Source organism: Schistosoma mansoni, chromosome 4, assembly GCF_000237925.1.
Source record: "Schistosoma mansoni strain Puerto Rico chromosome 4, complete genome".
In the NCBI taxonomy this organism is placed as follows: Eukaryota; Metazoa; Platyhelminthes; class Trematoda; order Strigeidida; family Schistosomatidae; genus Schistosoma; species Schistosoma mansoni.
Window position 1 is genome coordinate 31,169,810 of NC_031498.1, and position 72,089 is coordinate 31,241,898.

The 72,089-nt window shown below is 38.9% G+C and overlaps 2 protein-coding genes across 2 annotated transcripts; one reads left to right on the plus strand and one right to left on the minus strand.

Moving 5' to 3' along the window:
* Window positions 1-12,615: 12,615 nt before the first annotated feature.
* Smp_151050 (hypothetical protein) lies at window positions 12,616-25,621 on the plus strand (the record flags this gene model as incomplete). Its single annotated transcript, XM_018797484.1, has 8 exons — window positions 12,616-12,747; window positions 12,788-12,909; window positions 12,964-13,118; window positions 13,167-13,294; window positions 16,427-16,524; window positions 19,622-19,886; window positions 21,811-21,953; window positions 25,477-25,621. The coding sequence occupies 8 exons, from the start codon at window positions 12,616-12,618 to the stop codon at window positions 25,619-25,621; spliced, it is 1,188 nt and encodes a 395-aa protein (XP_018652522.1).
* Window positions 25,622-33,666: 8,045 nt separating this feature from the next.
* Window positions 33,667-57,601, minus strand: Smp_151060 (family S60 non-peptidase homologue (S60 family); the record flags this gene model as incomplete). The annotated part of the gene is made up of 8 exons (XM_018797485.1): window positions 33,667-33,946; window positions 35,777-35,989; window positions 39,815-40,046; window positions 45,738-45,937; window positions 47,923-48,199; window positions 50,830-51,131; window positions 56,751-57,156; window positions 57,199-57,601. 8 exons carry the CDS (start codon window positions 57,599-57,601, stop codon window positions 33,667-33,669), a joined length of 2,313 nt encoding a protein of 770 aa, XP_018652523.1.
* Window positions 57,602-72,089: the final 14,488 nt, after the last annotated feature.

The following is a 72,089-nucleotide window of genomic DNA, read 5'->3' on the forward strand; positions in this document are numbered from 1 at the left end:
TATCGAAGGTGCAGGTAAAAGCACGAGTGATGACCTGCTGAAACTCAGCACGATGGTGACCGACTCCCTCAAAAAACTTGGGTCTCCCAGGGAAGAGTCCTTGAATGGAACGGTGTTTCCCAAAAACCCTGTAGGTTGTTGGACCTACGTTAACAGGGGTAAAAAGGATCAAGCATCACCGCCTAAGCTGAACATTCCAAGTACTGTGTGGAAATCAATTGGTGACTTGGCTGCACAGTCTACCCCCAAGACTGTCCACCCTTTCATCAATGAGCCTAGGAATCGAAAACACGCTTCGACCTGCAAACAACGAGGTACCGGACCTAGACGCCCTGGAAAACCTGGGAAATCAATAACGGTTCGCGACGACACTGTCATAATTATGAACCTCATTGACAACCCTGACCTTCCTCTCAGTTCGCAGGGCAAAATGATAGGATGCTCTGTGGAGAATTGAACAAGAAGCTTGAACTCTCTAGAATAGAGCCTTTGACGTTCACACGCCTCACCCGGGGGAAGGACTCTAACCACCAAAACCACCCAAGGCTACCTCGTGTAACACCTAAGAATGCTTCCGACGTAGAGAACGTCTCGCTAGCGAGTCACTTACTGAAATCCGATGGGAACGTAAGAATACTGCCCGACATACCGTGTTCTGAACGTAATATCATCCGGAACATCCCTAAAGAATCTCTTGAGGCTTTTCTCTGTGGAAGAAATATCATTGTGCAAGGTGTACCGGAAAATATGGACCCAGTTCAAGCGAACTCTGATATTCGGGAATGGAAATTCATTAAACATTTCTTGAAACTCAAAAACATGCTGACCCAACAGGTGACGCGACTACCCAAGAAAGACGGAGACTCTAGACTCCAGCTTTTGAAGATAACCTTCCCCTCCTCCCATATGGTGGCTGCAACTCTGGAAGCATTTCGTGCCAATAGACGACGGTTGCCAACTGGCATCCATATGCATCCGGTTAGGCCACACGACAGCAGGATCAAGCACAAACGCAAGCTGGAGCTAACAATTCCACTCGTAGACTGTCTTGATCATAAAAAACATGTAAAAGACAGTGACTACCAACTCAGTAAAAATTGCATAAGTAGGCTACCTGTCCACTCACGTAAGGCTCATATAGACACACAGGAAGAAGCTCACGCGTTCCAAATTGAAAGCATAAACTGCTTATAAATGAACGCCGCGAGTTTGCCAAACAAAATGGACGAGTTACGTGAACTTATCAACGCTAATGATGCCAATCTGATAGGAATATCCGAAACTTGGATATCGTCTCAGTTTACGGACCAGAAGTTGGCAATATCTGGAATGTCTTTACTTCGCAACGACAAGAAAATTGGAATGGGGGGCGGTGTAGCATTATACATACGGTCATGCCTGGAGGGGCACCAACTTCACAACCAAGAGTTTCTCAACCTTGGCGAGTTAGTATGGTGCTCAATAAGACTGTCTACCACCTCGAGGTGTCTAGTTGGGCTCATCCAAAAGAAGCCCACTGCCGACATCGAGTACGACAATCGTTTGCTGGAAGGATTAACCCGCTCTACGCGTCTTGGATTATCTCATATCCTGATTCTAGGGAACTTCAATCTTCCTAGAATCAACTTCGCGGAACATACCTACATTGGAGGTGGCAACTCTACTGAAGCTCGGTTCTTCAACCTCATTGATGATCTGGGATTATTTGAAAATGTGAATTCGGCAACTCGTTGGGGAAACAGTCAGACGCCGTCGCGCCTAGACTGGGTTTTCACAAATGAAAAATTCTTAGTCGATGATCTCTCAATCCTGGCTCTCCTGAGGAAAAGTGATCACGCCGTCCTATCCTCCAGTTTTGTCAGCGAAACTGAGCTTAGATATCCCACGAACAACAGTTGCTGGAATTTCAAACGGTTGAATGTGTTAGCTTTACATGACTATTTACAAAAGGCGGATTAGGATGTTCACCCTCGACTTGAAGTGGATGTCATTGGAGTTTCTTATCGCACACGCTCTTATGTGCTATTAAGCATTCAGTTCCTCAAATGGTCCCAAAAAGCTACAAACAACCTACAACCATCAAGAACAGCACTCTTCGTTTGCTAAGCCGCAAAAAGCACTGTTGGGTCGAATACAAACGAACTGACAACAACGACGCGTACAGGCAATACAAACATATAAGGAACATATGCACAATGACAATAAGAGAAGACAGGCTTCAGTACTAGACCAAGCTTATCGATAAATTTGTCTCCAATCCGAAAAGCCTATTCCGTTAGGCAGCTTCTCTTCGACAGGGCAAAACTGGAGTTTCCCAACTGCTAGGTCCTAATGGCCCGACCAATAACGACAGTGATGCCGTTAATCTTTTGGCCGAACAATACTCTCGGACATTTCAACCAACCCACATCAACTACACTGACGAAAGCTTCACCTGCACCTGCACAGGACTTTCCGAAGTGGACCTGAGTGCTGACCTGGTGCTCCGTAAACTGCAGCACATAAGAAAAGACACTTCTTCTGGTCCGGATATGGTTCATTCTGCTATACTGAGGGAAGCAGCTTCAATCCTGGCAACACCACTTAGCTTGATGTTTTCACACTCGCTAAGCAGAGGCAAACTGCCGGAAATTTGGAATCTGGCTCACATCACACTAATTTTCAAAGGAGGTCGATGCAGTGAACCCTCAAGCTACCGACCAGTGGCCCTTCTCTCCATACCTTCTAAAATTATGGAATCTCTAATATACGACGGTACACATGAATACTTATTATCCCTAAATTTCTTTTCACCCCAACAGCATGGTTTCAGAAAAGGTCATTCTTGTATGACCAGCCTGCTGACTGTGGTGGATAGATGGAAAACCATCCGTGATCGCAAGGGGAAGATTGACGTCATTTCCATCGATTTCTCAAAGGCTTTTGATAGGGTCAACCACATATTGTCTTATCAATAATCTTAGACGATTGGGTATCAAACCCCCTCTGATTGACTGGCTCGCTTCATATCTAGAAAACCGACATCTTAAGGTCAGGGTTAACTTCACTCTCTCTCAGGTTATGGAATGTTCTAGTGCGGTCCCTCAGGGCTCAATAATAGGTCCTCTTCTCTTCTTGATTTACACTAACGATCTTCCATAACAAGTTTCATCTGACTTGTTGCTTTTTGCTGATGATGTGAAACTTCGGAGAGATATACGTTGCCAAAAGGATATACTAGCACTTCGGGAGGACCTGATTCGACTTCAAAGTTGGGCAGACGACAACGGACTTACCCTCAACATTTCAAAGTGCAAAGTAGTCCATCTGCGACATGTTGCAGACTATAGTTACAACTTTGGAAACTCCTCCCTAGAAGTTTCTCATGTCGAAAAAGATTTAGGAGTGTTGGTACCCTACGACTTGAAATCGTACTGAGGATACAACGGATATTCTAGTTTTGCAACTAGCAACCAGTAGTATCTTCTATAATCGTTCGTTCCCAGTCGAATAGAAACCAGAAGTCAGACGAGGAGAGACAGGAAAGATATATTTGATTCGTTACCAATATATCGAGAGACTTCGTTCTTAACTGGCTATTGTAACGTAGGAGCTGTGTCCCACGCCGTGTTGCAACGTGATCTGGTGCGGATGCATGACCGAAAGCCTTCAGCTAAACAAGTCCACTTAAACAACGTGGTCAGCATCCAATGTCGAACACTTAATGAGCTATTGATTTTGGGGAATTATTTACAGCCACAGATCACTCCCCCACTTGTGAGGTAGTGATGCCCCTAAGACGTGACCAGCCAGAAGTTTAAACCCAACGAGTTTGTCGTTGGTAAACACTCTTCTGATAGCTTGCTTCGTTTAGCAGCGTCTGGTCGTCCTTCCTTAAACTATGGGACCAAAATGTACAACATCGTAATAAAGAAATATAGTACAATGAAAATTTCGGTTCCTTGCGAAACTTCGTCGTTCTTTTCCAGCCGTCCTGGAAAAGAGGAAAAACAAAACGTGTGAGTGCATGTCGAAAATACACTCGTACTTGCGTAAGGACACAAGATGAGCGGGAAAAAAAAGAATAAACTAATACACTTACAAACAGCGTAAAAGCGATCTGAAAAAAATGTTTTTTTATATAAATAAAAAAATGAGCATATTAAAAAATTTTTTTTATAATAAACAATGAAATGGTAATTGAAGATAAAGCTTACGTCCTACGTGCAATATTCGTTAAGATGTTCTGGAAATCTTACTCGTCTTCCAGAACGCGTTGTTTTAGGTTTATCTATCGACGTTGACGAAGTATCAAGTTGTGTGTCGGTTGTTGTGTAGGGTACTACGAGTGTATTAGCTGTGTTGTTTGCTTGTATCGAAGGAAAATCGACGTAGCTAGGGTTTCCTTCTAAGTACGCTGCTTTGAGTCGATCGATACTGATGCTATCGTTCGTACCGTTCTTATCGACTACATAGTACTTAGGTTCGCGTTGAAGAACTTTGAAGGGTCCTTCGTATGCTGATTCGAGAGGTCGTCGATGTGAGTCTCGACGAATGAAGACGTGTGTAATATGTCGTAATTCGGGTTGAACGAAAACATCAATTGATTGAGGTCGAGTGTGAGCAGGTTTAACTGAACGCATAGCGTTTGTAAGCCTACTCGTGTAAGAGTTTAGATCCATGTTCAATGAAGAAGTTGAAGGATCTACGAATTCTCCTGGGAGTCGGAGTGTCGTTCCGTAAACGAGTTGGGATGCCGTGTATCCAATGTCAGCTTTCACTGCATTGCGGATACCTAGCAAGACGAGTGGAAGGGCGTCTGTCCACTGTGAAACGTTTGAAGCTGATAATGAAGCTTTTAGTTGTCGATGAAAACGTTCTACCAACCCGTTTGCTTGCGGGTGGTAGGCGGTCGTTCGGAAGCGCGTGATTCCTAATAGTGTGGTCAAACAACAGAAAAGTCCAGATTCAAACTGGCGTCCGCGGTCCGTAGTGATCGTTGAAGAGCACATGAAATTTGCCACCCATCGTTCGACGAAGGCGCGGGCCACTGTTTCAGCAGTAATGTCCTTAATCGGTACTGCTTCTGGCCATCGAGTAAAACGGTCTACGCATGTTAGGAGATATGAGTATCCATGCGAGTCGGGTAAGTGTCCTACCAAATCTAGATGGACGTGGTCGAAACGAGCGTCAGGGGTTTTGAAAGAGCCTAAGGGACATTTGTTGTGTCTTATGACCTTAGATTTCTGACAGCTTACACAGGAGCGTGCCCACTCCCTCACGTCTTTATTCATGCCAGGCCAACAAAAGCGTTCGGCTATAAGTTTGACTGTTGCACGAGCACCTGGATGAGAAAGATTGTGCAACGTATTGAAGACGTTGCGTCGATAATGTTTTGGTACTATTGAACGATCCCTACCTGTAGATGTGTCACAGAGTAAGGTTTCCTTACCTTTCCCCATCTGCTTAGTACTTAGTTTAAGAGTTGTCGAGGATAACTCATGCTGAAGATCAGTGTCTTCTTTTTTGAAGCTGAGCGAGTTTAAGAAGGTCGATTCCTTGAAACTGTTCAAGGAACTTATTCGAGACAAAACGTCTGAGACATTGTTTGCTCCAGAAATGTGTTGTATGTCTGAAGTAAACTGCGAAATGAAGTCGAGTTGTCGAGACTCTCGCGGTGAGTACTTGTCTGAAGATGAACTTAAGGAGAAGGTAAGAGGTTTGTGATCGGTAAAAAGCGTGAATTCTCTTCCTTCGATGGAATGTTGGAAATGCCGTACAGCACAATACATAGCTAGGAGTTCCCTACCGAACGTGCTGCACCTAGATTCCGCGTCTAGCAACCGTCTGGAGAAAAATCCTAAAGGTTGCCACGAGTTGTTAACCCATTGTTGTAAGACTCCTCCGATTGCTGAGTCGGATGCGTCTACGGCGATACTAATGGGCGCTTGAGTGTCCTGATGAGCAAGCAGGGTTGCTTTAGCGATGTGTTCCTTAACTGTGGAGAATGCTTTACGGGCTGTGTAGTCTAAACTAATTGATTTTGCATTTCCACGAAGCTGATCGGTTAACGGTTTCATAAGGGATGCGCATTTGGGTATGAACCGTCTATAGAAACTTACAAGTCCGTTAAAAGTTCGTAAGCGCTTGATCGTGGTCGGTTTTGGGTAATCCAGAATGGCCGCCACTTTGCTTCTAAGGGGTCGGATGCCTTGAGCATCAATAGTGTGTCCTAATAAGTCTAAGGAGTTGGTTCCAATTTGGCATTTCTGAATGTTTACAGTAATGCCATGCATTTGGAGTCGATCAAAAACAATGTCCAGATGCTTGAGATGTGATTCTCTGTCCGGACTTGCTATTAGACAGTCGTCAACATACGCATGTACGAAGTTGAGACCTCGAAAGACGTCGTCTATAAACCTTTGGAAGGTTTGAGCCGCATTTCTGAAACCAAAAGGCATTCGTAGAAATTCGTAGAGGCCGAAAGGAGTGATGATGGCGGTTTTCGGGATGTGGTCAGTTGCCATCGGGATTTGGTTATAAGCTTTAACCAAGTCGATTTTCGAAAAGACAGTTGTACCTTTCAAGGTAGCTGTAAAATCGTGAATATGAGGCAGCGGGTAACGATCGGGAATGGTTTTAGCATTCAGACCCTGATAATCACCAGTTGGCCGCCAATCGTTGCTGTCCTTTTTAGGGACCATGTGCAATGGGGATGACCATGGACTATTTGATGGTCGAATTATACCTAAGTCTATCATATGCTCGAATTCGTTTTTGGCTAACCTAAGTTTTTCGGGAGCGAGTCGTCGGGCTTTTGAGAATACAGGTGGTCCTGTAGTCGAGATGTGATGTGTAACATCGCTGGTTACACAAGGCAATTTCGATTGCGATTGGTGTATCCCGGGGTATTTGTCGAGTACTGATTGGTACAAGGGGTCTATGGTGTGCTTAATTGTGACTGGGGATAACCTGCAACCAGAACAAGGAGTTACGCAAACAGATAGCTTAGTGTTTCCGTCTATTAACCTTCGTGAGCGTGTGTCGATGAGTAGATTGTGGTGTTGTAGCAGGTCTATACCAATGATTGGCATAGAAACATCTGCAACAACGAAAATCCAGTGTATGGGTTTGCGTAGACCCACGTTAAGGTAAACGTACCTTTTACCAAATGTAGCGATTGGTTTTCCGTTTGCCGCCTGTAAACTTAAAACGGACTCGGGAAGTCTGTCGTCGGGATTAGCTGGAAGAATGCTAACTTCTGCGCCGGTGTCGACGAGGTAGCGAACTTTTGTAGTCACATCTGTGACGTATAACAGACGGCTGTGTTCGCCGGCTACGGTTGCCGTTAACGCGTGCCGGCTGGGAAGTTTCCCGAACTGTTTTTCGTGTCACTCAATTTCGGGGTCGGATAATTGCAGGGTTTCCTGCAATTTCTGGTTATGATACCAGCACCAGTCGGGATTATCTGTCTCTCGTGGTCGAGAGCCAGATCGCCTACGTGAGACACTTCTACGCGGGGTTTTCGACCGACCACGGTCATTACGAACTCTAAGATATCGTGTAAGTGTGTGACATAGTTCGGTGATGTCGTTGGGGGTCGTTTGAGGTTCTTTGACTGAAAAAACCTGGGCCTTAGAAGATTTAGTGATTTCTAAGATTCGGTCGGCAGATGCAGCCAGCTCGTCTATGGCGTTGTTTTGAAACGAGACGAGCACTGCCTGCACCTGATGAGGAAGTTTAGACAAGAAAAGTTGTCTGAATAGGCCATCATCGAAAGTTCGTTGGCCGATAACCTCTCTCATTCTTAGCAACATGTCTGTCGCAGAACCATGTTGCAAGTCGATGTTATGGAGGAGTTGGTCTAACCGTTGTCGGTCGGTTAGGTCTCCGCGTTTGAGAATCGAACATTTGAGAGTTTCGTAAGGTTCGGGAACATCACTAGTAAACATACTAGGTGTTACGTACCTGTTAAACTAGCGCGGTAACGCCTTAACTACCGCGAGGAAACGTGTGCGCGAGTCCGTGATTCCGTGCATGCAAAAATCAGCTTCTGCGTAGCAGAACCAGGACTCGATATTGTCGGGCCAAAATGGCGTTAACTGAATCGAAATAGGGGGAATAGACTTTAACTTAGAAAACCTTGGGTGAGTGTTCCGTCATAGTAATATAGATAACGAAAAATGTCTAATTAAAATATATCCGGGAAAAAAATTCGCGAAAAAAACAGTATATCACGATATGTAAACTTCAAGTAAAGAATAACAATGAATAATAATATTCCGAAATGGAACAGACTCACAGTATATTGGCTTTATGTACCAGATCACGTTAGACTCACCAATGAGGATACAACGGATATTCTAGTTTTGCAACTAGCAACCAGTAGTATCTTCTATAATCGTTCGTTCCCAGTCGAATAGAAACCAGAAGTCAGACGAGGAGAGACAGGAAAGATATTAGTTACCACTATACCATTAATGGTACATCTCTGCCACGCGTTCATGCGCATAAAGACTTAGGAGTAATTATAAGTCACGACTTAAAAACTACAACGCACTGCAGTGCGGTTGCTTCCAAAGGCTATCGCGCGCTATGGTCGCTTCGCAGAGCATTTAAATGCTTTGACGAGGATATTTTTCGAATTTTATATCCCACCTATGTAAGGCCACACTTAGAATACTGTATCCAAGCAGCTAGCCCTTGTTTGATAAAGGATACTAAATCGCTTGAGCGTGTCCAGCGTGTAGGGACAAAATTAGTAAAGGGTCTTTCCAAACTCCCTTACGATGAGCGTTTAAAACGTCTAAATCTTTTCCCCTTATCTTATCGTAGGACGCGAGGTGACCTTATACTGGCATTTCGTATCTTTAATTATGATCTGGGTGTTAATATGTCTTACCTTTTTGCTCCCTCCAGCACTAATAATCTCCGGGGTCATAGCAAGAAGGTTCTGAAACCGCGATCTAATAAATTAAAGGTGGGGTCCCGTTTTTCTCATCGAGTGGTCAATGACTGGAACGCTTTACCAGAACAAGTGGTATCAGCACCATCAGTGAACATTTTCAAAAAGAAGCTGGACCTTCACTGGAAGGAAATCTGTCAGGATTAACACAGGTTCATCAACCTACTATCCTTATTACTGAAGACTGAAGACTGATATATTTGATTCGTTACCAATATATCGAGAGACTTCGTTCTTAACTGGCTATTGTAACGTAGGAGCTGTGTCCCACGCCGTGTTGCAACGTGATCTGGTGCGGATGCATGACCGAAAGCCTTCAGCTAAACAAGTCCACTTAAACAACGTGGTCAGCATCCAATGTCGAACACTTAATGAGCTATTGATTTTGGGGAATTATTTACAGCTACAGTACGCTAACTGTGACAAAAACACCTTTCAAACAAACCTTGCACTGGTAACATTGAAGCGCATTTTTGGGCAGTTTGACGGTAGAACTTTCCACATAATCTTCAACAGTTTTATTCGTCCCCATTTAGAGTACGGGAATATAGTATTTCCTCCCTCTCTCCAAAAGGATAGGGACACTCTGGAACGTATCCAACGTCAGGCCACGAAATCAGTTCGGGGACTCAAATTCAAACGTTATGAATAGCGCCTCCGATCACTTTACCATTACCCGTTAGAGTATAGGGGTCTTAGAGATGACCTTCTTATGACTTACAGTGTCTTTAACACTTCTGGTGACTCCCTTAAACATCTACTTAAGCCTAGTCACAATACTAATCTAAGGGGTAACAATCAGAAACTGGAGACCCAACATAACAGAACAGATTGTAGACACAACTTCTACTCCGTAACAGTTGTTAAATGATGGAATTCGCTGCTGAGTGAGCTAATCCAAGCGACTTCACAGGAGTCCTTTAAGAGGAAACTTGACCTATTCTTAAGGACTAAGGATAATATATTATTATGATTTACCAATTTTTTTCCTCTATTATCGTTATTATACCAGGGTTCTTGCTTGGAGGTAATGGTGATTCACTGCTACTAGACACGGAACCTCGTTAAGCGAAAGCTTCTTCTATTCCGTTCACAACCATTTGAACCATTTTGAAGCATTTGGATATTGGAGTTTGTTTTACGTTTCTAAATGGAGTAGATGTCCATTAGGCGCCACGACTTATGTTGCTTTTCTGAGTGTAAGTAGTCCTACGTAATCAGTAATAAACAGCAGTGAGTAATAATGAAAATTTCTAGACCAGATTTATTTAAACTGTCACCTTGTTTTAAGCACAAGAACCATCTACTACCTTTTAAAAAACCTTTGCTAGCGAATAATTATTCGCTATATTTAAGCGAAAAATAGACAATTGAGCGACATTTGGAATGCAAAGCGATATAAAGGAGGGAAAATTGGCATTGTTTCCTTCGGACAGTCGAAAAAGCAGATATTTCGGCACGTTCCCTCTTTATTTCCCCTTTGTTCGCCTTTATTTCCTTGATATTGGTTGTTTGAGAATACATCACAGAATACTATTCGGTATATATATATATATATATATATATATATATATATACATCACTTTGTAGATACCTTTGTAATATCATTGCTGCTCTCTCGACGTGGTCAAGCTCACCTGTCGTGATGAACCAATCAGGTCATACTGGCTGTAACAATCGGTACTCAAGGTCCTACCATGTTAGCCAGGCTGGCCGCAGAACGGTAACACTAAAGGCAGCAAACCCAAGGTCGAATGATGAAGTCGTACTCCTAACTGTAGAGGGGTATGACGGCAGTAAGGTGTTTCTCTCGGAAAACCAGTATCTGCAGCGATGCTGCTTTCTCACAAAGGAAGGATGTGGTTAGAAAAGGTCGACCTTACAAATGCACAGCTCGCCATTTTCCACGATCACTAAGGTCTCAACAAGTACGGAGCTACCATGGAATTCCGTCTCCAGTGGTAAGGTCTTTTGAAGTGCAGAGCTAAATCGTCGAAAACTTCCCGTAAACAGTCTGCGCGCGATCGTCCTCAAGCAGTTGTCTTTTGGGCTCTGCGGTCACTATCAGGTCTCTAGGATCACCACTATTTCAGCTTCCTTTTCAGATCCCTCAAGAAGAAATATCTTTCCATAGTGTGGGCAGCTGGGGAGTGACAATCACTCCCATACTTCTATCAGAACCTGAGATCATTTTGTTGACCACCGAATCCTTCTCTTGGTCAATGGTCAGACCAGTCCATGAACTTATATCACTCGTTGGAAATTGTTTCTAGCCCTTTTTCCGATTTAATTTTACACCAGCCAGCATTACTGTTGTGGTAGCTGGCTAAACCCAAGTAATGTCTTAATCTCAGTCTATGAAGATCTGCAGATTAATTAATAGGTTGACTATCTTTCCTCAGTACCTCTTACATCGGCTTGGAGTTACTTTGAGAGTTAGTGATACTAGCTAGCTCATACAGATGTAGATGAGAATAAACCCGAACACACGTGACTGAACTGAACCAAAGTAGGTAGGAAATGGGACTTCAACAATTTAGAATCTGAAATGCTAGTCCAGGACTACTACTTATTCTGTTTAAAGGCCGGAACAAATTATAAGCCTTTGTCGTTTCTTAACAATATTTAGATAGTATCTGTGGGTATAAACGTTGCATAATGTAATTTAAAGTTAGCCACTCCCAATTTTTATCTGTTCCTTCCAAAATATGTTGCCTGGAGTTAATTTCACCAGTACTGATATTGATACTTGTACTTACTTGCCATCTACCTAGTTAGTTTTTCACTGTTTTGATGTGAAACACACCAAGCAGGCCCTAATTCCTATCTATCTTAGCTGTTTTACTCGGTATTTGTTTACACTGTTACTCATTGACGAAAATAATTATGATGGGGCTTGGCACAGTAATGGCCCTTAAAAATATTACAGATTTGTTATTCTCATAGTCTTCAGACTGATAATTGTCTTCTATTTTCATAAAATGGATTGGATGTAATATCGGGCCGAATCAGTTACCAAACCTATCTTATTCCATATTTTGTCTAGCCAGGTCTTCCTCAAATATCTCGTTTAATTATCATCCTCTAGACTATCTAGGTGTGATTTCAGTTTTTTAAAAATCATTGTTTCAGACATACTCAAACCAAAAAATGATTCAAAAATACCCCAGTGGTCAGAAAAAATCTGCTTCACTTCATCAGTCTTTTTATGCTTATATTTTCTGCCTTTACTAGTGTTATTTATGTTCGCCCATTATTGATTTTCTTTGTGCTCATGTTAGGGATAACAATTTTTGCTAACAAAAGTTGTACCTGTCTTAAGTTATTTCTCATTTTCTAAAAATTAAGATCTCCGGTTGACATAAAAGTTTATAGTAAGCTTGACAATGCGTTTAGTCTCTAGTGGAATGCTTATTATGTTCTTATATAACGCGGAACGAATATCACTTAGTGTAACCGCTTCAAATAATAGCGCTTCATAAACTCACATGTCTTTCAGTAGCAGATACTGCCACAAAATCTTACGATTGGCGTGGTCAAATGGATCATTTAAGTAGAAAGTTTATCCACCCACTTTTGCTTAACTCAATTTTTTGTCTTTTGCTTCTAGTACAATCGGTGAATTTTCATAAATATACCCAGTTTCTTTGTTTTCATCCACAGTTAGTTCCATGGACGCTTTAAGAGCTACATTGGATAGTACTGATGGTCAAGTGGCTACTGTTAGTCGAACTAGCTCACCACCTCCTTCGGATCTTCTCAGTCCTCCTCCCGTTGTTGCTGAATATTGGTGTCATACACAAGTAACTCATTTCCCCATACCATTCTCTATACTTCTGAAAGGTGCGTGTAACGAAGATGAAATACGTTTGGACGATAAGCAATTTTAGCTTTTGTCGCGAAGAGATGGGAGAGGTTGTAAAGAGCTCATTTTTTTCCTGTGGCCCTAATGATAAGTTAAAATGGTTAGTTTACAGCATTATTTTTATAATATTTGTGTGTTTTCTCTACTTATCAAGGTGTCTTAGAATAAACCCAAAGGGCTTAGATGAAGAAAGCAGAGAATATTTATCACTGTATCTTTTACTGGTTAATTGTGGGACTAAAAGCGAGGCCAGAGCAAAGTTTAAATTTTCTATCCTGAATGCAAAGCGCGAGGAAACAAAAGCAATGGGTTTGTATTAATAGTAACGCCTTCTAATTTCCTCCATCTTATCTAAAGAAAGTCAACGCGCTTATAGGTTTGTGCAAGGCAAAGATTGGGGATTCAAGAAGTTTATTCGTCGAGATGTGCTAATGGATGAGGCCAACGGTCTTTTACCAAATGATCGCTTGACGATTTTATGTGAGGTATGAAGATCATTCTCTTTTTATCGTTTCAGTATCGATTTTATCTGTCCTGATTCTTATTAATTTTGCTGGTACCTTTAACTTCTAAGCAGAACGTTGCACGCTTAAACACCACTCCAACAACATGGGTTTAAAAAGTTATGATGTATCATTAACCCTTACACAAGCGATGCGACTCACCGTGTAGTACATAATCTTGTACTTGGTAAATGACATTAATTATTATTAACTTAAGTGTCTCTGACTGTATTCGTATTTATGCCGATCATGCTGGTTTGTCTACGGTATACCGTGCCCGACTGTAGCTGTTACCTTGATGTGGTGGTCAGGCTTGCCTATCGTGAAGAACCAGTCAGGTCATACTGGCTGTAACAATCGGTACTCAAGGTCCTACCATGTTAGCCAGGCTGGCCGCAGAACGGTAACACTAAAGGCAGCAAACCCAAGGTCGAATGATGAAGTCGTACTCCTAACTGTAGAGGGGTATGACGGCAGTAAGGTGTTTCTCTCGGAAAACCAGTATCTGCAGCGATGCTGCTTTCTCACAAAGGAAGGATGTGGTTAGAAAAGGTCGACCTTACAAATGCACAGCTCGCCATTTTCCACGATCACTAAGGTCTCAACAAGTACGGAGCTACCACCAATAGTCGGACAGCGCACTTGGGATCCAGTCTAGGAGAGCCTGTTCTGCTTTAGAACTTGGTACTATACCTACACCAGCGAGACCACAGGAAGTAGCAGTAAGATCTCCAGATACTCGAATTGTAAATCGTGCCGGTCCTTTATTTTGACAATACGAGGTCAAATTAATGGTTTTGCTTGGGTTCTTTAAGCGCGTCTCGGTGATGCAGCATACATCGATAGTGAGAGATTCTAGAGTCCTAGCCAAAGAAGCCTGTTGTTCTATCGGATACAAGATTCAAACATTAAGTGCTCCAACATGTGGTTTAGAGCGTGGTTTCAGAAGACCAAGATTACAGCATCAAGTGAACTCAAATCATAAGCATTGGTGGAGCGTGATGATTAAGATATATGAAAAGGGTTCGTCGTGGGGATGGAAGAATTATTAAAAGGTGAGAGATTCTATCGTCAACAAAATGATCTCAGGTTCTGATAGAAGTATGGGAGTGATTGTCACTCCCCAGCTGCCCACACTATGGAAAGATATTTCTTCTTGAGGGATCTGAAAAGGAAGCTGAAATAGTGGTGATCCTAGAGACCTGATAGTGACCGCAGAGCCCAAAAGACAACTGCTTGAGGACGATCGCGCGCAGACTGTTTACGGGAAGTTTTCGACGATTTAGCTCTGCACTTCAAAAGACCTTACCACTGGAGACGGAATTCCATGGTAGCTCCGTACTTGTTGAGACCTTAGTGATCGTGGAAAATGGCGAGCTGTGCATTTGTAAGGTCGACCTTTTCTAACCACATCCTTCCTTTGTGAGAAAGCAGCATCGCTGCAGATACTGGTTTTCCGAGAGAAACACCTTACTGCCGTCATACCCCTCTACAGTTAGGAGTACGACTTCATCATTCGACCTTGGGTTTGCTGCCTTTAGTGTTACCGTTCTGCGGCCAGCCTGGCTAACATGGTAGGACCTTGAGTACCGATTGTTACAGCCAGTATGACCTGACTGGTTCTTCACGATAGGCAAGCCTGACCACCACATCAAGGTAACAGCTACGGTCGGAACACATCACTAGTTTGAACGTTTAAGTTTTATCACTCAATTTGCAAGCACTAACTGTGGTTATCATGATGACCCCAACCAAGTAGTCACCATCTATCGTCATGGTTAAGATCAGTAGTCAACATGTCTAAAAGGTGATGCGATTTCTTGGTTTGGCTGCTCCTACCGTCCAACTTACTTTTAAATCACTAAATATCCCCTCCGAGAAGAGGTTGCTAGGCTTATGAAACATATATCCTAACCCATCACCTTTAAAATCTACAATGTTAGACGATCTGGTTTAATAGAATATAAATAAAAAACTATTTCGTCGCAGAAACATTAACAGTTCATCTCAAACCTGGTCTATGTGCTACAAAATGACATGCTCATTCTTTTTTTACTCTTATCTTGAAAATCCCTCCCAATTTTATACATTGATAACTACTCATTCCTTCATATTTTATGTTCATGAAACGAACGGTTCTTGTTCATACTTCTCATCTCTGATCTATTTTCAGCTCACTGTTTCTCGTTGCCCTATAAGCTATTTTGTATCTTTTGTTTGATATTTCAAAGTATTTTTTCGATCAGTTTTTAAGTGATAGTTGTGTTAAATATCTACGTATGCACATGTTTAGACTTACTTGATGATGTCGAAAATAAGATTTCCTTCACTGTGTCGTTTTATTTTTCTCAGAGTGTCTCAATGATTTTATTCGTTTCTTGTTTATTGTGACGTGTTTTCATTTTTGTGGATTTGCTGTTTCAAATTGTGGTGCACTTTTCTGCAAATTTTTCGGTTATGCTTATTGTGTGCAAGTATGTTGTCTCATAGATGAAATGGGGCTCACAGCTGATCATGTGTGATTCTAATTTATGAAGTGCTCTTGATGATAAATAAGGGTTTGGCGAAGAAAGCTTCCCAATGTTGTCGTTTTGAGTCTTACATTCTTATTTGCAGTAAAAACAGACAGATCACTTTGATTTATAGCAACTAGTGAAGTATTTTTTAAAAACATTTGAGGTCTATAATGCACATAATCGTAAATTTATTTGTTTTACTGTGTAAACCTCCGCTTACTGTAATCGTACCTACCTTTTTTATATCTTGACTCATATTCCGGGTTCACACTCCTGTAGTGAGTTTCCAGCCACACTCTCTTAGTGTCTAGTATGTTTTCTCCTTCAACTGGCTTCCAGTTTATGAGGAACATAATTATCGTTTTGTAATAATAACAAGTTATGTTTGGCTGGCTCAGTTTATTTGGACTTAGAATCCTCTCGTAGTCAAAATTGTTAGAATACTTTAATTCTATGTAATGTCAAACTAAGTATTGATGCAAATAAATCTAAAAGCAGTCATGCCTATGTTAACGTTATTTTTCCAACTTTATAAAAATCGACTGACTCACCACAATGTAATGTGAATGTATAAACAATTTGTTTTTATTAAAACCAGGTTTCAGTTGTGGGCGAGATTCTTTCGGAAAGTGGACAGGTTAACAATCAGCCTATCACTGTTCCAGAATGCAATTTACATGAAGATATCGGAAGCTTGTTATTTAAACAACTGCTGACTGACGTTACTTTAGTTGTTGTTTCTAATAATCCACCAAATGGGAAATGTTTAAGTGATTGTTCTATATCTCATGTACATCAACATTCTTGTGCCTCAGGTCATACTTTACCCGGTCTCAGTTCTGTAAATGAACAAGTAACTAAATTCTCAGCTTATGAATCAACAGGTGAAGAAGATGAAGATGACTTAGATGAAGGTGAAGAATTTGATGATGAAGATGACGATGAGGAAGATGAAGATGAACAACAAGAGAATGAAAGTGAACGTGAAGAGGATACACAATCCAGTTATAGAGAATCACAGTTAACCTTATTGGTTGAAGATGGGATTCATTTAGCTTCTAATGGTAATAACAATAATAATAATGAACAAGGTGAAGCAGAAGCGGCTACAGCAACTCATCGAGCTTTAGTCACTAATGATAATCATGCTTCCAGTACTTCGTCTCATCCTAATCATCAGCTAACACATGTAATGTCCTCAACACTGACTCCAGCCACAACAACTAATATACCAACTAAAGGTATAATAGTTCCTATTGCGTCTACTAATCCTAGTCCATTGTTAGTCCCATGTACGGGTGGTGCTTCAGATCCATCCTCAGTAAAACAATTTCCATTAGATAATCCAACTAACAATGTTTCTAATGGTGATTGGCGTTCAGCCACATCTTCTTCCAGCTTTGTTTCTGCTCAAGGGCATGCAAATCGTGACGATCAAGAAGTGAAATCAAATGGTATTTGTGATGTTAGTCAAAGGACTTCCGATGGCACCTGGTCTTCGTCCAAAAATGGTAAGTAAAGGTGCTCCTAATTGGTCTATACGTTTGTTTGAGTTGAAAGCAAGTTTACTTTGTTGTTTCATATCTTGAAAATGAACCTAACGTAAATATGAAATTATTTCAAACATTGGTCCTATCGTAGTTGCTTACAGTTGAGGTCTGCTGTTGTATTATATACCATTAACAGGAAAAAGCCTAATCCCAATAAGATCTGTATAGATTGTGTAAAACAATTGACAAGGAGCAGGTATGTTTTCTTCCATGTAGAAAAATTAACGATTTTTATCTTCCACCTTTCTATCGCGTTACCATTTATATTTCTTGAAATCAAGACTAAACTAGGTATATTGGGTAGGGATGTTGTTGTGACTTTAAGGCCGGTTGGTTATCACGTGTTTTATTCACCAATCGAAACATGATTCATTCAATTTTAGCACTGGCAAGTCAATGACGTTCGAGTGGTATCAGCAACCCGGTGTCCTTATTGATCCTTCTCTTCCTAACTCTGCCAGTTGAGTCCAGAACACCAATAACAGCTTCTACTAAGCGAAACATTTATTTCAAACATACTTGGTTTATAAACCAGACAAACAGGCCGCATCACACCATAAAATAGGAAATAACATTTACACAAGATCAAGCCAAATGTGGCTGTGAATGTGGGTGACAGTAATTAATAAACTGGACATAATTTAAGAATAGTAAATCGTATAATAGTAGTCTATAGGTCAAAATAAAGCTTGTAATAAGATGAATATAGGTATACACAATCTAATTACTGAATATTTATACAATAATAATGTTTATAGAATATCAGCCCATTAATAGAACCCGGAAGTTACCCGTACTTTAATCTTGACTAGGATAGAACAGATGTGTTCTGGAATGAATTTTAAGAGAGGTTTGTGATTTTAAAGCTTACTGACATTGAAATCCATGTAATAAAACTCATGGAGGGGACTAAAACCGTATACAACCATCTCCATCTTTGTTCCGAACTGTCGTTGAGGACTGGTCAAATATAGTTGCGGCGCCGCATAAATGGTACTGAGGTACAAAGGTCAACATGTGTTTGGGGATAATAGAGTTCCCAGTCCGATAAATGTTACCATTTAAAAACACTAACTTTGATGGCTAGGTCACGTTTTACGTTTGTGATCTTGGGGGCTTGTGTACTGTGCATTACTTGTCAACACAGCTGTATTAATAAAAGTGGGGAGGTGGTTGTTTTGTAAAAAGATATCATTCGTTTGGTGACATGTGTAAAATTTTGTATCCGCTAATTCCTTACAACTAGCTCTCTGAGATCCCAGAAATCGTGTAGTCAGTGACTTGAAACGCTATTAGACAATGCTTGTACTAAAGCCCATCGATCCTATCTTAGTTTTTTGTTTTGCTCACAAACTGTAATACACACAAAATTTATCTTGATTTTGTTTTCATCTCGTGTTCGTTTCTCTGCTATTTATGTTTCGTTCCACATTATGGGCAGTCCGGAGGGAGTGACCATTCTCATATCTCTAACGTGTTTCGTTTGTGTGACGTATTTCTTGGTGCCCAATCAAACCAATCAATTTATGTTCTATAAACAATTCTTACCTACTGATTTCTTATCACAACTCAGTTCATATTTACTAATTCGCATTTTGATTCTCAATTAGTGGTATTTCAGAATAATGGTATTGTCAGAATAATGGCTATCATCTAGTCAACGTGTTATAATATCCCAAAAATTTCGATTATGGTCAAGATACAAGCAAATTTTATTTCGCTGATATTTTTTGTTTTTTAGGTGTTCATCGGTGCCGGATGTCTGGTTCAGTGCCGTCCACATCCTCTGCCTTGCCGACAACTACTGATTCTTCATCATCTTCCACTTCGAGCGGTAAGATGAAACAAACTGCTGGACATAACGCAGATGTCGGTAGCAGCAGCACAACCACAAGTAGCACAACTATTAGTCAAAGTAGCTCTCTTGTCAACACTGTATCTACTCCTTTAATTACTTCGAAAGAGGAATCTGAAGATACCGAAGAGTCTGTTGAAGCGGAAACCTCTGGTACTTCTAGTCGTGTACGGCGAAGTACACGTAGAAGAAACACTACTTCAACTACCACAACTTCGAATCGTCCACGCAACCGGACTAGTCGGGATTCATCACTTCTGGCTACTGTTTCAAAGGCTGCTTCAACCACTTCATCTCATTCTAATCTCGTCGCAACCCCATCGAGCTCTACCGCATGCTCGTTGGGTACAACAAATCAGACTGTAAAGTGTTCTAGCATGGGTACCAGTAATAATAGTAGTTCAACGGTAAATGGAGCTTCAAGTTCTAATGTTGTACTTCGCCAATTCGAAGCACACAAAGCTATTCTAGCCGCTCGAAGCCCAGTTTTTGCTGCGATGTTTGGACATGGCATGGAGGAGTCCAGAGCGAATAGGGTGGAAATCACGGACATGGAGCCAGATACCGTTGCAGAAGTTTTGCGTTACATATATACGGGACAAGTTGTTGGTATGAATCGACTCGCTCACGAGCTATTGGCCGCGGCTGACAAGGTTGGTATTTTTCTGTCTGTATTTTGTACGCGGTTTGGCTTATAAAAGAATAATCTAGTAAATTTTACTTATACATAGGTTTTTTTTGTTATTTTCCGACCGTTGCTATTACCTTTACGTGGTGGTCGGGTTCGCCTGTCGTAATGAACCAATCAAGTCATACTGGCTGTAATAATCGTTCCTCAACGTCCTACCATGTTAGGCAGGCTGGTTGCAAAACGATAAGACTAAAAGCAACAAAATCAAGGTCCGAGGGCGATGTACTTCTAACGGTAGAGGAGTGTGACTGCAGTCAAAAACTTCCCGTGAACAGGCTGTGCGCAACCGTCCTCAAGTAGTTGCATTTTGGGCTCTGCGGTCACTATCAGGTCTCTAGAATCACCACTATTTCAGCTTCCTTTTCAGATCCCTCAAGAAGAAATATCTTTCCATAGTGTGGGCAGCCAGGGAGTGACAACCACCTTAATACCTCTAACAGCAATCAAGATCACTGTATTCATAATCCATTTCCCTCATAAGTTCTTATTATCTCTCCTACTTTGAATTTCAACTCTAAACTTCCTCTTTCGGCTTCCTCCTCAAGTGTCACCATAGCCAACGATTCTAGTGCACAAGACACTCTACTGAAACCTCGCTCCAAACTGCACATTTTGTTGGCTTCAACGTACGCACCCTATGTCAAATCAGCCAGCAAATCTCCTTGGCTAAAACCTTAGATTCTCGCACAAATGATGTATGTTTTGCCTTCGAAACACGCATACAGGATCCTAGTGTGGTCATTCACTTGACCTGACCTCACCGAAACGAACCGACGAGTTACACCCTCTGTTTATCTGGTGACCCACTGGCTAGTTCCCGTGGACTTACGGGTGTAATTATGGCATTAAGTATGAGGGCACTATTAGAATGGATCCCTGTTAACAGTCGCCTTTGTACTGTTCAGGTAAATAGCTCTGTAAGATCTCAGAAAGATAGGGACACACATCGTTGCCTTTTCGTCATTTCTGCCTGCGTTCCCACTGACTGCAGCCCGGATGAAATGAAAGATGAATTTTACGGAGAGCTCTTTGAACTTTTTCAGAAAGCTAGACGCTCAGACATAGTACTTGTAGCTGTTGACTAATGCCCAAGTAGGTAGCTGAAACCAAACAGAAAAACATTTAGGTGGGTATTATGGTATTCCAACTCAGCGAACAGATAATGGTGACTGTCTGCTGCAACTGTGCTCAGAAAATCGTTTGTCTCTAACAAGCACTAGTTTCAAGCATAAGAAGAGACATTGTCTAACATGGCGACCGCCTGCACTAAACCAATGATGGACTCAAATAGACCATATTTCCAACAGTCATCGTTGGAGAGGCTCGAAAGAAGACTACCACTTGTTCTGGAATACATGTTTAGATTCTGATCATGCTCTAATACGAGCACGTATTTGCTTGCGCCTCACTGGACGCAGAGAAGGCACATTAAGAAGACTCATTAAAGTTAGATTCAGCAATGAGAAAGCTAAATGTAAATCCCAGGAACAGCTGAAGTCACACATGGGCAATTTGGAAAACGAGGCTGACCCAGATGTTGCTTGGAATGATATACAAACCGCTGTGGATTTGAATGTCTGACTTCAACCAACACTGTTGGATGCCGGCTCAGTAGTCAAAAGATTGAGTGTTCGCGCGAGGCCTAAGGTTCCGGGTTCGAGCCCAGCATGGGGTCGTAAATGCTCACTGCGTAGGAGTTCCACACTAAGACGAAACGTCCGTCCAGTGCTTTCAGGTTTTCAATGATGGTCTAACATTAGTTGGTTCATGATTCCAATGTAATCCGATAATTTCCACGATCCCATACGAAAAGTGGTTTATTCGTTAGATTTTCATTTGAAATTTCTGCTTTATTTCGTTTTATAACTGTGTTGTTAATTTTTCAGTACCAGTTGGAACGATTAAAGACAATGTGTGAAGAGGCTCTTGTGGAAAGTCTTTCTGTAGAGAATGCATGTGATATATTTGGTCTTGCTGATATGCATAACGCAGAACAATTGAAAGCACATACGTTAGAATTTATAATGCTGTAAGTTTCTAGTAGATTATGACTAATTTATATATGTCAAAACCCAGTCTTTTAGGAGGTAAGTCTCTGTCCAGCTAGGTCTGTTGTGACGTCTGTTACTGTAACTGTAGGTGATGGGAATTGAATTATACTCAGAGTATCAGTTCCTTCAAGATCGTAGGTTCGTCTTTGTGATTTAGGTCAGGGGTCTAAAAACATAGATCCTTTGGCTTTCCTTTAATTGCCTTCAATTTTTTGATATTTGCTTGTACCATGTACTCTTTTGAAAACTTTAGTTTGGAGTGGGAAGTTCCTTATCAAACTTAAGTTTTTTAGTCTAAATCAATTTAGATGCCTCTGTGAAACAACTAGCTTTGAAAACGTAGGATGTAGGAAGATTTCCAGCAAGTTAAATGAATGCCGTATCAGTTTTTTGGATTATAGCATTCTTTAAAACCAAAACGATAATTATCGTTGTTACTTATACTTGACTTCGTCACTAGTTCCCTTGTTAACATTACCAAGGAGATTTTCAAGTTAGAAGCGTGTTACTAATAGTTATGTTCAACAGAGATAAGTTTAAGTTACTGGTAGATATCACTGCTGTTTCCATAGCTGTTTGAATATAGTCCCAAGCTACCTCGTTATGGAAGTCACTTTCATGATCGACTGAATACTTCTCTAGCTGTCTCTGAAATATATTGACTTTTCTTAAACTATTAATTCTGTGGGATTTAGTAATATATAAAGATGGCAAATCGATTAATGCTGTAACAAATCTTTATCAATTGAGTTGGTTAGCACATATCTTATGTATATCCAACCACTGCCAACCTCGTTGGGAGATGTCTGGTGTTGGAGTAGGTTAAAAAATGTTAGAGATGGCCAAACTAAAACTTGGCATCATTGTTTATTTATTCAAATACAAACAATAGTTTAAGGGGGCACTAAAATACATATGCGACACAATAAAAATGATGTTGTGAAGAGATAGAGAAAGGAAAGTGAGTAAAATATAAAAAAGAGCAAAGATGAATGAAAATTAGTGAATGAGAGTGAAAAATGAAATAATAATGCGAGAAGCAGTTCAGCTAGGGAAAATATAACCAGAAAGAATTCTCTCATTAAATGAAATTACATTCATTGTAGTGCTTATAACCTGGATGTTACGCGTGAGTTGATAGCTAGCCTTGAACCTAACTCAGTTTGATATTTAGTTGCAACAGGAGGTGCAATCAATTTGTTGATATCGATCCGTCTAAGGCGATAAACTTGTTGGCCACTGAAACGTAAGGTAAGATTAGCTCGAACAAGGGCATAATAAGAGTCCAGATAAGTATTCCATAAAGGAGCGGCAGTCTTGTACACAACCACGTCAGCGGTAGCTGATCGCGATGTGATCAATCTGAGTCCAGGTTTGAGATAAAGAGGGAGGAATCCAGGTTGCATATCGGCGATGACTGTGCCGAAAGTTAGTGCCAGCTGGATACAGGTTGTGATCTGCGCAGAGTTGCGGCAAATGGTCACTGTTGTCTGATATGCGACCGACAATTACCCAACGACTACACAAAAGACCCTCCTGTGTGACTATTTGTCCGAGCTGTGCATTAGAATTTTCGGATAGTACTAAAATACCTGTCGAACGCTTCTGCTGTAGAATGCTTAAATGGTGGTAGGACTCATCTTTGATTGCATCTGGGCTGCATTGTGTTAGAGGTGACGAAAAGACATCGTTTATCGCACTGATTTCTTATCACTTTGTTGGAGCTTTCTAATCTAACGACACAACTGACTGTTAATGTGGATCCAGTCGGCTGGTGCTGCCTCAACTCTTAGCGCTTAGTTGACACCAAATAGAGGAACTTCATATAAACGGGGTCCACGGATAAACGCACGTAAAACAAACTTTTCGAAGTGACAGATGAAAAAGCGAATTTGTAGTACTTCACTGTAGTCCTGAATGCGGGACTCAGATAGACAACAGTGGTTGATATTAAGACTTTCTAAAGACATAGCCAACCCTATCTGTTGTCCGATCTGCATTAGTGTGTGAGCGTTGAAGGTGGCCAGTTTGAATGGTATACATGGTTACAGAAAGACTTTTTGTATTCGTAGTCGGTGGTAGAATTCAACTTTTGATCAGTCAATGTCTTGAGATCGTTTAGATGGGACAGGGTTTCCATCACGGACGAGCTGCTGTTTGAGTTGAAAAATAAAAGAATACACAAAATGAAAATGAAAGGGGGTAGATAATTGATATAGTTTAAAACAATAAAACTAATGTTACCAAATGATTGTGAATATGACTTGTCTGAATGTGAATTGAGATGAGAATGATCATTATTCGATTTGTGTAAAGGCTGGAACACTGCCCGGGCACACAAACCGAAATAGATGGCTTTCTTAGAGGGCCACACCCCAAGCCATTGACCTAAAAGCCTAATCCACATGGCAGTAAAACAACGTTTCAAGATGCAGCCCCATGGTAGCCGGTGACTAACTTTAGTTTCGTATGCCATTTGTTCCCTCAGGATCTCGGAGCCCATGTGCACCATTGATTTGAAATCAGTTTTTCAACTCCCCTAGGTGGGTCCTCCGTACCTACCAATCCGGTTAGAGCGCAGGATATTCGCTTTCCGTCCCCTGAATTTCTTAAAAAACACCTCTGTCGTGAGAAAGCAGTAAGTAGAACTTCATTGGTAGTGGCTGAATACGCGAGGTCATGTGAGAGAGCATTTCGAGAAGGAGAGGGGCTCTCCACCCTCGGCTATATACCAAGGCATTTGGGAGTACTAGTCTTCGAAATCACTAATAAGCGAACTGAGCATGGTAATAGGTTAGACTACTTGGTTGAAATCTGCGTGATAATCGTAATCAATTGTTAGAGACCTTGGCCGATATTGCTAATTATCGTTTGTAATGGCTCAGCTACATTTACTCCTTATCTTCCTCAAGAACATAAATTCCAAAATCTTACATCTTTTCTTTTTCTATACTTAATTCTTTCTACCTAGTTTGATACTGTCACTAGTTCTACTCTGGAATTGGTCCTAAAATAATTTTATCTGTCTATGCTAATGTTGTATGACAACTTGATGCAAATATGTCCGGTTCGACGTTGTGTGGTAATGATAGATATCAAAAGACAACACAATTAAGTAGGCAACACATAGGTTATATATATCTATTCAGTAAAATAGCACAAACGAAACATGGAAGTGATAAGTCTTCTAATTGTACGCTAGATTCGGTATCATAAGCTGTCAAGTAACCTCTAGGCTAGATCTACATAGCGACTTGAATATGAGAGAAAGGATGCGAAATATGGAAGAAATGTAAAGATGAAAATAATTTACGGGTGAGATAATTATCATAATTATTATTTCTTAATATCTCGGATTCGTTTTTCTCCTTGACTGTTTTACAACGGACGATCTAGAAAATATATAAATCGTGTTTACTTATAAAAGGCTTCTTTCAAGCTAATCACTGACTTTATCTTTTTTTTATAAGAAAACTAGTGAAGTGTCTTTTCTTGTTTCAGCCATGCTCATGATGTGTGCGAAACTGAAGGCTATGAACAGCTAGTTCGACATCGTCCACGTCTACTAAATGAGTGCTTTCGAAGTTTAGCTTCACAACAACTCCCTCTTCGATGTTGGGCCCGTAAACGTCCAAGGCAATCATAAATTAAGAAAAAAAACATTTCTAAAAGACCTATCAATAATATCTCCTGTGTATTAAAATTTCCCTTTACCTAAAATCCGTATTCTTCATAATTTTCCTTTTCTACATATCTTTCCTCTGTTTTCAAATCATTTATCTTGCGTAAAAGAAATACGAAAAAATAGGCACCTATTGATCATTTTTGTGTGCTTTTCAATATTTTACTGACACCACATAACAATCTAAAGCATCTCTTGTTCTTCGTTTCCTAATTAAAATTATTTTGGTTCAAAAAAACCCATTCAAGTTATAGTTTTCAGTCGAATATCTAGTCGCCGATTAGTTTAAACTTGTTACCTTCCCCTAACTTATACTTTTTGTTTAATCTTTTAACATTGTGTGTGTGTGTGTTGTTTGATTATTGTTCAGAGTAGTTCACAATTTCTTGCTTTACTAAATTTCCAGCGTTGAACACTTCACCTTTTTTTTCTCTGCTATAGTCACAGCGCTTGTTTCACATTGATCTCATTTGTTTATAAACATTGTGATTTAGTCTCACTTTTCTCTGTCCTTCTGTGTGAGATTAGTAGTGTTATCTCTTCTGTGAAAATGTTATTCCCATCGTAAATTTATTGTGTGGGTGTGTCTTTTCAATTTTTGCATTAACTAGCAAAATACATTTTATCATTGTTACTACAATAACTACTACTGATACAATTTTCTTGGCTTAGGTTTTGAAAAATCGATGATACGTTATTTTATTGTGATAGTGCTCATTGACGAATTCATTTATTGTTTTACTGCCACATTTATAGCCATTCATATGAGAAAACCTGATCCCTTAATTTTTCTCATATGATTCTATGGTTTGCTTTCAATAATTGGTTATATCATTGTTTCTAGTTTGAAATAAACTATGAGGTTGAAGTAATGAAGAAAGTGAGCTGTTCTGTGGACCTCCCAAATTTTAAAAAATGTGATATGCTAGGATTGTTCCTCTGCTTCTGTGGAAGGAATCCATCTACTTGATTCTGTCTTCAGCTGTATCCATAGCAAAACTTCATTCTCAAAATTACTGTAGAAAACAAATAGTCTTGAAATATTTTGAAAACCTATTATAAATAACCTATGAATTTCGCAAAGATGCTTAGTTGCCTTATCATTACAGGTTGAGATTTTCGTCAACCAAATTCCATTTCGTGTAGACCAAACGATGAAGCAGACGAACAAAGCCGGGCTCACTACGACCTCCGAAACTTATTAGATCGATTACCTGGGGGACTGGATTGAGGAGGGTTTGACCTCATAAACATAGGCTAGCAGTTAGAGGACATTATCATCCTTTACATTTTTGCATACTGCCGTCATTCGACTGGAGAAATTTACAGATTTTGGGCTAAGTCAACTGCAAAAGTGCTCTAAAATTTCTAGATACCTGGTATTTATCTTGATAACTTCCTCTCACGGTGCTAATATGTTTGGGTGACTTGTATCGACGGGCGTATTTGTCGGGTTCTAGGCTTCATATGACTGATTTAAATTAACATGTAGCTGAGCGGTATCGTAAAAACGTATTCAATCGATGGATATGGTCAGTGATTGACTTAAATGATATTAATACGAACACACGTAAAGATCTCAAAGAACTACTGTGACGATGCTACATCCACTCACTTCATTCCATCTCTTACTGCTGTAAAATTAGGGATTTATTTAGCTTTTTACCGGATGCAGCCCAAATAACAGTGGTAACTTCGCTGACTGTAAAGCCTGGTGACACATGATTGAATCCTCCAAAAAGCATCCGTCTCATATACATCTTGCTGACCAGTCCCAAATAACATGAGATCTAAATCCAGTGCTTTTTTTGTCAACTAATGAGATGCAGTAGGGTACCAATTAATCTTATTTGGTAGTTTCTCAGAAAGATTACATGTTTGGTCATCAGTCAGTTAGCTACTTAACTTTTATTTTAAAACTAATCCTTTCAACCGTTATTTACTCCAGCCAAGATTACCAGTCAAAGTAGATGCCTGAGCATACTGAAAGAAATTCAGAACAACTAGATTAACAATAAAATTGGTTGCATGGAACTAGGAGGCGTGCTATGAAAGTTATATAGATATGAGATGCCCAAAATACCACGTGTTTAAAGTGCAGATGTTTCAGCTTCGCTATCAAAGTTTTTTAACTGACCAATTAAAATATCCAACAGACTACTTGTTATGTATTGTGAAATTCAACTAGGAGGACTTTCAGTAACCTATACCAATGGTCATATTTGATGACTGCTTTCTTCAATACAACTGACAGCTTATATTTAGTAGCGCAGGTCAGACCAACATTCAATAACTCCGAGAACTAACATGTCATCTCGGTTTGGTATTTAGCCTTCTTCTAACCCACACCAACAAACATTGTGTCCACACAGTGTCCCGAACGGGACGGAACGGACTAGGATTATGATCCACTTAGTAAACGGTAATATGACTCTCGGTAGACTGTTGCATGTTCCAGATACTTTTGTAGTGTTTGTTGACTTGTCATCTACTGAGAGGGGTCAGGTGTCAGACGTTTATTGGTTTTTCTATATACTTTTGACTAATGTTCCCAGACGAATATCGATGTTCACGCAATTCATAAATCTCCAGCTTTGACAGAAAGTAAGTTACGACGTACTGTTTCCAATTAATGAAGAAGTTATTCATAAAATGACTTTAATTAGTGGAGCCTTGAAATCTTCGGCAGCAATGGATTGCTTCTTTATCGTGAGTTGGGACTTCTCATCAGTTCCTATCAACAACGTTTTAGATTACTTAAGTTTCCTGGCGAACACTACTTACAGGTAACCGAGTTTAGATTCAGTTTCTTTCAAAGATTTTAAAGACTTAATTGTTGTCGGTTTCTAAAACCGTAGAAACTCAGTAGAGTTTGTTGGAAAGTATGTTCTTCGTTCGAATGTGTTTTTAAATATGATAGGAATTTTCAAACAAGCAGAATTGTATTCCAGTATAATAATATTCCCATTAAGAAATTAGAAACATATCCATTTGATGCCCTCAAAAAATAGTAACGTAGTCATAGGTGAACAATATAATCAATATGTTCTAAAACACTGAGTCGATCGGTTCATATTCTATGACATTAATACACTGCATTAGTAATTATCTCAATTAGCTTATTTGGACTTCGCAGATGACCTGGCTCTTCTATCCCATACACACGAACAAATGTAGCAGCAGCCTCTAAATCAATAGGCTTCAACATATATAAAGGAAAAAGCAAGATTCTCAAATATAACACGGAGAACACCAACCCAATCACACTTGATGGCGAAACCCTGGAAGAAGTGGAAACATTCACGTACCTGGGAAGCATCGTTGATAAACAAGGAGGATCTGATGCAGATGTAAAGGCGACGATTGGCAAAGCAAGGGAAGCATTTCTACAATTGAAGAACATATGGAACTCAAAAAAACTGTCAACTAAATTCAAAGTGAGAATCTTCAATACGAACGTCAAGACAGTTCTACTATATGGAGCTGAAACATGTAGAACTACTACATCCATCGTCAAGAAGATACAAGTATTTATAAACAGATGTTTACGCAAAATAATCAACATTCACTGACCGGATACTATCAACAACAGCGTTTTATGGGATAGGACAAACCAGCTTCCAGGTGAAGAGGAAATTAGGAAAAGACGTTGGAAGTGGATAGGACATACATTAAAGAAATCACCAATATGCATTACAAGGCAATCCCTAACTTGGAATGTTGAAGGGAATCGGAAAAGAGGAAGGCTGAAGAACACATTACGCCGGGAAATAGAAACAGATGTGAAAAGGATGAATGGTAACTGGAAAGGAAGGCTCAGGACAGAGTTGGATGGAGAATGCTGGTGGACGGCCTATGCTCCTCGACGAGGAACAGTAAGAGTGTAAACATATCCATAAATCATCATGATAAAATACTGAATAGGGCATGCATTAATCATACTGACCGTTAAGGATAGGTAAATGAAACAACTTTTACACTATCTTAAATTTATAGTAATTTCTGAGAAAGAATCAAATAATATTTATGATTTGGTTATTTTGCAAACAGTAATTCTTAATACAGACGAAGACGTGGCATCAGAGCTTGAAGTCACTAACGTCTAGTCTGAGCCATGTTGGTGGATGCAGACTACTTAGTTGGGGTCCGCGGGACTATCGTAACCAATGGTTAGAGTTTCTAGGTGACATGACTCAGAATCGATCACAATGGCGTAGGTGTATACACTCTTTATCATCCCTTAAACCTTGAGATTAAAATTGCTTCATAACTTTCTTCCTTCCTATACTATATCCTTATATACAACCTATCTTTTATATACTACCACCATTAAATTAACTACTTCTATGAATTCGTTGTTGATCTTGTTTTGCTAACGAGGTATGGCAACTTGGACCGATGCATAAATGTGCCTGGTCTTAAGTTGTAGCTGACCGACTGACTAAATACAAAAGTGTTGTTTAGTTTAGCTTTAAAAATGGTCACGTAATTAAACTCAAGATTGTAATTACATTAATTTGCAAATCCATTAAAAGTTTTTTAACTGTACATTGTTCATTCTATGTAGTTGAGCCGTTTATAATTATAACCAAAAAAGAAATACTTCTCTGTGTATGCAGTCATGTAAATAGGTCATTATGCCTGGTAAATGGGCATTAAATTTTTTCCACGTCATGTCAACAGCAAATGTTTTATGAGTATGCCGTTTGATCAAACCACTATCTGAGATGCAGGTACATCCAACTGACGAGTCCCAAATAGGACGAAGTGGCGTGCGTCCTGGATTCCACTGCTAGCCACTATCCATCTTTGCTTATAAGATCTTTTGTCTAAATTAGAGCGAATAGTTTCACAAACGAATACTAAAAAAAAATTGTACGTACCTATTCGTAATATGTGAATATTTCATCTTTAATGGTAAATCCGAAATAGCTAAATGTCACAAAAGTAACTATTTTTGACAAGCATTTGAAATATTGGTTGTGTTAAGTGTAAATTAACAGACCTACGTCTAGCATAATACATTTTTATGTCGATTATACTGCTAAGTAGGAATAAGATCAACTGTATCAATTGACAGTTAGATATACCAAAGATTAATTTCGATGTAATAAGTAAAAGCCTACATTTGTCTAGATGAACAATGTAAAGAAATATTGAAATATTCTTAATAAATTTTACATGTATGATTGTTAGACAGATTAGTGTTCATTAGATGATATAGAGATTTGCTAAAAAACGAAAAAATTCAGCGAAGAAAATCTTCTTCGTCATTACTTAACGTGGTATACAAATCGATGTTTGTGAGATAGTTTGCACTTGTCGTCTGTTGGATCAACGACATTGTAACATCCCTGAGAGTGGAGGCTTCCATGAGAAACTTAGTCGTTGCAGATAAGGTCAACGGCGTTGAAGGCATCCTTCCATAAACTACTTAATGAGCGTAGTTGTAGACAATACTATATTGTTCTCCAGACATAGGCCTTAATAAGGAATACAATGCTTTTTTGATGCTTGGCTGACCTACTTGGACAGTCAAGTAATTGTTAATAGCAACGCTGGTGAGGTAGCTTTCCGACTGTAACCATCTGTCACTAATTACTTTTGTGTTTACTTCAGCATTAGTGGGTGTCAAAACCAACAGCATCAAGAAAACGAGTTGACAAATTCATCTGATCAGCATTTGTGAAGAAGAAATACAGAAGACAATTTCATTCATCTAATTCGTAATCACAAAGCTCACCAAGTGATATGATGTGAGCTTTCAATTTGGCGTAGTCACCTAACGTTTACAATATAAATAGGCACATTGCTTACCAGGAACATTGGCCTGCGAGAACACTTTGTGGGGCACGTTAAAAAAATCTTGAGCATTCAAGCACTTTCCATAAGATTGATAAGTTAAGTGGACAATATTGAGTACTGCTGTCCCCAAAATCAGTAGAGGTCTTACTGTTTCAAATTCAGCGTCCGTCAACCTGCGCATCCAAGAATTATTGTCATACCTCAGGGAATCGCCTCATGATTGCGATGAACATTCCCACGAGCAACAGTCCGGTAACCTTCAATAAACTTACAAAAGATGAAGGCCGGACATTGAGTGTTCATTGCAGTCCTTTGTCAACAAGATAATAACACTAATCAAACTACCTCCTTCGTCTGATCGGCTGTGTTCTACGGCCATTTCTCCAACATACAAATATAATATGCGGTTTCTGATCTCTACGGAAATGAGAATCTCGCACTGTTTAGTGGCAGTACGTCGCCCTTTCATAAGTTCTGATAGTGCTCTTAAACGCTTCAAGTGATTGGAACGCTATCAGATACAATATATTCAAGAACATGTTATCTGTTTCTTTGACAACGTGAGGAACGATCGAGCTTGTACTTTGTACGTTACTTTCGTCCATAATTTGAACGAAAGGTGCTCTGTTGACAAGTACTTACATTTTATATTAATTTTAAGCAATAAATAGCCAATTATAACGAATTTGAAACTAGCCATTTATTTGGACGAAGCGGAATGAAACTTTTTTTTAAATAGGATGAAAAAAAATACAAAAGCCGCCGTGCGTTTAATGATATTCACAAAATTCTGATAACCTTTGTCTTATCGCATTATCCAACATGGTGTAGTTAACTAACGTAATGTTAGAAGAGTATTTACTGATGTGGTCAACTGATTAATCAGCCAATATCAGTATAGTTAATTCCGAAAACTGGGAAAAGAAACAAATAATACATTGGTGAAACAAGGCTGGTAAGTGTTATATCCTAGTGAAGAAGTAAGTAAGGATAACTTCCGGGACCTATTAATGGACTATTATTCTATATATATTCTTATTGTATAATTATTCAGTGATTAGATTATATATATCCATATTCAACTTATTATAAGCTTCATTTTGATCTATGGATTATTACTGTACGATTTACTATTCTTAAATTATATTCAGTTTATTGATTACTGTATCCCACGTTCACAGCCACATTTGTCTTGATGTTGTACAAATATTATTTTCTATTTTATGGTGTGATGCGATCTGTCTGTCTGGTATATAAACAGAGTACTAATGCGGTCTTGAGTGGCGTTATATTTACTGACCATCAATATCAAATACACTCGTGATTAACTAGTCTTACTATACAAACCATAAGATGATTCAAGGTAATACAAGCGTTGGAGAGCTATAAGGAGTAATTGGATTATTCTTTCAGACAAGATCATCACCTACGTGCCTAAGTTGAGGTCGATTTGTCGACCTATAAATATATATATAGCTGGTATGTGTATTTATCCAACAATATAATTCCCTAGGTAATCTTGCTTTTTTCGTCAATTTAAATCGAATTGGGAGATATTAACTCACTGATGACATTGGTGAATGGTTGCTCAGTTTCGTGGATTGGTTGAAGTTAGACATTAACACCGTTGGATGCAGGCCGGCTCGGTGGTCTATCGGTTAAGTGCTCTGGCGCGAGACTGTTTGGTCCTGGGTTCGAATCTCGCGAGTGCGGGATCGTGAATGAGCACTACTGAAGAGTCCCATAATAGGACGAAACAGCCGTCTAGTGCTTCCAGGTGTTCCATGGTGATTTAGCTTCAATTGACTCATGATTTGAACTCTATAAAATTACTAAAATCTCCACCAAACTCCTTCTATTAAATCGAATTGTTAGAGTTTAGAAACATCAATTCGTCGCAAAACTTAATTACAGATCTTATCCTCATCATCAATTAAGAGATATTCAGCACATAATAAAGACTATGCCATTATGATAAACTATGTTTAAAACTAAAACAGACTATATTCAGTAGTTATACACAACTTATCAGTTATGAAAGTATTAAGCATGGTGTTGTCTAATGTTCTTTCATCTTCTCTTATACAATGAAATACTTCACATTTATAATTAGAAATTACATAATAATTACAACAATATACACTTCGGAAAAGAAAACATAATTGTCCAGTTGATCTATAACTGTGATCAGATTATTTTATAGATCAAACATTGTTAAACACTAAAATGATCATTGTTAGTATACACTTCATTATAGTATTAGATATAGATTGATGTATTCTAAATAGACCACTATTATATAAACCATTTTCATAAGGATTTGATATAACTTTTAAATTTTCAACCATTTGTATAAATCGTTGACCAAGCCATGCTTCATATGTTTGATTTTCCCATGGAATTAAATTTAAACTCTCTGTATCATCATTAAATATTAAATCTTTTTGACCAAATTCTGAATTAAACATTTGAAAAACTGGATCACTATTTCAAATAAAGAAAAAAAGAAAACACAAGGTATTCATTATTATTACTGTTAATTTGGAAGGATTATTGGGCTACCGTAAGATCGAGAGATGGGAGTATAAGCTCTTCTTCTCGAAATGCTCTCACATGGCCCCGTCCATACAGCCACTTCAAAGGAAGTTCGACTCACTGCCTTCTCACGGCAGGGATGTTTTTTTTACGAAATTCAGAGGATGGAAAGCGAATGTCCGGCGTTTTAACCTCATTGATGGATACGGAGAATCCACCTAGGGGAGTTGAAAAACTACAATTGCAATCTCATGGTGCACATGGGCTCCGAGATCCTGAAGGAACAAGTGGCATGTGAATCTAATGTTAGTCACCGGCTACCATGGGGCTGCATCTAGAAACGTTGTTTTAGTGCTCTGTGGATTAGACCTTTAGGTCAAAGGCTTGGGGTGTGGCTCTCTAAGAAAACCATCTGCTTCCTTTGGGGGATCCGGGCACGGTTCCAGCCCTCACACAAATCGAATGATTTATGTAGTGCATATCTATTTGGTGCCTCCTTGTACCTATGCTTATGTGTTTAAGTAACATAAAGAAACAAAATAAACGTAATGGAAACTAGAAAGATCATAGAAACTAAGTATTTATTTCACTCATTAATCAATATATATCTAAATAAATTTAATGTATAAAAAAAATGCAAAATCATTTCAAGGTCAGAGATCAGGTCACAAGAAAAAGTGATCGAAATGAATGTGTAGATAATGACAGTACAACTATGGACAATGACCAAATCTTATGTCAACCGAATGAGCTGATAAGAACTTTTGAAAAAATACTAATGGCTCACAACTTTTTTAGGTATATAGTGATGATACTGAATAGAAAGTTAATGAGAGCTTCAGGACTAAATCATCCAGAGAGTAGGATACCTTTAATAATACTAGACCCTGAAATTTGGCTTAAAATAAAACGTATGCAATTTAAATTTCACAATGAACAAATTTCTAGAGTAAAAGTATATTAAAATAAAACTTTTGATTCAGTAGTTTGAGGATAATATACTCCCCATAAAACTTGAAGTTCTTCATTTTGATCCATAGTTGTATCGTTAGTAAGCACCTCTGAGTGATCCAAACCTGAAATAAAATATCTCAAACTTCATCGTAATCTTCAATGGATATTTAATCGATATCAGTTTATGACGGAGATGGAGAACGCTAATGGGCGGCCTATGCTCCTCCACGAGGGGTAACAGCCGTAAGTAAGTAAGTAAGTAAGTTGATGACGTGGATTATTTTCCAAAGTCAAGTGGTACTGATGAATAATGTACAACATATACGAAACATTTGCTTAATTGTTTTTTTATTTATCAACTGGTTTCTTATTACAATTTATAAATAGACGAATTCATCATTCCAATTGTAATAAGTATACGTGTAATTTTGAGTAAGATATAAAATATTAACATTATACAATATCATTCAGTCTTTATAGTTATGAATAAAATTCTCACGCCTAACAGATAAACAATATATATTTGAAATCATGAGTCAATTGAGGGTAGACCATCGTGGAAAACCTGGAAGCACTGGATGGCCGTTTCGTCCTATTGTGGGACTCCTCAGCAGTGTGAATCCACGACCTCGCCTCGCAAGATTCGAACCCAGGAAATGCTGAGGAGTCCGACAATAGGACGAAACGGCCGTCAAACAGTGCTTCCAGGTTTTCCTTGGTGGTCTAGCTTCAATTGACTCATGCTTTCAACTATGAAAATATTAAATCTCCACGAAAGCCCCCTTTCTGAATATATATTATTGAATCATAAGAATTATCACATACTTATCAGATGAATAATATTCTTGACCATATTGTAATAAACGCCACATATTAGTTCTTTCATTTTCAGATTTATAATTTGCAGTAACTACAACATTACTAGGAATTTTGCCAAGATTACAAGTTAACCATTCATGAACTTCAGCACGTCGTCCATCAGGACATAATATTTCATAATTATCTTCACGTAAATCACGAGCCCAAAAATTTGGATTTCTATGATGTAAGAATTTAAATAGATATCAATTTCATATAATCAATTCTCTTGATAAATTGAAACAGTATAACGACAAATATGGCTAATTAAAATGAATCCATTCTACTTGATGATCCCTCGTCAGCTAAAAACCGGCCCTAAATTACAGGGAGTAAAGGATACTTATAAACTAAGGCTTAGCATAACTTAAGGTTATCAAATTTTAGAAGAACATTTTCGAAACGGAACCCAAAATCCTAAGAAGAACAAGATACGAAATCTGTGACTTAGCGTAGTTAATAGTGATGCGTAGTTACATGTTCAAAATATAAATAATAGTAGTAATAAGCACGGGATACAGTGGACAGCTAGGATGCAGCTGGACGATTTAGACTTCGCAGATGATCTGGTTCTTCTATCACACACGTAACAACAAATGCAAGAGAAAATGACCAGTGTAGCAACAGACTCAGCAGCAGTAGGTCTCAATATACACAAAGGGAAAAGCAAGACTCTCTGATACAATACAGCATGCACCAATCGAATTACACTTGACGGAGAAGCTTTGAAGGATGTGAAAACCTTTACATATCTGGGCAGCATCATTGATTTCAGCGGAGGAATAAACCAGGAAGAAGCGCTAGAAGGGGATAGGACACACATTGAGGAAATCTCTCAACTGCGTCACAAGGCAAGCACTCACATGGAATCCTGAAGGCCAAAGGAGAAGAGGAAGACCAAAGAACACATTACGCCAAGAAATGGAGACAGACATGAGAAGAATGAACAAAAATTGGATGGAACTAGAAAGAAAGGCCCAGGACAGAGTGAATCGGAGAATGCTGGTCAGAGGCCTATGCTCCATTGGGAGTAGCAGGCGTAAGTAAGTAAGTAAGTAAGTAAGTAAGTAATAATAACACTGAATAGAAGGGTGATGTTTTTGTTACCAGTGGTCAAATTTACTAAAAAAATTGATTACATCGAACAAATTGGACTATCCCTTCATCTTCGCCTACACGAACATCAATTAGTGGTAAATGCTACGACATATCTCCGTTTATATCAATGCAAATGGACAAATGAACGACACACATTCAACTGGGAAAATGTTGAGATCTTGGATAAATTGAATACTAAAAGAGTCAAAGAAGTTTTAGAAGCTTGGCACTCAGGTCAGTCAGCAATCAACAAACACATTGAAATAGATCCTATATATCAATCAATCAGAAAAATCATGGACAAACATGGGACCAAGAATCAAGTCAGAGGGAGATACAATCAAAATAAGAAGGTTGACAATGACAGGTTAAAATTCAACGATAACCAGTAAAGATTGAGTTAGACAGGACAAACTGGGTCATATGTGTAGAAATCCGGACATTTCACTTCTAGCTGAAGGTTTTGCTGATGATGTTGTTCAGAAGAACAATAAGAGCCCTTCCATCAAACCATCCAGTTTAAAGAACAAAATTTCACTTAAAGTTTTATCATGTTCTCTTTCTGTAAACATAAGTCGAGTCGGGAGTATTTGATAGCAATCGTCTTTGTGAGATGTAATAAAATCGATGTTGAGTGTTTGTTAATTACTTTGAATGCATAACTGGCATTAACTTTATGTGCACTATCCATCAGGTGCCTATATAGTTGCTACACAGGTACATGTAAATTCAGATATGCAGTTGATGGCATTGATCCACCTTTGAATAACTTTACGTACAACTGGTGTTATGTAGTCAAACCTATTGAGTTAGGCGTAAGTTTCATTTTCTCGTCACTCCTATTCGTTCATTAATCTTTCCTGAAATGTCATCTTTGAATGGAAGACAGATGACGACAGGCTTTTTACCATATCAGTTGTTTACGATATTCAGGACGTTCCTTTACACATTTTCCAATTAATTTCTTTGGGTATCTATTTTTTATAAGGCTCTCTTTGATAATTGCAAATTCGTCACTTATTCTGTTGTTTGAGCCTAAAAGTTTAAGTTCTGTTGAAGTCTTTTAACTGGACATTATTTATAACTTTCAGAAAGAAAGCAGTTACAGTTTAAGTAGTGTCTGACGAAATCTCAGCACGGATTCAAAAAGCTCGTTTGGCTTTTGCCAACTTACATCACCTATGGCGAAGACGAGATATCCGTCTATCAATTAAGGGACGAGCATACTGTGCAGCAGTTCGCTCTGTTCTACTTTACGGCTGTGAAACATGGCCATTAAGAGTAGAAGATACTCGTAGGTTACTAGTATTTGACCACAGATGCCTTAGAAATATTGCTTGCACCTGCTGGGATCACCGGGTAAGTAATAGTGAGGTTAGACAAAGAGTAATAGGGAATCATGGTAAATCGGTTGACGAGATTGTGAATCTTCATCGACTGGGATGGTTAGGCCACGTGTTACGTATGCCTGAACACGGATTACCACGACACGCTATGCTGACTAGTGTAGGAGATGTTTGGAAGATAGTTAGGGGCGGCCAAGCCAAAACGTGGCTTCAGAGCTTGAAGTCACTAACTTCTAATCTGAGGCATGTTGGTAGATGCAGACTACTTGATTGGGGTCCGCGTGACTATCGTAACCAATGGTTAGAGTTTATAGGTGACATGGCTCAGAATCGATCACAATGGCGTAGGTGTATACACTCTTTATCATCCCTTAAACCTTGAGATTAAAATTGCTTCATAACGTTCTTCCTTCCTATACTATATCCTTATATTACAACCTATCTTTTATATACTATTACAACTAAATTAACTACTTCTATGAATTCGTTGTTGATCTTGTTTTGCTAACGAGGTATGGCAACTTGGACCGATGCATAAATGTGCCTGGTCTTAAGTTGTAGCTGACTGACTGACAGTTTAAGTACTGTCCCGTCCACATTTCTTTCTTATATATGATTTTTTCCATAGCCTCACCGTTTCTTTATCTTATATTCAGATCTAGAAAAAGCGATTGACTGTTTTGTTCATGTTTATTCGTAGAATTTGTGTTTGGATGAGGATTGTTGAAAGTGTAGAGCAAAAACAAGAAGTACGATTCACCATCACTAATACTAACAGTATCATCTACATACCTGAAATAGTATGCTGTGATATGGAATTCATTTTTTTTAGTTTTGTTTATTCTGGATTGGAAAAGACGTTGGAAGTGGATCGGACATACATTAAGGAAATCACCAATGTGCATGACGAAGCAAGCCCGAACTTGGAATCTTGAAGGGAAACGGAAAAGCGGAGGGCCAAAGAACACATTACACCGGGAAATAGAAGCAGAAATGAAAGGGGTGACTAACAACTGGAACGAACTGGAAAGGATTTCCCAGGACAGGGTTGGATGGAGAATGCTGGTGAGCGGCCTATGCTCCTCCATGAGGGGTAAACGGCGTAAGTAAGTAAGTAAGTTATTCTGGATTAACCATAAAGATATCCGTCAAACATTTGTTTATAGAGAGTAAAAAAAAATCCTTCATAATGGATTCCGCGTTTTATGAAAAATTACATTCTCTCTATTGACTTTGAGGTTTTTCCTCCTTCTTTTATCTAAGTATTAATTTAATTACCGTATAAAGAATTAACCATTGAATCATTCATTATGTCTATCACAACTAATAATAATTAGCCTCCTTTTTATATCGTATTCAGTTTAAATCAATATATATATATATAGGCTATAAATGCATCAAGACTAGGGGTTTATGAAGATTTGTCTAGTTCAATGATTTGTTTGTTCAATGATGTCCGGAATCGAACTTTTGCTGCCGGTTGATTATTTTCAGACGATTCATGATATGATAGCATTGTTTCTAAGGCTAAAATTATGTAGAATACATGTTTAAAACTAACCTGCCACCAGTGTTTGTATGAACTGTTGTATGCCGTGCAAATGCAATATCTGCACCTTCTATTAAACATCTAAATGCACCAGCATCTCCATAATACAACTCTAAATTATCTCGACGACATCTGTCAGCATTACCACCAGTGCATAATTCACAAAGATTTAATGAATTTGTTCCAGTATGATCATAAGCTTTATTTAGTATTCCAGGTATACAAGCTCGACTAATTAGTTCACCTGGATTATTAAAAAAAAATGATTTCCATGGATTTAGTTATTATATAAATATCGAAAGAACAAAATATAGATAAATCGACATTCATTTCATTAATAAGATGTCATTTAGTTACTCTTGCTATAGTTCTTATTTTATTTATTTATTTAAACACATAAATATGGGTACAAGGAAGCACCAGATACATGTGCGCCGCACAAATCAAATGAGATTTCCGTGAGAGCTGTGATACTGCCCAGGTGCTCAAACTGAAGCAGTTGGTTTTCTTAGGGGGCCACACCCGGAGCCTTTGACCTAAAGGTCTGATCCACAAGACAGTGGAGTATCGTGAGGCGATGCATTCCCATGGTAGCCGGTGACCAACAATTCGTTCATACACCATTTTTCCCTCAGGATCCTGGAGCCCATGTGCACCCTTTGTTTGGAATCAGGGTTTTCCAACTCCCCTAGGTGGACTTTCCGTGTCCATCAACCCGGTTAAAGCGCCGAACACTCGCTTTTCGTCCTCTTAATTTCGTAAACAACACCTGTGGCACGAGAAGACAGTGAGTAGGACTTCCCTGGCGGTGGCTATATACGCGTGGCCATGTGAGAGTATTTCGAGAGGGAGAGCGAACTCTCCCCACTCTCGGTCATACCAGAGCATTTGGGGGCGGCTCATCAACATAATCAGAAATTACTATTGAACATAACAAATAAATTATACTGATTATTATCAGAAGGGGTTTGGTGTAGATTTTAGTAATTTTATAGAGTTGAGATCATGAGTCGTGGATGCGCACTGCTGAGGAGTCCCATAATAGGACGAAACGGCCGTCCAGTGCTTCCAGGTTTTCGATGATGGTCTAGCTTTAATTGACTCATGATCTCAACTCTATAAAATATACTGATTATTGTCAAATAATTCACATTTTATGCTAGTCATTTATTTAGGTGCAAATTTCAACTGGAATAGTTGAAAGATACAAATTTGAATCCTCGATTGAATATAAAATGGCTTTGAGTATGATGACAAACGTTTATAATAGTTGGTTGTATATACAGAGTTTAAGTTCCAAAACAATCTTTAAACATTCAATATTTATGTTCGTTATATAATAGAGCTTGAAAACGCCTATATTGAATAAATGCCCGATCAAGAAAATTCAATCGTTGTAATCTAGATCGACTGTCATTGAAGAAATTTAATTTTATGATTTCAATCAAGAGAGAGAAAGAGAGAGCTACAATAGACTCCAATAAAACGACTCTTTTTTCGTCTTTGATAAAAATAACACTTCATATTGATTTATGGTGGAAAGCACTTCAAGATCCTTGTTTTCATTACAACTCAGTCAGTCAGTCAGCTACAACGTAGGACCAGGCACATATATACATCGGTCCAAGTTGCTGCTACCTTGACGTGGTGGTCGGGCTTGCCTATCGTGATGAACCAAACAAGCTATACTGGCTGAGACAATCGTTCCTCAAGGTCCTACCATGCCAGGCAGGTCGGTTGAAGAGCGGTAAGACTAAAAGCAGCAAACCCAAGGTCCGAAACCGAAGTCGTACTGCTGACTGTACAGAGGTGTGACGGCAGTAAGGTGTTTCCTTCAGACAACCAGCATAACAGCGATGTTGCCTTCCCACAAGGAGGGGTGGGGTTAGAAAAGGTCGACCCTAAAAATGCACACCTCGCCATATCTCACGGATATCCGTCTCCGGCGGTAAGGTTCCAACAAGCACGGAGCTAACACGAAAACTACCCACAAAAAGGTCGTGTGTGACCGACCTCAAGCAGTTGTCTCTTGGGCATTGCGGTCATGCTTTCAGGTCATTAAGACCACTTCTAATCCAATTTCCTTTTTAGGCACCTCTAGAAAAACCGTTCCACGGTGTGGGCGACCGGGAAATGATAATTGCCCTCATACCTCTAACAGCACTCAAGACCACTGTATTCATAATCAATCTCCTTCTTCAGTTCCCACTTTTCATTACAACTAACAAAAGTCTAAGACTTCTGGGTAATTTTTTCTTCAAGTGTTGAATATCTACTTTACAAAAATAATCGCTATATTTAAACTGGAAATTAGACATCTTTATTTGTATATATATATATATATATATATATATATATATATATATATATATATATATAATGATATTACTGGTTTTATCACCAAAGACTATTTACTAAGTAGACTAGTTTCCTATAAACCGATAAATGGATTCTACATAAAATCAACCAAATAATTAAGTCAATTATTCAATCATTAACACTTTCCAACAATTAAAATGTACAATAGTTATTACTTCTGAAAATGTATATCATAGTATAGGTGTTATAACTTGTGGCCGAGTGGACGCCCAGTTAATGTATGGCGTGATAAAACCGCCAATCAGAGAGCAGCGAATTATCGATCCTAAAGTTATCATTGACTATGGTTATCGGGACGTAACAATAGGACTGAGATTAATAAACCCAATACTTACTTACTTACTTATGCCTGTTACCCCTCGTGGAGGAGCATAGGCTGTCCACCAGCATTCTCCATCCAACTCTGTCCTGAGCCTTCCTTTCCAGTTGTTATTCATCCTTTTCATATCTGTTTCTATTTCCCGGCGTAATGTGTTCTTTGGTCTTCCTCTTTTCTGCTTACCTTCACCATTCCAAGTTAGGGATTGCCTTGTAATGCACATTGGTGATTTCCTTACTGTATGTCTTATCCACTTCTAACGTCTTTTCCTAATTTCCTCTTCACCTGGAAGCTGGTTTGTCTTCTCCCATAAAACGCTGTTGCTGATAGTATCCGGTCAGTGAATGTTGAGTATTTTGAGTAGACAACTGTTTATAAATACTTGTATCTTCTTTACGATGGCTGTAGTAGTTCTCCACGTTTCAGCTCCGTATAGTAGAACTGTCTTGACGTTCACATTGAAGATTCTCACTTTGAAATTCGTTGAAAGTTGTTTTGAGTTTCATATGCTCTTCAACTGTAGAAATGCTGCCCTTGCTTTGCCAATCCTCGCCTTTACATCTACATTCGATCCTCCTTGTTTATCAACGATGCTTCCCAGGTATGTGGATGTTTCCACATCTTCCAGATTTCGTCATCAAGTGTGATTGGGTTGGTGTTCTCCGTGTTGTATTTGAGAATCTTGCTTTTTCCTTTATATATGTTGAGGCCTATCGATGCAGAGGCTGCTGATACATTTGCTGTCTTCATCTGTATATATATTTGTAATATATATCCGCTTCATTCGTGGGAATCAAACTGGATGTAAGTGCACTATATTTTTCTGTTACCTTTCATGTAAGTGATCAGTCATTTATGTGTATATCAGCTCAGCTGTAATAACTCAAACTGTGAAACTGATTGACATATGTTCGAATCCCACTGGGAGTTTAAGTTCATAGGATATTACAGGTGCACACTGTTGATGAGTGACAACTAGCACGAAACCTAGGTTTAAGGTTTCTTATATACAACCTCCATATAATTGTTGATCACAAGCCTCTCCTTGCAATTTTTGGTTCGAAGTCTGGCGTCCCGACCCACTCTGCAAACCGTCTCCAACGATGGGCCTTGATCCTCTTGGGTTACGATTTTGACATTCAGTATCGACGCACCCAACATTTTGGTCAGGCAGACGCATTGTCACGACTCATCAGCGAACACCCTACGACCGAAGAAGATGCCGTTGTTGCTTCTCTTTCGACAGAAAACCACGCGCAATGCTACCTGACAACTGCTGTTCGTGCCTTGCCAGTCTCAGAATCTGAGATACAAACTGCTTCCAGAAACGACCCCATCATTAAGAAAACGATGAACTACGTCACCAATGGCTGGCCATCAACTGAACTTGACGGTGACATGAAGCAGCTTTACTATCGTCGTGACTCATTATGTATTGTAAATGAATGCTTGATGTTTGGAGATAGAGTGGTGGTGCCAGAATCCCTACGACCGAGGGTGCTGAAGTAATTCCACATTGGTCATCCAGGCATAAAGCGTATGAAATCCATCGCCAGAAGCTATGCTTACTGGCCCCTCATGGACCAGCATATCGTGGATCTAGTAAACAAATGCGTTCAGTGTCAACAAGCTGCAAAGTCCAATGCGAAGGTGCCGCCGGTTCCATGGCCACAGCCTGAGCATCCCTGGTCTAGGATACATGTCGACTTTGCCGGTCTAGTCAACGGAACCACTTATCTTGTCGTGGTCGACGCCTTCTCGAAATGGCCGGAGATTGTTCCCGTCACTCCACCAACGACCACCCAGACTCTAAAACATTTGACTGAGCTGTTCGCACGGAACGGATTACCGGAAGTGATTGTATCGGACAATGGTTCGCAGTTCACCTCGACACAGTTCCAAGAGTTCTGCAAACGCCTATCCATCAGGTATTTTCGCGCCCCACCTTATCACCCACAATCGAATGGGCAAGCGGAAATGTTCGTGGATATGTTAAAGAGGGCTCTGATTAAGTCAAAAGGGGAGGGGACGCCAGTGAAAACACTGCAGAATTTTTTATTCGCCTACAGAACGACCCCCAACGACACGCTGCCGGAGCAGAAGTCCCCCACAGAGATCCTCATGGGAAGACGGTTGAGGACCATCCACAACTTGATGCTGCCGAAAACCACACCACCACTAGCACAAACCACGTCCCGGAAGCTACCCACGTACGACGTTGGATGCCCAGTATTCGCTAGGGACTACAGAGCAAATCGTGATCCTTGGATCGAAGCACATGTGGTTAGAAGGGTAGGAGAAGTCATGTACGAGGTTGAGGTGGGAGCGGACAGGTGGACCAGACATCGAAATCAACTACGCAAGCGGTTAACGCCAGAGCGCCCATCGACCGAAGTGAAGATTTCGCTGGACGTATTATTGGATACATTTAATCTGCCAGCAGTCCCAACGCATGAAGAAACACAAAAGGTCGACCTACGGTCCCGAAGATGGTCACTGCGCCAACGACGAAAGACAGTTAGAATGCAAGTGGACCCGGAGAATGTGCGTTATTAAAAAGGGGAGGTGTTGGGGATGTCGAATCCCCAGAACTTACTTGATAAGTGGCTTAATTTTGTAATTTTATTTTGGAAATTTGAATTTAGCTGTTTTCGCGCCAAACGCGCTCTTTTTTCCTTCACATCATATTTCCCACTTGTAACTATCTTAAACGCTATTGGTCCATTGTTTCCTTGTGTGTGCTATTTATTAATGATGCCCAAGGACAATCTGTTGCTGTATATATACGCTTGACTTTTTCCCTTATTTGATTGCTGTGCTTCTGGCTGCTACGGAATATAACTTCCCCGCTTCCAACTTGGACTTCTTACTCTAGTTAGCTGGGTCTGGGTCGCGTCAGAATAGCTAGCTTATCGGTCCCTGGTCACAAGTCTTTGTTCCGTTCGCTACTAGTGAATTCGTAACGCTTCAGATATATCAATAATCAAACGAATCATTATAAGAAATCTGAAGGGGAACACTGTTATTTGGTTTCCGTATTGTTCAACCAACTCATTTGTCTGTGAGTTAACAATTAGATAAATTTAAGTCACTGTTAAGAGATCTCAATGTTAGGAATTTTTCGCTGTAAACATTTTGGAGAACAGTTGCTAAACAATATATAATAGCAGCCAAGGATTAAAATAATCAGACAAGTAAGTTGACAATCATATATCATAATTCAATGAAATTTCTCACCAAATGCATGAACTAAATGTCCATCGAGTACAATGACTTGTCTTGTATCCAAGACCGTATTCAATGGGATGATCCATCCAGCTGCTTTACCTACACCACTGTGACATGTACGACGATGACGCCAATTGGAAATTAATAAACCAGGATTTACTTTTTCAACTATAGCAACTGCGTAATAGAATGGTCCATTACCATAATTTCTATCGAAGGATGAAAAAAATAAATGTTAAATATTTTTCTGTAATTGAGGAATACTACTTATTAGTAGACTGACAACATTAGATGATATAAGGGCATTCTACGGCTAAGTAATTCGCCTTTCTAACAGATCAGTCGAAGATATCTTGAAACTTATCTTCTGTCTATCATCTATTTGAGAATAAATGATCATTCACAATTTTGTTTATGTGTATTTGCGGTGCTAGTTCTTGAAATAAATTTTTCCGATCGCCATTAAGATGGCAAACATTAAAAAGTTAGTACTCGGAGCGGGATCGTGGATGCATACTGCTGAGGAGTCCCATACTAGAACGAAACGGCCGTCCAGGGCTTCCAGGTTTTCCATGGTGGTCTATCTTTAATCGACTCATGAATTCAAACAGTAAATTACTATAATCTCCACCCCCCCCCTTTTTGACATTATTTAGTATGGATCATGAATTTATACATGACACCTCACTCTTCAATAACATCCTAAAGAGTTTCCATTAATTTTGCTATTTCATGACTGTAAATATTTATTTTCGTTATTACAACCATTTCCATAGTACCTACGGAACTATTTATTGAAAACGAAATATTAATTTAGCAAAATTTATATCCTTTTCGGTTAAAATGTCATCATCTCTTTTTTTAATGATGAGAATTTCGGATTACTCTCTTGTTATCTTCTCTTTAGTTAATGTTTATATAGAGAAGAACAGCAGTAGCCAATAACGACTGGAAAGAACTGGAAAGGATTATCCAAGACAGAGTTGGATGGAGAATGCTGGTGGGCGGCCTATGCTCCTCCACGAGGGGTAACAGTAAGTAAGTAAGTAAGTAAGTAAGTAACTAAGTAATTAAGTAAGTAAGTAAGTAAGTAAGTAAGTAAATAAGTAAGTAAGTAAGTAAGTAAGTAAGTAAGTAAATAAGTAAGTAAGTAAGTAATTAAGTAAGTAAGTAAGTAAGTAAGTAAATAAGTAAGTAAGTAAGTAAGTAAGTAAGTAAATAAGTAAGTAAGTAAGCAAGTAAGTAAGTAAGTAAGCAATAAACAGACCTTTATCGATTCCTAGCCACCCACTTTATAGTCTTGTAGCATAATTTGAAATGTATTGTTGATATGATGATACCATTTCAGCATTATGTGGTAAACTAACTGTTAAACGATTAGTCAAATTTAGGGTTACTTTCTGTCATACTATTTTGATAAATGTAGAGGTCAGAAAGACAGCAAACTTTACTACCGTTCTTAACTGGGAAATTGCGAATAATGATAGCGAAGTTGGTTAGCGGAACCAGGTTTCCGTTGGTAGTGTTATTCATCTAATTTTCTATGGAAAAAATAACTTGTAGCATCACATTAACTGTGAAGTTTTGAGGGACTTAAACGAGTATTGTACAGATTAATTCTGTCCACATGGACTCCGAAGGATGGATGAAAAGTCGAATGTAAGAGAAATATTTGTTGAAAGTTTTTATTGCATAAATTATTAAGGGTATATTTCCTCAACCATTGCATTCATTTAATGTAAGTAGGAATCAAAATAATAAGCTATTAACAACTAATAACTCTGGTAAGCAAAGATGGATAGTGGCTAGTAGTGAAATCCAGGACGCGCGTTTCGTCCTATCTGGGACTCGTCAGCTGGATGTACATGCATCTCAGAGTTGATGTTCACTCTGGGACTCGAACCCAGTATCTTTTGCTTCAAACGCTATCGCGTTATCCACTTGACCACTGAGTCCTGATAGCCACTTGCTTGTGCAATGGGGTGAAGTTTAAATTTACTTAGTATTGTTTGTTTGGATCTTCCCATTAATGTTTTTAGGACTGCAACTGGTCAGTCTCTAATTGGCATATGTGCATGCTGTGCGTATTGCCTCGATATAATCCTAAAAACATCAATGGGAAGATCCAAGCAAACAATACTAAGTAAATTTCAACTAATGACTCTGTTAACAAATTTTTGAAAAAAGATCTTACTCTGATACAACTGGAACTAAATCAAAATATTTTCCAGCTATATATAAATCACCAGCTTCTAATGTAACCATATCGGCATAACCATCTTTGATTAATTTCATACAATCAATTGTTGAATTAGCTTGTAAACAAAACATATCTGGTTGAATACGTTTTGCAGAGAATGCACTAGACATACGTTGACATTTAGACATTTCAAATTCATCAATTACACACCATCCAAGTGTAGGAAGTGGACATGATTCTAATTTTTCTAAAGCTTTCTTAAATGAAGGATCTTGGATATGAAAAACAAACAAATAAATAATTTGTATGATAAAAGGAATGTTGACTAAGATATATGGAGAATTGGGCGAAATAAAATTTATCATACATAGAGATACATTAGATATGTGCTAAAAATGGTAATGTATTGCTAGATTGTTAATACTTTTAATATAGCTTCCAGGGAATAGTTTCTTTTTCGTATTTTACTATGTACTTGCAGTAACCAGCTTAGAGCAAGAATACTAATACAACCGTTGCTTTTATCTTGATATGGTGGTCAGGCTTGCCTATCGTGATGAACCAGTCAGGTCATACTGACTGTAACAATCGGTACTCAAGGTCCTACCATGTTAGCCAGGCTGGCCGCAGAACGGTAACACTAAAGGCAGCAAACCCAAGGTCGAATGATGAAGTCGTACTCCTAACTGTAGAGGGGTATGACGGCAGTAAGGTGTTTCTCTCGGAAAACCAGTATCTGCAGCGATGCTGCTTTCTCACAAAGGAAGGATGTGGCTAGAGAAGGTCGACCTTACAAATGCACACCTCGCCTTATTCCACGATCACTAAGGTCTCAACAAGTACGGAGCTACCACAAAATGGTCGTGTGGGACTGGCCTCAAGCAGTTGTCTTTGGGGCACTGCGCCCACGCTCGTAGGTCACGGAGGACAACTCTAACTCGATCTCCCTTTCAGGTACCTGTAGAAGAACCCTTTCACGGCGTGGACAATCGGGAAGTGATAACCGCCTTCATAACTCTAACAGCACTCAAGACCACTGAAGATTACCGAATTCCAAACATCCAGAATCAGTTTCCGGACCTCATCAACCTTTTAAATAAGATATTTTATCTTTAATTATTTTAAAAGGAATCGAGATCACATTATTTCATCCTAAAGTCGAAAACACTGCTACTGGGTCATTTAAAAGACGATAAAATCCGTGTATCATTGGATTGAAAAAGCTTACCGATCTCAAAATGGTAAACAGTGTTCTACTTGAATTCTATCTATGAAATTATAAGTTGAACGACTCCGTGATATCTCTATTTATGTCAGTCATGAGTGTGGATCACAACTATCGAAAGAGAATCAACTTACGTTCTAAATAAAAGTTTATTCGTAAAACTAAATTTCTGGGCGTATCACCAAGTGGCGTCAATAAACTCATATCAAACCAAATAAACTGAACTACTGAGTCAACCAACTTGGTCACATTGGTCATTAAATCAGTAGAATACAACCACACGTAGTTCAAAGTAATTTGTTGTACCAGTTAGTATTTTATTGAAAGACGTATACGAAGTTGTATGACAGACTGATACATTTTGTCGGTATTCGAACCCATGCCATTGTCTATCGAAGTTTTTTAAGTTTTCATTGATCTTGTAGGTATCATTATCAAGGTTTGACTTGATAATCTTAAATAAATTGAGTGTTGGGTAGATTATTTTTGTTTGCTCTCTTGAGGATTGGCTTACATTTAATCACGAAACGTCTGAAAATTTAATTTTTCTGTTCGAATCTCGTGAGTGTGGGATCGTGGATGCTCACTGCCGAGAAGTCCCATAATAAGACGAAACGGCCATCCAGTGCTTCCAAGTTTTCCATGGTAGTCTAGCTTCAATTGAATCATGATTTATAACTTAGACTACAATTAAAAATTCTTATAACAGACAAATATCCTACAAATAAGATTGGAAAATATTCATTTTTATATTCTCATTCATCTGTAACAACCGTTAAGTAAACATAACATAAAGTATCGGTTATTGCTACCATAGAACTTAAAGTCATATCAAATCTATCTTACACAGAACTGTAAACCTAAGACACGTTAACTATTTCAATAATTGACCGTGGAAAACCTGGAAGCACTCGACGGCCGTTTCGTCCTATTGTCGGACTCCTCAACAGTGCGCATCCACGATCAATGTAATTTGTTTACTCTATTATATCAAAATTGACTAAATATACACGTTTTAGGGGTTATGTAGAAAGTTTCATATATTTTGAATGGAATATTTTTCACTCCAAAATGATCTACATTGCTCACTGGTTTACGAAGGTTCATTAAGTAATGTATGTTCATGGTAAAAACTACCTTCAAAATATAACTCAATATTTAGCATGTTGGGCTAGGTTTTCTGAGAGGATCGTGTCAATTGTTCAGTCGGGAAGTTGGTTAGCTATTGACTTGTGTCAATGAAGTTTAAATTTAATAGAACAGATGTACGAGGAACTTCCAAAGTTGATAAATCTTCAAAAAGCCTGACAAACCTTACACGTGATGTAAACCTAGTAGAACCTAAATAGCCCGCTAGATCATGTTTTTATATCCGTTTGGATAAAATTTTTTCAAGGTTCTACGAAAGAAATGTTATTTTAAAAAGATTTAAACCAATTTTTAAATAATGCCCAGGCAAATGGTTTCTAATAACTTGAAAGCAAGATCGATTCGACCGTCCAAAACCAGTATACGATTCATACGGATACTGATTCAATTATCCATAAAGTGAGACAGTGGAATCAACGTAAAACAGCTGAAATATTTGTTTTTTGAAACTTAACTATCATAGTCAAGTGAAGAGTTCGTAGTGTAGAAGTGAAACATATCGAATGAAAATAAACGAGATTACTTACCAATCCATCGGTAGTAAGTTTCAGTTTCGGTTACAGGAGGAATATAAATACTTTTTGTAAAATCAGAAAACATTAAGTGGTGTGTAGCATTGTCCCCATTGACAGTTGTATAACCACTTGACGAGAATAAATTGAACGCCGACACACTAGTTCCACTCGGACCAAAATTTTGAACCAGCAACTCTAGAAAATCTATGTACACAGTTACGTCACTTTGAATTAAACTAGTCATAATCATACGAGATGGAATTTTACCCCAATTACAGTCTGCAGATGAAGAGATATTGGCTGTCCAAATCCCACTAGTAGAAAGCAAAAAACAAGTTGTGGAGCCATTAATAGACTAACCAGTGTTACTATGACAATGGTAATTTACTTCTAAAAATGTAGCACTACAAATAACTCCGCCTGTAGCTCTTCTAGAGTTACTGTCGGTCTCAAGCTCGGGTAAAGAAGGAGGGTTGAGCATGAGATCGGCAACCCCATCCCGTAGGAAAAGTATTGCTAAAAAACGCCAACCAGGTTAAACAAATCAAACCATTTAAACTCTTCTCTGACACTTTAACGTTCTTCATTCAGAAGAATTATGACACCTCATGATGAAAGCCGAGATTCTTCGGAAGTCACGAGGCCGATGACCCTTCTAACAGCCAGAGTAACAATTTCTATAGGTACATGGGACGTCCACACACTATGGGAGACCAGGAAGACCAGTCAAATAGCAATGGAAATAATGAGATACAAATTGACAGTACTTGGAACCAGCGAAACTTATTGGATCCAAGTTGGACAGCAAAGGCTAGATACAGGAGAGATGCTGCTGTACTCTGGTCACGAGGAAGAAAATGCCCCACACATTCAAGAAGTTGCTCTAATGCTGTCCAGAGAAGCACGAAACGCAATTGTAGGATGGGAATATCACGGATCCAGAATTATCAAAGCATCATTCAAAACAAAGAAGTAGGGGATCACAATGAATGTTATCCACTGTTATGCATCCACTAATGATAGCAACGACGACAATGAAGATCAGTTCAACTCGAGGCTGCAATCAATCATATCTAGGTGATCAAGAGAGGACCTCAACATCCTGATGGGAAATCTAAACGCCAAAGTCAGAGTGGACAACATAAGATATGAAGATATAATGTGACGACATGGACTAGGAGAGAGAAACGAAAATGGGGAGAGATTTGCAAATACATGTGCATTCAACAAATTGGTTATAGGCGACACAATATTTCCACACAAACGTTTACACAAAGCTACATGAATCTAGCCGGACCACACCACAGAGAACCAGATAGATCGTATTTGTATCAACAAGAAATTCCAAAGGACAATGGAAGATGTGAGAACCAGGAGAGGAGCTGACATAGCTTCAGATCACCACCTGGTTGTGGCCAAGATGAGACTGAAGCTAAAGAAACACTGGAAAACTGGATAAACAGCATTACAAAGGTTCAATACAGCCTTCCTTTGAGATACTAACAAACTCAACAAACTCAAGATAACTCTCAACAACAGGTTACAAGCTCTACAGGATCTACTGAAGGAACAAGAAACTGCGTTGGAGGAAAACTGGAAAGGGATCAAAGAAGCGCTAACTTCAACGTGTCAGGAGGTTCTGGATCCTAAGAAGCATCATCATAAGGAATGCATCTCTATGGGAACCCTGGACAAAATTCAAGAAAGGAAGTACAAGAAGACAGCAACTAGCAACAGTCAAACACGAGCAGAGAAATTCAAGGCACAAGCAAAGTACGCAGATGCAAACAAGCAAGTGAAGAAGAGCATTAAGGCCGACAAGTAGAAATACATGGGAGAACTAGCAACGACGGCGGAAAAAGCTGCAAGAGAAGGGAATATGAAACAATTATATGATACAATGAAGAAACTGGCAGGGAGATATAGTAAACAAGAGAGGCCAATCAAGGACAAAGAAGGAAAGACAATCACGGAGATTCAAGAACAGAGGAAAAGATGGGCAGAATACTTCGAGGAACCGCTGAATAGACCAGCTCCATTGAATCCACCGGACATCGAGGCACCACACACAGACCTTCCTATATCCGTCACTCCTCCAACGATAGGAGAAGTCAAGATGACCTGTCATCAGACAAATCAAGAGCGGGAAAGCGACAGGACCTGACAATGTACCAGCCGAAGCTCTGAAATCAGACATTGAAGTAACTGCAAACATGCTTCACCTTATATTCAAGAAGATTTGGGAAGAGGAACAAGTGCCAACGGACTGGAAAGAAGGATACCCCATCAAGATACCAAAGAAAGGAGATCTGAGCAAATGTGAGAATTACAGAGGCATCACACTGTTTTCAGTACCAGGAAAAGTTTTCAACAGAATGTTGCTGAACCAGATGAAAGACACATTAGACGCCCAACCTCGAGATCAACAGGCTGGATTCTGTAAGTATCGGTCGTGCACAGACCAGATTGAGACACTACGGATCATCGTGGAACAATCAGTTGAGTGGAGTTCGTCACTATACATCAACTTCATTGACTATGAGAAGGCGTTTGACAGTGTGAACAGGATAGCATTATGGAAACTTCTTCGACACTATGGAGTTCCTCAAAAGATTGTCAACATTATCCAGAACTCATACGACGGACTACAGTGCAAAGTGGTGCATGGAGAACAGCTGACAGATGCATTCCCAGTAAAGACCGGAGTCATACAACGCTGTTTACTCTTCCATTTTTTTCCTTTTTCTGGTGATTGACTGGATTATGAAGACCTCCACATCTGAGGGGAAACATGGAATACAATGGACATCTCAGAATCAATTAGAAGATTGAGACTTCGCAGATGACCTAGCCCTCCTATCTCATACACACGATAAAATACATACTAAGACAGCAAATGTGGCAGCAGCCTCTGCATCAATAAGCCTCAACATACATAAAAGACGGACTACACTGCAAAGTTGTGCAAGGAGGACAGCTCACAGATGCATTCCAAATGGGGACCGGAATTAGACAAGTCTGCCTGTTCTTCCCCTTTCTCTTCTGATGGTTGACTGGATTATGAAGAACTCAACATTTGACGGGAAGCACGCAATAAGATGGACATGTTGGATGCGACTAGACGATTTAGACTTCTCAGATCACCTAGCTCTCCTATTACATACACACGAACAAATGCAGATGAAGACAACTGGTGTAACAGCAGCCTCTGCATCATTAGGCCTCAACATACCAAAGGGAAAAACCAAGATCCTCAAATACAACATAGAGAACACAACCCATTCACACTTGATGGAGAAATTCTGGAAGAGATGAAAAGTTTCACGTACTGAACAGTATTATCGATGAACAAGGAGGATCTGATGCAGATGTAAAGGTGAACATTGGCAAAGCAAGGGCCGCATTCCTACAAATGAAGAACATATGGAACTCAGAACAAATGTCAACCAATATCAAAGTCACAATCTTCAATACACACGTCAAGACAGTTCTACTATACGGAGCTGAAACTTGTAGAACTACTACAACCATCGTCAAGAAGGTACAAGTATTTATAAACAGTTGTTTACGCAAAATACTCAACATTCACTGGCCGGATACCATCAGCAACGGCCTGCTGTGGGAGAGAACAAACCAGCTTCCAGCTGAAAAGGAAATCAGGAAAAGATGTTGGAAGTGGATCGGACATACATTAAGGAAGTCACCAAACTGCATCACGAGGCAAGCCTTAACTTGGAATCGTGAAGAGAAGCGGAAAAGAGGAAGGCTGAAGAACACACTACTCCAGGAAATGGAAGCAGATATGAAAAGGATGAATAGCAACTGGAAAGAACTGGAAAGGATTACTCAGGATAGAGTTGGATGGAGAGTGCTGGTGAGTAGCCTATGCTTCTCCACGAGGGGTGACAGGTGTAGGTAAGTACAAATAAATGTTCAAGATCTACGGAATTGTATTGCATTGGGATCTTTTATATCAAGAAGTCGAATTAAATTTACGCTTTTTTATAAAGCACAATGCGAATAATCATTTTAAAAGATGTACTGCCCCATAAAAATATCCAAAACCGTTTGGTAAAGTGTTGGTCAAATATCATCAGACTGAGAGCATAAAGTTTTAATAATTAAATCCGTTCAAAGTTACTCGTTGTAATTGCTTAAGCGAGCTTCTACTGAAGCCAAGTTAATTCTTTGATTAGCTAAGAAACCTAATTTTTAAAGAGTGCTTTGTTCAGCAATAATAAATAAATAAAAACTCGTATACATCTAGTAATTCAAATAAATGGTATTTGTAGTAAATTGCCCAAAATCAGCACGGAAAATTGACAAAAATAGCAAGTAATGGGGATGTGAAATAAATTATTCGACCATTTTATACTCATACTCATATATCGGATTTGTCTAACTATGAGTGGGTTATTTATAACCTACAAACAACAGTGATAATTAAGTACAACCATTATACATACTTTATCATATTATTGAGAATTAATAGAATAATGACGACAAGTATGGAAGAGTTATAACACGGTGAATTGGATGGATATTTATCTGTAATTATATATAGAAATTCTAGAAGAATAGCATCTAGTCTAGAGTTATTTCAAGACAGATCGGGGTGGTGGAAGTAATAGCAGTATCAGTAGTAGTGTGTTGAATGCTAATAACAAAATCGCCTGTAGCTAGTATGTAGAGGAACGTGGAGTGGAAGCTGTCACATATGACAGACAGAAAGAAGAGTTTCAGTACCATGAAAAGCAAGACGTGTGCAAAAAGCTTGAGGACTAGAAGAGAAAACAGCTTATAGCTAGCTAGATTGCAGGATGTACCGCTAGGTAAAAATGGATGATCGAAGGCCACGTGCATGTATTAGGTAAACACTCCGTGATTTCATTAGATAATAAGTAAAAAAAGATTAGGCATAGAAAAAGGAGTAGGTATAAGATTTTAGGCCTAGGTTTTTGGGGAATGTGAGGAGTGAATGCAGATCCACTATTATGAACGATCCTGAGCCATATCACACAAACTTCATTGTATACGATAGTCACACGAAGCACAACCAGGTAACAAATAGCTATTACCATATTCAGTCTGATTTTCAGTGTACTCATGAACTGGTATCGGTGGAGTTACTATAATGAACATGACGATCACATGATGAGAGCCAGTGATCAAGACAGAGGTTAAAAGGAACTAGGAGATACTGATTTTGGCAATTAACGTGTTGTACTTTACGTTGTGTGGTGTTACCAAGGGTTTGAACGGAGAATGACACTTTGGCGGACAACAGGAACCACTACCTCAGTTAAAGTCTAAGTTTACTACGGACGGAAAAATTAAGGTTTAGGGTTTTTTACCAGAAGCAGCCAGGTTTCAGCTTTTAGAGAGGGATCCAAACATCTAAGTACCAAATGATTTGGAGTTTTTAAATCATGAAAGTTAGATGCATAATATTGGAACTCACACTTAACTGACAGTTTGCTTTCTATAAGTGTTGTAAAGTAATTAAAAACAAAATTGTCAATGTATAAAGAAGTCCATAGAGGAAAATTATGATCGAACTTTGATACTTGAAAGTTGAAAAATATAATCAATATCATTGGCCCAAATATTGATCTTCCGGTATTTTTACTCTTAGTAAGTGGTTTTACTCCCTCACAGAACAAATTAAGCATTGGCATTGAAAATATATATAAAGTAAAACAGTACGGTATATTTTTACTCTATGTAGTAAAAAAATAAGTCTCAATGCTGGCCTTTGAATATATCTACATGAAGTAATAAATTAAATTAATAAGTGGTCTGAAAAAATCTAACAACTAATCCTCAGGACATCATGACTATGAGAAATTTTCCCCCAATCTAAGCACTATATAGATAAAATTATCGACGTTAATTGAGTTTAATAACAAGTGCTACGCTGGTTGTTTACTTACTTAGGCATTTTTGATGGACACAATAATTCATAATTTTCTATTGGAAACCCATCACCAGAAGCTAATTCAATCTCTTGATCTCTCAAAAAAGCGACAGCAGGTTTGTATTTTGACTCAAAATTCTCAGTATATTCTCTCAAACATCTCAAAGCTCCTTGATTTCCTGAGTATCTGTCTAAAGATCCACACCAATCAGATAGCCCTGTATTGTAACACAGACGACAGACTTCTTGTGTGTTGTCTCCAAATGGATTAAAAATTTCAGATAATGAATTTGGTATGCAAGAATCTCCAAGATAACGAATTAAGTTTTGCACTACACTATTACACTGAATAACCGGAATCGCCTTCAAGTCTGATATTAATGTGCCAACTGGCATTACCCAGCCTTCTGCTGTACCAGCACCTATTTTTGAAATGAATTATCGTCAAAGTGAAATCAGTTTACCAGCTGAACAAATTTCCTTGCCCCTCAAATTTGTAGGATCTACACTTATGCCGATAGGCTTAATCATGACTGCATAATAGTACAGGTTTCTTGCATTAGGTGCGTTGCTTATTGCATAATTTTCCACAGCAATAGGACGTAAACTGTACAACGAGCTGCCATAATATGCCAGACCAACATCCAAATTCATCAAATCAGCCTGTTTTTCATTGATCAACTTCATACAATTAAATTCATCAGAGCCGAGAATACAGGTTAAATTATATTTGTTCGAAATTGTAGGAGTGGACTGAATCACTGAACTAAGACGGTTGCACTTGATTTCTTCTTCAGGTGACACTGAACACCATCTTACTGTTGCTAAAAAGTGAGCAATAAGATCATATTTATGACTTAAAGTCATTTAAATGATGTATAACGAATTGAATGATCTTCGTTGATCACAGACACGACAAAAACCATGAAATTACAAAGAGGTATTCTGAACAAGATCTAAGAACTCTATTTGATGTCTACAGTGAAGAACATGAGAAAGAAAACTGACGAACTTCAGACTTTATCAGTGCACGAATGATTCCTAAAGTCGATTATTTTGCAATAGAGCGTGACTGCTTTTTATGCCACTAGCGAAGATTAGTGTTTGCCTGTAGACATCTTTCGTATTCTTCAAGTTCTATGTTACATGTTTAGTGGAAATATATATAAAAAAATAACCTCATAGTAGTAGATTATTTCCAACTCAGACGGAATTTATAGTGATAAGGGATTTCACATCCCGGAAACAACAGCAAAACTGTTCATCATAACAGTGTATGCTTTCAAAGTCTCTAAAACTAGTATAAAACAGATTTTCGATACTTGTTATGTGTGATGGTTTTCCAGGTAATAAGCTCCCAAAATTACTTTGACCCTAAGTGATTTGGAACTTGTCACATGTACGTCTCCATTAAAAACACTTAAATTGTGGTCCTAATTATACGCCGACTATTGATAAAAGGAAAATGAATTGACTGTAGTCATTATAAGTAGATATGTTTAGTTCTAGGTACTACTAGATCAGTTAACTTTTCAATGAGTACTACAAGAATATAGCAACCCGGCATTTTTTTCGGAATGCTTGCTAAATTGTTGACGAAAAAAATGAAAAACATCAGTTTATTGGCAATAGTAAGACCTAATATTTGATCAGATCATCTAAGTATATATATATATATATATAACCGTATATGTAAAGGTTTTTTCTATGGTCTTGAAATAAGACAACTCAGAATCATGGCTGACAGTTTATTTTTTCATCGTCAATCGTTGCATAAAGTTCGTATTTTATATACTGTTTGTAATTAATTAAGTAGCAGTAGGAAGTAACTGCATATAGTTACTTCTATAATTATATGGATAGACAATGAAGAAAACAGGTAAACATATCAAGTATAGGGCAGTTTGCAAAATATGATTCCAAGAAGTCACCACGTTACTACCTACTCTGGGAGTGAATGAAACTTATTGCGAGAAATACATGAAAAACACAGGTGAGTTGAAACATCCGTGTTACGAAACATTTAAAAAGATTTCATTTGTTTGTTTATTAAATTTTGCTAATCTAAACAATGACAAGGTCATATTGCTAACAATTGTTGGAGTCTACTTCAGACTGTTTTCCCTCTGGTAATAGGTAAATTCTTCTCACATATGAAATAAACAAACCAAACTTATCAATCTAGGTTCGTTGGACGGTGTACTCTTTAAAAAGGACTGTGGTATTCCTCTGAGTATATTTTATAGTATTGAACTTTTGACTACACATGAAGACTACTGTTCATGCTTCAACTAAATTCATCATCTGTACTTTTTGGTAACAGTTGCGAAAAAAGGGCACTGGTATCTTTCTACCTCGTTTTGTATATCTTTTAGTATTGTTTGTATCCAAAGGTGTTAAGGTCTTGTTGTAAATACTGAAGTCGGATTTTTTATTGTTATCAGTTACAGTAATATACAGGCCCCTGTTTTTGCTTGAGTTCTGTGTCAAGCCCTAAAAGACACTTTTTCAAGAAATTATTTTTCTCTGTTGTCCTTCCCTTGAGACCACAAAACAAATTTATGGCGCAAGTAAAACATCGTTGTAGTAGACATGCATGCCTTTTCCTGGCCGATGATGAAATGTATTGTGTAAACTACAATAAGCAGTAGGACAATTTGTGCGCCAAAACTCACACCGGCTGCAAATAAAGGATGCTGCAAGCCACTATCCTATTGGCTGTGCAGAACATGCTTCTCTACAAAGTCTCTGTTGATTCTCGAGGCGATTAAGCTGCTTAATATAGCTAGAAAACTGCACTCAGATAATCAAGCGGCATTAGATTGTCAAAATTCAGCTTTCGAGAAGATAGAGAGCGTTATCATTAACCCAGCTTTGGATTGGAATGAGACCATCAAGGTGGACCCCATTAGAAAAGCGGATAACAAGCATATAGTTGTAGGCATTGTTATAAGGAAAAATAAAAGGCACGCTAAGAAGAAACGACATATAGGCAACATCGAGTCATGTGAATCTACGGTTTCAGTACCGGATAAACATATGTACATAAAACAGACTGCGATAGAGCAAAGTCTAAGCGGTGTAGAGGATGTGATCAAGAGATAGAATAAGATAGATGATTGGCTTACCCTCACACCCTGATGAAGAAAAGTAGGAAAACATAGTGAGACCTCCTTATTTGACGCTAAATCTGATTATAGCGAGGGATTTCGGGAGTTAAAATTCCACAGCGCGAGAGGTCAGTAATTTTTCATGAGTTAAGAGAATCTTCCAAAAAGGAATCAAAGACAAGATATGAGCACGACTTAAGCCATATCAAATCCCTAATAAGCAAGATACTCCCAGAAACAGTTTCAGGAGTTAACGTCTGTGTGGTTTATAGAATAGAACGAAAATTGGATTCTGAAATTACTCAGTAAAGCCTCCCCTTAAAGGTTATTTTGCTTCGGCTGAAGAAAGAAACATGGTACTGGAAAACTCACTCAAACTGATTGGATCCGGAATATACATCCTTTGGGATCTTAGTCTAGTTGACCGTATTAAGAGACGATCGGTAGAAGCAGAAATAAATGAGCGCCGCCGGAGCAGTGAAAGCTACCTCATCCTTGAGGGTTTACACACTGTAGAAGTTTGGGGCGAAACTACTACGAAACCACTTTGGGTGGTAAGGGAAAATTCTTCACAGAATTAAAGATGTGCTACACAAAAGCTCGCAGCCTAATAAATAAAATGGCGTAGCTCAAAACTGTGATGTATATAGAAAAACCGGAGGTTGTTGCCATCCCAGAAACATGGTTAACGTCAGAAGTGTTCGATAATGAAATTCAGTGTACTAATTTTTATCCAGTATGGCTGATAGACTAAACCTTAGATGAAGTGGGGTTATCCAGTGCACAAACAGTACCTTAACCATACGAGCTGTTGGGACAGTGACACGTGATTCAGGGACATACGAAGTGGTGCGTTGCAGGCTGAGATGTAAACGGCAAGACATCGGATTAGTTGTAGTATAACGCGGTCCAGAATGTGTAGTAGATGACTTCCTCCTCCCGATGTAATAGGGTTAAAAGCCTTATAGTAGGCGACTTTAATTCATTGTGTATAAACTGGACAATTTTAGAGGTAGGTTTGTCGACAACGTCACTTGATTGCAAACCGTTGGAAACCTTAATTGCACTAGCTTTATTACAGAACATTCGAGATCCCATGAGATATGAATTACGAAGATCCTCGTTTCTCTTGAACTCAGTCTTCACACACGGTGATGAAGTCTGTCGAGTGACTTTCCTTCCACCTCTATGAAAAAGTGATCATGTAGTCACCTTATTCATGTTCATAGCTGGGATGGCCTGTCAAAAAGATGTACCGGCCCGTCCCAACATATGTAAGGCAGACATGGAGGCGATAAGCTACGCAACACCGGCTAAAAATTGGATAATTGATTCAGTGGCATCGGTAGAATAAGCAAGGACTCATTTTAGGCATCTATGCAATCGAGTAACTCAATCATGTATGAAGTCTGGAAAGTTCCAAAGAAGAAGAAGCACGGTTATCTCTGAATAGGTTGGTATATTCGGCGTTTACTATGACAATAGAAGAAGTGTTAGAACGTTACCATCAGCATTGACACAGCAAGTACTATGGAACACTGAAGATAGGAAAGACGCACGCGTATAATTACAATCCGAACAGCTCAGCGAAAAATATGAAAAGCAGTTAGCACAATCTACACTCAAGCAGTCTAAAAGAATATCTTAGTACATAAATTAAAGAACAAGTATGAAGCACTGGATTCTCAATCTAATTAAGAAAGGGGGTGGATCTCAAATGATAGAGAATGATCAGGAAAAATCAGAGGCTATGAAAAATTACTTCGAGGCAATTTTCACTCAGGAGCCTCTTCTAGACGAAGAAATAGGCCCAAACACAAAGTCAACCGTCTGCTCACCGTGGGCTTTCATCAAGATGATGCACTTGCGGCTCTTAGCACCTTAAGCACGAAAAAATCAACAGGACTGGATGAACTATACCCTAAAATCGTGAGACTAATTGCACAATATATTGCTGCCTCGTTGACTACAATATCTAATGTATCACTTGGCTAAGGTGAGTTACCTACGGACTGGGAGGTTACAATTGTCACACCAATACATAAAACAAGATCAAGATAACTTCCATCGAGCCACAGACTTGTCAGTCTCACCAATGTCGTAGTTGAAATACTAGAAAGGATAGTCAAAAATCCATAATGACGTTCATGGAAGACAAATTGGCATTACTGTGTACAACTAGGTATGAGTCAACGATAAAAGTTAATTAAACCCAGAAATCTTCTAAGTTACGTTAGGGGATTTGATATGGGGTATTGTCTGATGGTATGCACTCCTTTTTTGGTCGGTGTAACCTATTCTGGGTTTGTGTGCCCGAGAAATTCTAGAGTTCGAACACCAAAAGCGCACTTCATTTGATGTATGTCCATTCCATTTTCATCCATCAGTTTTAACAATATTCTCCCGTGCTGTTCATGTGGTTAAATCGGGGCTGGCAATTAACAAATCGTCTATATACCCCTGTACAAAAGGCATACACTCAAGTATGTTGTCCTGAAACCTTTGAAATGCTTATGCCGCGTTCCTCTGGCCGAATGGCGTGCGCACAATCTCTAACAGTACAGACGGTTTAGTAATAGCTTTCTTAAAGATTTCTTCTTTAGCCACTAAGATATTGTAAAATTTCCTGGCTGAGTCAACTTTAGTAAATATGTTCATATTCTGTAGGCCATTTTTGAAACCATGAATATGAAGTATTGGCTATCAGCTTGGTACTGTTTAACGGTTGAAGGAATTTTAATCCCCATACAGTCACCGATCACCTTTAATTTTCTTTGGGACCATATGCAGAGGAGATGCCCATTGGCTATCGGACGGACGGATAATACTAGCTGTAGCTTGTAACCAGTTTTGGCTCTCGGGTTTTTAAGATTATCTGGTGCTATCCTAATCGATCAAGCAAATACAGATATATCTTCAGCTTCTATAGTATGAATTAGCTTCAGTCTACTTTTGGATGGCTGACGACTCGGTTTGGTCAGTTTAGGAAATTCCACGAGTATATCCTGGAACAATGCAGTTGTTACTAACGGAGTTTGTTTCAAATTTAGAGGAGTGATGTGACTTTTTCTGCTTTCTTTATAACTTTAGGTTTCTTTAAACGTCGACAGTCTTTCTTCTATGTCGACTGTAAATTTACATTTCTCTAAAGTATCCATTCTCAGTATTATCAGAACTGAATCTGCTGTGGTGAACACTCAGGGGAATCGTCTTTTAAACTCCGAGTCCGAGTAAACGTTCCCTGTATGGACGTCGCGACTTTAGTATTGTTGGCAGCTTGAAGTGTAACGTGAGAATTTTTTCGACCCAGCTCAATTTTGCTTTTAGGAATGATACTAAGTACAGCTCGAGTACCTGCCAAGAAGCCCAAGCCTGAATTTTTGTCTCTAAAATAAAACAAGTGAGTATTTAGCCATCATTTCTCAAATGTCACGATCTGCGAAAGGATTATTCATTTTCCATACTCTTGGAAAACTGTTTGGGCCGGCCACATGGTTGACTGCACTCGGTTGATTTGGCATCAAGCTTCTAGTGGAACAAACAGAAATTCCCGAGTTTTCTGGAAGCTTTTAACTCGCTCTGTGACTTGGGTCCCGGTCTTTGTGGTGACCTGCTGCTGATCCTATGATTCATTTGAATTTGAATGAAAATCTGTACGAGACTTTTAACGCTCTCGATGTGTACTGCTATGACCAGACATTTTGATTATTCTTCTTCTTGTTTATGATATATCATATGTGATCCAGTTGGGGGACCCCATTCCACTATTCTGTCTGCAATTCGCGTTAGGTGAAATAAAGTATTGTCCTGGTCCCGGGCATCCAAACAGTGTTGGACATGACATGGAAGAGCTCGTATCTATCCTTGTTTCAGGACTGCTTCACCAACTGTGTTGCCACCTACTAAGAATCGGAGGTGATGTACAAACTCTGGCCCAACGTGTCTCTTTGGAAAGGTTCAAAATGAAGTTAGGATTTTGTCTGGTAAAATAGTGCTCTAGTTGAGCAAACCGCAACCTTAGTGTCACTAAAATCGAATTCTGGGAGTCAAGCTTCCGTAGTTGTTGGTGTCTATCCCTACCGAAGACAAATTACATTATTCTTCCAAGTCTCCGGTTTTGGTTGTGTCTAACATGTGTTATATGACCAATATTTTCATGTATTATGAACGGGATAAAATAATGACTACAACAAGAATAATTTTCATTGAAAAGCAATATACATGAAGAAATATATTTATACACGGATTCAAAAACCTGGTTAACTGATTTACAGGACGATTGCTTAGTATCACTACTCGATTTCAATATCTACCGTCAGGATTGATCAAGCGATATAAAGAGATGTTGTGGCAGTGTAGCCACGTTTTAAACGTGAACTGAAGTCGATATACTTTTGCTTGTTTCAAGTTTTAAAATTATTTTATTGACTGTCTAACTTTGAGATGCCGTCCAAAACACCTGAACGAATACAACTATGTTTATGTTACCGACATTTACTTGACTACAGACTGCACACCATCTGCATTATCTGTTTTGCTGATTCACTTACTGAGTTCGCTGTTACTACACTCAGTGGTTCCTTTTAGATTGCATGTGGTGACTTCAATTCATGTGGCTGTAGCCTCCTTTCATCGCTAGGTCACCAAAATGTAGTACATTTTCTCACTCACTTCTTTTTCATTAATGATGTGGGTACATAGGTGACTAGTATACGTGCTCTATTGTCTAGCCTGGATCACTGTATAATTCGTGTTCTACCTTAAGTATATGGAAAGCACGGGAAGAGTACACTCTTATATCAGACCGAGAAAGTCATATATAGGAATTACTCGAAAGAAAATATAAAAAATCTGAAAAACATGTCTTGTTCGACTAGCTGGAGATTATTTTCAGATGACCCACTGTAAAACACAGTCGGTGTCATCATTTGTTATCTTAAATTCTGTTTTGATATTTGTTTTCCTACTGAAACCATTTTTCGAGCTTTGATCTACTTAAATCTTCACAACTAAAACGACTACGGAGGGTAAAAGAAAGAATATACAAGGAAGAAAAATCTGTTGAAGTTCGTAAGTTAAATGGTCTAATAAACCTAGAGATTAGACATTAAATAGGAAGAATATATTTGTGAAATATCAGCTAATGATTTTGAAGAAATTAGGCGTTTCAACTCTATGTTTACTCAGAAACCCCTATCTTGTAAAAACTCTCCAAGTATAACGAAACTCTTTGAAGAACTTACGGGTGACAGACACATTAGAGGCGACAAGCATCTGAATGTTTGTGACTTAAGTCTTTCCTACTTCAGTCATCTGATGTCATGCTTCCCATATCTACAGGTTTGAAGAATAGTTGTGTTCCTATTTTAACTGAAACTGATGTCCAAAATTGTCTTCAGTCAATTAATTCATCACAATGTTCAGGACCTCCTGTAATCCCAACCTCCTTTTTGAAAAATGTGCTGACGTTCTCTATTGTGCATTCACGAGTATCTCTGACAGATCCCTCTCAACTAATCTCATACCGGAAATGTGAGAAAGGATAAAGATAATCCCTTATTTTTTCTTACCCTGAAAATTTTACAATATTTACTATCATATCCTCTGGTCTGCTATTAGCCCTTACCATCTCTTAACCACATATAGTCTGACTTGTCTCTTCTAACCTTTACCATTAGTTATATTCATAGTAGTACGATATATTAAATAGATATCTAACCCATAATACAAATGCTATTACCATCTGATTTGCTTGTAACATGGAACTTGTAGAGACAGTGTATTCCAAATATGGTCCTTGATAAAAGCAATATTCATACCGACCACAAACGTAAGAGAGCCTAACATCATAAAAGGAGGGAGGGTGGCGTTACTGATCAGCAAACATGATGGTGGGGAGATAACTTCAATCCACCCGTGTCTGTGGGGCAGAACATATTAAATTACGGCTCCTTATGTCAAGTGAGATGTCACGAACCAACGGTATTGATGAGAAATTATTCATGCAAAATACCACTTTGAATCATGTTAAAAAAAGCTGAATTGGTTCCACTTCCTACCAAGTAATCCTAATACAAGCAAACTAGACGATTGGCTAAAAGCGAAGCCCACTCTATACCCTATAAAATCTGTAAACAAAAAAAAAGAGAGTTCAAACAGCTTCGAAAAAAAAGGGAGACAGCCATTTGTATCGGAATACTGTTTTCAGCACTTTATAATTACACAATTCCATACTTCTTTCTGAACTACCTTCATTTATACAGTTCCTTATCCACTCATACCTTGCCCACACTTATTTTTCTTTAACACATTAGTATGTTCTTACCTAATAAATACTTCAGTAACAGACAAATAGACTAAATGGTTATACCTTAACTATTCCTCCATGAAAATTGTGTGCTCTGCTTTTCGTCCTTCCTTTTTCTTACACCTTTTTCAGCCTCCTGCAGATACTCCACCGAAAACAGAAATGGCACGGGTGACTTCGTCCTACACCGTTATTAATGCTTCCGATATTCTGGAGGGATATAAGTTCGAAACTTCTAAAAGCCCCCAACTTCGCATGTATCTATTCTCGACCATCAGTTGTATGCTGCAACGCTACCTCCATAAAGTGCGCCAAGTGTGATATTGACATGTTCCTTATAAAATCCATTTACATTCATATCTTATGAAATATCAACCCAGCTGAGTAATTTTCAACAGTGAAAATTGTAACTTCTTTAACGATTTGATCTTGCCTGTAAACCGGCATGCCTCATGTAACAATGTTATTTGAGAATAAATTATTATTACCTAAGAAATTATCTGGTGATAAAAATGTGAAATTTAGACCCATAGCAATAACTTCATATTTCCTCAGAACAATGTAAAAGTTATTGATGCTCCCACTTCAACCTACAATCGAAGAGCGCATTGAGCCGTATCAGTTTTCCTACAAATGAGGAAGAAGAACCTTAGATGTCATTGTTATTCTGTATCACAGCATACTGCTCAGCTTAGAAAAGGGTAGGAAGTATGTTAGATGCATTTTTCTGGATTATACTTCTGCTCTCAATTCTATCCCAAGATAACTTTTACTTAAAAGGTTGAGCAGTATCAACACTGACATCTGGGTAACCAATTGGCTATGTTCCTACCTTTCTGGTGGAGAACAGTACACTGTGTTTGTGGGAAAGTTTTCTACGTCTCTACTGTCTTTTGAAGGTGTGCTATACGGAGCTGTTCTTTAACCATTTTTCCCTCCTTTTCCGCATTATCTACCATCTTTCACAGAAAACACTTTTGTGAAATATGCGGACGGTCCCTCTGCATGTATGACGACTTCTATCATTTTACGTCTCATAGAAATGAATGACTTTTTGTTTCATGCTGAAGAGTGGTCTGTTGTCAATGACCTCATATGACTTACTTACTTACTTACGCCTGTCACCCCTCGTGGAGAAGCATAGGCTACTCACCAGCACTCTCCATCCAACTCTATCCTGAGTAATCCTTTCCAGTTCTTTCCAGTTGCTATTCATCCTTTTCATATCTGCTTCCATTTCCTGGAGTAGTGTGTTCTTCAGCCTTCCTCTTTTCCGCTTCTCTTCACGATTCCAAGTTAAGGCTTGCCTCGTGATGCAGTTTGGTGACTTCCTTAATGTATGTCCGATCCACTTCCAACATCTTTTCCTGATTTCCTTTTCAGCTGGAAGCTGGTTTGTTCTCTCCCACAGCAGGCCGTTGCTGATGGTATCCGGCCAGTGAATGTTGAGTATTTTGCGTAAACAACTGTTTATAAATACTTGTACCTTCTTGACGATGGTTGTAGTAGTTCTACAAGTTTCAGCTCCGTATAGTAGAACTGTCTTGACGTGTGTATTGAAGATTGTGACTTTGATATTGGTTGACATTTGTTCTGAGTTCCATATGTTCTTCATTTGTAGGAATGCGGCCCTTGCTCTGCCAATGTTCACCTTTACATCTGCATCAGATCCTCCTTGTTCATCGATAATACTGTTCAGTACGTGAAACTTTTCATCTCTTCCAGAATTTCTCCATCAAGTGTGAATGGGTTGTGTTCTCTATGTTGTATTTGAGGATCTTGGTTTTTCCCTTTGGTATGTTGAGGCCTAATGATGCAGAGGCTGCTGTTACACCAGTTGTCTTCATCTGCATTTGTTCGTGTGTATGTAATAGGAGAGCTAGGTGATCTGAGAAGTCTAAATCGTCTAGTCGCATCCAACATGTCCATCTTATTGCGTGCTTCCCGTCAAATGTTGAGTTCTTCATAATCCAGTCAACCATCAGAAGAGAAAGGGGAAGAACAGGCAGACTTGTCTAATTCCGGTCCCCATTTGGAATGCATCTGTGAGCTGTCCTCCTTGCACAACTTTGCAGTGTAGTCCGTCTTTTATGTATGTTGAGGCTTATTGATGCAGAGGCTGCTGCCACATTTGCTGTCTTAGTATGTATTTTATCGTGTGTATGAGATAGGAGGGCTAGGTCATCTGCGAAGTCTCAATCTTCTAATTGATTCTGAGATGTCCATTGTATTCCATGTTTCCCCTCAGATGTGGAGGTCTTCATAATCCAGTCAATCACCAGAAAAAGGAAAAAAATGGAAGAGTAAACAGCGTTGTATGACTCCGGTCTTTACTGGGAATGCATCTGTCAGCTGTTCTCCATGCACCACTTTGCACTGTAGTCCGTCGTATGAGTTCTGGATAATGTTGACAATCTTTTGAGGAACTCCATAGTGTCGAAGAAGTTTCCATAATGCTATCCTGTTCACACTGTCAAACGCCTTCTCATAGTCAATGAAGTTGATGTATAGTGACGAACTCCACTCAACTGATTGTTCCACGATGATCCGTAGTGTCTCAATCTGGTCTGTGCACGACCGATACTTACAGAATCCAGCCTGTTGATCTCGAGGTTGGGCGTCTAATGTGTCTTTCATCTGGTTCAGCAACATTCTGTTGAAAACTTTTCCTGGTACTGAAAACAGTGTGATGCCTCTGTAATTCTCACATTTGCTCAGATCTCCTTTCTTTGGTATCTTGATGGGGTATCCTTCTTTCCAGTCCGTTGGCACTTGTTCCTCTTCCCAAATCTTCTTGAATATAAGGTGAAGCATGTTTGCAGTTACTTCAATGTCTGATTTCAGAGCTTCGGCTGGTACATTGTCAGGTCCTGTCGCTTTCCCGCTCTTGATTTGTCTGATGACAGGTCATCTTGACTTCTCCTATCGTTGGAGGAGTGACGGATATAGGAAGGTCTGTGTGTGGTGCCTCGATGTCCGGTGGATTCAATGGAGCTGGTCTATTCAGCGGTTCCTCGAAGTATTCTGCCCATCTTTTCCTCTGTTCTTGAATCTCCGTGATTGTCTTTCCTTCTTTGTCCTTGATTGGCCTCTCTTGTTTACTATATCTCCCTGCCAGTTTCTTCATTGTATCATATAATTGTTTCATATTCCCTTCTCTTGCAGCTTTTTCCGCCGTCGTTGCTAGTTCTCCCATGTATTTCTACTTGTCGGCCTTAATGCTCTTCTTCACTTGCTTGTTTGCATCTGCGTACTTTGCTTGTGCCTTGAATTTCTCTGCTCGTGTTTGACTGTTGCTAGTTGCTGTCTTCTTGTACTTCCTTTCTTGAATTTTGTCCAGGGTTCCCATAGAGATGCATTCCTTATGATGATGCTTCTTAGGATCCAGAACCTCCTGACACGTTGAAGTTAGCGCTTCTTTGATCCCTTTCCAGTTTTCCTCCAACGCAGTTTCTTGTTCCTTCAGTAGATCCTGTAGAGCTTGTAACCTGTTGTTGAGAGTTATCTTGAGTTTGTTGAGTTTGTTAGTATCTCAAAGGAAGGCTGTATTGAACCTTTGTAATGTTGTTTATCCAGTTTTCCAGTGTTTCTTTAGCTTCAGTCTCATCTTGGCCACAACCAGGTGGTGATCTGAAGCTATGTCAGACCTCATATGAAGTCCTTCTAAATGTCGAGCTGTCAACTTTAGCCTGAAACACATTCAGCACTTAAACATCATGTTGGTATCCCATAATGCTTATACTATTGGGAGTTCCTTGATAAACACAGTGTCGAAGTTTAGTTATCTTGGTGTTATTTTTACCTCTGATCTCTCTTGGTTTTCTTATGTTTTACTGCTATCGAAGAAAGATTTCTATCTGACTTGCTACATAAAGAGGCTGCATGCTCTTGTGATTACTCGCTATTTACTCACAGAATTTGTTAATTCCTGCATATTACCTATTATTCTTCGCTATTCTCCATTATTCTTTCGCGAAGTTTTGAGAAAAGGCTTTTCTGTATTGCCAAGAGTGCTGATGGCAGTTAGCAAGGTGTGCGGTGAATCTTGCCAGGTCATTATTATTATGCTTGTGGATGGACATCTAAAGTTTTTCAAGCTCTTGACAGGTGTTATCTTATCAGATACTAACCATCTCCTTCATTCACATCTTTCTCCTTGCATATCTTCTAGTAGGAAGAGAAGCAAATACATTAAAATTCATGCACGCAAGCAAAGGTACAAAAGTTCTATAATACTTTACCTGGAAAATATACTCTGTGATGAAAAGGTTGTTAGAGTTGACCTAGTCAATAACTTGTAATCTTAAACATGTCTCTAATTGACACACACAGATTATATTATGAATTGTGGTAGCAACAACCCAAGAACCCATAAAATAGACTGCTCACAAACTTTGTTCAAGATAGTGGGGGCACAATGCAACACACTTGCAGCTCGGAAGAATGAAGAAAAATGTCTAAGGACTATCTTTCACAAGAACACAAACCTAGTCGGCTTCATGAAAAATATCAACCAAACACATCAGCAGAAACAAAATCAAATAGAGAAACCAATTGACAGATCTTCCTACCATATATAAAATACATATCAGAAATGGCGACGACGTTGTTGAAGCATTTTGGAATAGGTTTAACACACAGACTAATAAATACACCTCAAACAATACTACGCAGACTAAAAGATGAACTGATAAGGGAAGGAAAACCTAACATCATCTTTACAACGCTTATGTACCCATAGGCTTTGCACTCTGGTCAGTCACCAATCAACATACACATTGAAAACAATCTAATATATCAACCAATGAGGAAAATTTAAATAAAGCCAGGACAAATATTGGTGCAGAATAATATGAATTTATTATATTTCGTGGTTTCTCGTCAGCTGCTTACAACCAAACATGTATTAGAATTTTAGCATTCAGATAATAAATAGTGTGGAGCAATTGACATAAATGAATGTATATGATTGAAATGATAAAAGTTTATCAATGATAACGATATATATATATGCAAGAAAAGTTCAGAGGTTATCACTAATTGCCTACGTTAAAATGCATATCCGGCGAAATTCACCCACAAATATTCAAACACCAAACTCCAGGTAAAGTATGATAGAGTGGAAAAGAAAACTTGCTTCCTATACTTACGCTCTGAAGCGGATGAAGGTACAGGAATAACTTATCACAGAATGACTTCCGCGTTGAAAGTGACCTACTCAGCAGAAAAAACTGACAGCTATATGGGAAATGGGATGCTCGCCCAAACAAACTAAAATTGAAAAGTCCTCTTTCTTCAGTAGCTTCAACTGCATTTACCAGTTTACATGTATGTGTCAAAGCACATACATTGGAAGAGCTGAAAGAAGAGTATATGTTCACATTTCTGAGCATGTTCCAAAGAAACTGAGGCTGTGAGGAATCAGGGCTCTCAACAGTGCAATAGCCCGGCATTTACTTGACACCGGGCATACCAATGAAATCTCTCATGCTTTCAAAATTGTTAGCAGACAAAGAAGTACGGCTGTTCCCTGGTTTGCTGAAGCGATCGCGATAAAAAACTTAAACCGGATCCATGTATTCAAAAACAGACATTAATAAACATAATACTACCCTGGTAACCCAATTATTTTGTGTTTTTTCTTAGTCATTAGTTTTATTTTGGTCAATATTTGGTTTTGTATTAAGATCCTCTTCCATAACCCCATTCTTAAACCACCCTTTCACCCATACACTTTCTCAACCTATGTCTGTTAAATTATGTGAACTTTTCAAATTCTATTCATTTATTACGCAACCCATCCTATTTGTTTTTAATTCCATGAATTCTTTATTACCTCTAAAATTATCACACAATCTTATCTGTCTCTGAACTTCACTCAATTATTACACCAACCACTCTTTACGTTCCCTTGATTCTAACGACTAATAACCTCTGA